Source organism: Pyrus communis, chromosome 1 (assembly GCF_963583255.1).
Source record: "Pyrus communis chromosome 1, drPyrComm1.1, whole genome shotgun sequence".
Taxonomy (NCBI): domain Eukaryota; kingdom Viridiplantae; phylum Streptophyta; class Magnoliopsida; order Rosales; family Rosaceae; genus Pyrus; species Pyrus communis.
Window position 1 is genome coordinate 22,016,429 of NC_084803.1, and position 72,089 is coordinate 22,088,517.

The following is a 72,089-nucleotide window of genomic DNA, read 5'->3' on the forward strand; positions in this document are numbered from 1 at the left end:
AAGATAATAAGGATGTAGATAGCACTGCCCAAAAGATACTGGGAGTGCAGCCGAAGGATAGAGTGGTTTGGGTGAGAACTGAGAAGAGATTCGAGGGCATTATCCAATCTCTTTTTGGTCAAACCCTATCACTTAGAACTAGAAAAAAAAACTTTGGGCTAAGTTAAAAGGCCCCAAGCCCCAAGCTCATTTATCCCAGAAAACACGTTATATCAAATTACCAATCTAATTTGACGTTCTTGAACTGTGTTCCTTTCTGTCCCCTCCCATTTGGAAATCTGGAATTCCACTCGGTCCAAAATTCAAGTTTTAATTTTTTAATTGGCATTCGAGAACACTAATCTTGCTCTCTCTGTCGAATTTTTATAATTTGCCTCTTTGGTTTATGTGTAAGATCTAGTTCCCCAGTTTTTATAACATTGTTGTAAGCTGGTTCTTAGTTGTATAAATAATTAAAGAATTAAAAGGAAGATGGGTTTGGATGTTTAGTGGGGTGTACTTATTAGTGAACATGCCAAACCAACAAACAAAAAGAAACAAAGAACTCAAAGCCCTATAAAAAATTGTATGACAAAGTGCATATATCATAAAGGAAGCTTAATTGCTTATGATTCATGTTGTTCTAGATTTGATCTGGAGCATGAGACTCTAGAAGAAGAAGAAAAGTAATTTGGGAAATAGATAACTACGTGAGAGGATGATTACAAGCACTAAAGCAATATCTTAGCCTGCAAAAGCTCTTTGCAATGTTTGTTTTCAGTTAATTGTAAAAATTCAGCAACGTTATCTTGTTAGATTTATATTATTAAATTGTGAATATGAATCACGAGTCAAATTGGTATTAATTTAGAAAACTTTCAAACAAATGCATGTTCTAATTTTTATGTAATCAAACAAATGCTTAGGTGCAAGTGGTGAATATTCATGGTAGGTAGGGTTTTGTTCTTCAACCATTGTGTTTTGTGATCAAACTCTCCCTCTTCTTGATAAACTTTTTAGGCCAATATGGTCCACCGCCAATATCACCAATATTATCTCAACTTAACCACATATTACTAGGTGTTGAGTTCTATTACAAACAACCTCAGTGATATTAGAGGTGGAAACTCTCATATATTAATTGTATATTATTTTGTTTATGGCTGATTTGAGGTTCTATTCTTCAACATGTCTACGAGTGGCCTCACACATGGTCAAAAGAGAAACCATTTCCCAAATCAGGAATTAGTCAAATCATTATAATTAATGGAGCTAGCACAACTTTTTGAGAGCCCAGTCATTATTCATAGACTAGAGCCAACGCAACTTTTTGAGAGTTCAATCATTCAATATCCTTAAGCTAGGGGTAGCGCAACTTTTCAAAAGTCTAACTTAATGAGACAATATTGAGCCCGGTAAATTAGGCCCATGACGTCTTGAAAGAATAGCTTGCTCTGACACATGAAAAATTTTCATCCCTAGCATGGTCTACCACTAGTACCACCGATATTGTCCCAACTTAACTACCTATTACTAGGTATTGGGTTTTATCCCATGTCTCGGTGATATTAGGGGTGAAAACTCCCATACATTTTGTTATATGATGGATGTGGGATCCTGTTCTCTTAACACTTCCCTTAATGTACAGTAGAATATCACTTGTGCTACAAGAAACTTAGGTGCATAAGGCGCTTTACCGTAGTGGCAGGAAGTAATCATGTTTATGCACCATGATGCGAGTTCAATTTTCATTGATCTCTCTCTCCCTAACAACTAACAATTTAACCCAGTAATGCTATCATTTGTCAAAAAAAAAAAAAAAAAAAAAACTTATATTGTTAAATTGTTAATTTAAACCACATAATCAAGAATGACATTGATTTATGTACTTCCCTTTTCACTTTCAAAATTCTTCCATATTTTTTAGCAATTAGATTGATTTAGAGAAGATCAACGAATATAATAAGAAAAAAAGGGTTGATGGTGAAAATGAGATTGGTATGAAATGAAGAAGCAATTTGGATTCACAGTTTTTACCAACATAAACCTTTTATATTGCAAGACAATCAACGGATAAAATTAAGAAAAACATTGTTGAAGTAAAAAAATGAAAGTGTTAAAATTGCTTTTTCATTCACGAAAAAGTTCAATGAATCAGCAATTTGGATTCTTAATTTAACAACAAAAACTTATACTGCAATTCATAATTTACAACATAAACTTATACTGCAAGACAATCTGACAAGAAAATATTTCTACATAAATATTACTTTAAATTCTATACCAACACCACCAATGTGAGAAATTTTTTATTGTGATTGGAACACGAGTAGTACATCACGTGTTTTTATGTAAGTGGTGAAAAATTTTATTTTTTAAAATTTTAACTTTTTAACACACATATCCCACCATTATATACCTCGTGTGCCGATCACACTGAAAAATCTCTCTACGAACTCATTTGTTGCTAAAGAGCTTTGGATCTCTTCTCAAACCACACAAGCAAAACCTCTTCATCAATATCCAGTTACCCGCTGCCAAAGGCATGTAAGAAACACCATAATTTTTCTTATGAATTAAAAAAAAAGAAAAAAGAAAAAAGAGAGGAATTGAGTGAGTGCTAGTCCAACGTAATGTGATAAAAGTGACCGAACATCGTTTACCATTTCTTCTTTCAGAGAGCCTTCAATTCACATCTCTGTTAAAAATTAGGCCAAATCGTATTAATGATCTCCTTGTTATAGGGTATTCAAAAGATTGTCCTTGTAATATAAAAATTAGAAATTAAACCTTTGTGGTGAGATTTATTAGGATTCAAATCCAATATTGAAAGTTTCATTAATTCGTCTGCCAATAGATTGCACGTGAGCTTCACATGTGAGCAAAAACTGGCATTCCTTCATCCTTTGAATTTTGGACTAAGAACAAAGAAAGAACGAACTGAAATCTTCTCCACCGTCATAGAGTTAACCCCAAGTTTTCCAAATCAAAGATCGACGTAACCCGTAGTCATTGCCAATTGCAGTTGGTTGGTCCAACCAAGAAGGCCAAACTTTTAAGATCCATCATATTGAACCAACTATCAGACGTATTTTTCATTTTGCAGACATTAATTGCTTTGGATGGAAGTTGTTCATAAGAGGTGAACCCAATCATTTTCAGGTGGTGGAGAAAGAGAAATAGAGATTGTGGAGCCTAAAATAATTCCAAAAATCCTAAAGGCAACACATGGACTTTTGCCTAAGAAAGACACGATTGCCCTCAATAAATAGGCAGGCTCCTCAGCCTCCTCAGATACTCTCACACGCAGTTCACACCTCTGGAGCTCCCAACAGCTGAATATAACTGCTTATAGCTCGCTTGCCCTTGGCAAGGAAAAGTTAAAGCATTAAAGTTAAGGATTAATTACCCAAATCCTATCTTTAATACATTCCCAATTGAAGATTGACTCTATTCAAGTAAGTAATCCCTATTTAATTCAATTAGGGATAATTACTCCATTATCTTAAGATATTATTTCCTATTTAATATCTTGAGAATATTTCTTCATAAACCTTGGCCAATAGGATGTCGTTATGGGTAGGGCAAAACCCTAACACTATGGCCAGCCCTCCCCTCCTATATATACCCGTTATTCTACCAAATTTCAGTAAGCTTTTACTACCCTAAAAAGCCCTAAACACTTTACTCTCCTAAGAGAAACTAACTTAGGCATTGGAGATCCATTGGCCTAACCCCCATTCACCTCATGGCCACGTGAGGCTTAGGTTTTTTTTATCAAAGGTGTTGATTGTTTTGCAAGTGCATTTTTGTCAAAGCTAGAGACGATAGAAATTTGCATCGACAAGTTGGTGCTTTCATCAAGAGTTGATTCAAATACTCAAAGAAACCTCTTGTACTTGTTTCTTGAATTTTTTGTTACATTGAATTTCTCACATGTCATATCAATTAATTTTTCCTAGAAAAGTTTCTTAATCAATCCCTGGAGAAAGGATACAATGGTAGGAATTTCATAAACCACGACGAATGGAACCTTGTACTTACAAGGATTTGGACCGGAGAGTGTTGATGAAGACATAGCCCTATGATGACGATCCACAAGGCTCAATGTGACGGAAGGAGGAGCCCCACTGTCGCCACCGCAGGGGCACTAGGCCGCGGCCTAGATGCAACCACCGCAGCCCTCAAAATCTTGGGTAGGAAGCCCGGGTCCACTTCTTAGCTCATGGGTAGGAGGCCTAAGACCTCTAAGTCAGAAACCGAGCCCAAGAGACCCAAGTTGCAGCAGCTCAGGCCCAACTCATTGCTGAGGCAGCTCAAGCCCAGTTAGTTGCCAATCGAGCCCAGGCCCGTGAGAAATCAGTGACGGCCTAGCTTGCAGTGCAGGCTCAAGGCCAGTTGCCACATGCTTTAGCACAACGTGCCTACACGCATAGCCTGACCACCCAGCCGGGTTGGCCCGCCCCGCGACTCGCTCTCGTGACCCAGCATGCAGCCTAATCCAATTTGAGGCCATTTCCGACAATCTAGATTCTAACCATCGGTTCCGTGATCAACTTAGGGTTATTTTCATCCTACTTTTCTGCAGGAATACCCCATATAGGCTCAAGCTTTCCACCTATAGTCCACTACACTTCCACCACATATGGAGACACCCATTATCCAAACTCTTCTAACCCAAATGGCAGGCTTTACCTACCCCAGCAGGTCGCCAATTTAACAAGCCCATCACACAGTAGACTAACTTGGTGAATCAACTCTTTGAGCTTATTAAGGCACAACATGCCCCTGACGAGGTGTCTCGAAGCTGGACAAGGGCGAAAGATCATGACTCATTTTAGTGACGTTTAGCAAAGAGTCGTTCAGCCCACCACGGGCCGTGCGTTCGGGTAGTGTACACTCTTGTTTGGGCCCTTGGGAAAACATCTTCTCCCGCCTAGATGCGAAGAAAAGCGTTCATTCCTGACTCGGTTCACGAGTTAGTGTGCATTCGAAGTTAGGTACACACTCTAACGAGCACTCAGGACATTCTAAGCGAAACGTCTACACAAGCCTAGGCTCACAGGGAGATCCTCCTACGAGGCATCGAAGTAGGCAACCATATAGTGGACCGAGGAGAACACGAGAGCAGCTTAACTCAAGTTCCATATTAGCACTTGCCAAACATAACGGCAAGCAGAACAGAATGAACCACGTGCAACGCGGTCGCGGCACAGACAAGCAGAACATGTTAAAGAGCAACATGGACCAGCAAGTCAACACCAAGGGCAGTTGGTAGCTTCGCTGCCTCACCAGACGCAAATCCAAAAAGAAGTGCAAAGGTTCGTAGCAGAGCAGCTGTACGGATTCCAGCGTATTGATACTACCGATGATACCCTTTGTAGAGACGTGGCCAACATGAGCAGGTCACCATTTACATACGAGATTGAGCAGACGGACCCACCGTGGAAGTTTAGCTCACTGCATTTCACTTTGTTAAAAGGAAATGAAGATCCGAATACGCACTAAATGCACTACCGAAGTGCCATAACCGTTTACTGCAGCAATGACACTCTCATGCAAAATTTTTTCCACGACGCTCCAAGGTGAGGCGCAAGACTGGTTCCACACCTTGCCGCTACACTCAATCCAGAACTTTAGCAAACTTTCCTTAGTTTTCACTAAGGAATATTTGTCATACCGCTCAATCAAGAAAAAGTCTGACCATCTATTCAACATGAAGAAGGATCCAAAAGAGTCACTCCCCATATACGTCAAGAGGTTCAAGGCAGAGAAGGCGAAGATCGTCAAATGTGATGACAGCATTGCATGCTCAGCTTTTCAGAAGGGACTCCCAGCTAATCACCCACTTTTCGGAAAGCTGATCATGGGACAAAACTTGACCCTGGCAGATTCTTATGCTTTAGCAGAAAAGCACTCCTTATGGGATGAGGCCAAGTACTCCTAAAAGTCGCATGAACAGCCATGCAAGGACATAGAGCTAGCTCAGAAGAAGGCTGGTGATAAACCGTTCAATGACAAAAACAAGCCAAGAAGCAAACGTAGGGACTGGTCCCCAGCAAAAGGAGGCTCAGCGTTCAAGATGTACACCAAATTCTCAATCCCAATCAACCAGATCCTTCGCGACCTTAAGGATGAGTCGTGGTTCAAGATGCCACAACCCATGAAGGGAGACACCTCCAAGATAGGCCAGACAAAGTATTGCACATTCCATATGGGTCCGGGCCATGCAACCAACAACTGCATCACATGGATGAAGTATCTTGAGAAGCTCATGAAGGAAGGTAAGTGCGACCAGTATGTTGACAAGCCAGCTTGCCGGACCAAGGCGAGAAGCAGACGCCGTTGCTGAACCCCCAGCCAAGATGATCCGAATCCACGACATCTTTACCAAATCTAAGCTTCTGGGGGCCACCAACAGTTCCAAGAAAATGAGTATCTAGCAGGCGAGATCAGTTTTTCAGGTTCAAGCCATAGATGTTGTACTTGGACCAATTGTCGTCTTCACCGAGCTAGACGTTGAGGGAGTAGACTTTCCCAACAATGTCACCTTGGTGATTTCTGTTCAACTAGCCCACAACATCATTGATAGAATTATGGTAAACAATGGCAGCTCAATCAATATCCTAAAACTGTCAGTCATCTAGAAGATAGGCCTAGAAAGCATGATTAAACGCAAAACAGAAGTCTTGATCGAATTCAACGAACTTACCTCAACTGATATTGGCACAATCACGCTTGATGTAACCAGCCCTGCAATTATCTCATCGTAGACCTTTATGATCGTTAGTGGCCCATCTCCCCATAACGGCATATTGGGCCAACCTTAGCTAGTGAAGATTGGAGTTATGACCTCGATCGAGTATCCAAAGATCTGATTTCGCTTGGGATGAGCAGTTGAAGAGATCAAAGGTGACCAGGCCATGTCTCCGTGAGGCTCTGTACAAGTTATCAAATAGTCAAAGAAGAGGTACTTGGCCCCAGCAGTAGCAGCTGAAGTGTAGAAGGACGATTCTACCTTTGCCAAATAACAATTACAGTAGGCAGGTCAAGAAGATGGCGTCAAGGTCGACAATGCCTTAACAGATGAATCAGGATGTAAACCCGAAGAAGACACTGAACACATCATTCTTGACCCCCACCAGCCGGAGCGAGTAACGATTATTGGGGCAGAGATCGACAAGTTACTGGAGGCCGAATTCATTGAGGAAGTGGCGCACTCAGCATGGCTGGCCAACGTTGTGCTGGTGATGAAAAAAGAAAAGGACAGATGGAGGGTATGCGTGGATTACACCGACCTTAATAAGGTGTGCCCTAAAGATAACTACTCGGTCCCTCGAATCGACTTGCTCGTTAACTCAACATCTGGGAACCAGTTGCTCAACTTCTTGGACGCATACTCAGGCTATAATCAGATTGCCATGCACGAGCCTGACAAAGAGAAAACCACATTCGTGATTGAGAAAAGCACATACTATTACAAGGTCATGCCTTTTGGCCTCAAGTACGCAGGATCAACCTACCTACTACGATCAATTTTTGCATAGTCCAAATGCTTCTTAATGAGTGATGAAATGGGCGTTGGAACGTGGCCAATACTGCTTAGCATACCAACCCTGCACGGCAATAAAGGCTTAGGCATTGGTAGACTATATTGCCGAATTTTGAGCAGAACGAAAAGAAGATGGCCACAAACTTAAACTTGGAAAATGAAGAGTGCGAAAAGGTCATAACCCGCATTACGGCCTATTAGCAGCAGATCTTCTCCAGCTACAACAAGAGGGTAAAGATCCTGCAATTCCAGCCAGGAGACTTAATCCTCAGAAAAGCCTTCATAACACCCGCCAAGAAGGCTAAAAAAAGATGGCTCTCATCTAGGAAGGTTCGTATAAATTCAGCCGAGTAGGAGAAAAGGGCAGCTACATCCTTACCACTATGAGCAACAAAGAGATAAAAAAACAGTGGAATGCCTACAACCTAAGAAAGTACTATGTGTGACCTTCCCCCATTCCTTGGACCCTGTTCAAGACAAATAAAGTTCAAAGACTCAATCAGCTCAACGAACAAGACCTTGCATGCCAAGAATTATTAGTTGTTATGCTATTACTACCTACAAGCAAAGATAATACATTTCTCTATTTTCAATGAAGATTGAAGGAATTATTCACAAGCCTGGGCTAAATGGATAAGCAAACTGACCACCCATGTGACAGCAAAAGATGTCCCTGCCCTTGTAGACATCGCATATGCTCTCCTATCAGGAGAAGGTAAACTGATCTGGGATATCCAGATGTGGATGGGTTTTGCGACTGCTCAGTTCCCCTTGAATGCATCGACTACCTACGCTGGACTACTCCCAAAATTGGCCATAATAGATGTTTTCCTAAAAAGACTTAGCCGACTGAAGAATTCAATTTCGCGGGAGCCTGGGTCTCTAACCGAAAGAGACGTTAAGTGCAGGATTCCTCGCGTGACTAGATTGTCCGTCCTTGGCGTGCAAGTCTTCATGAACATAGCTCGACTCTAAAGTGTTGCAATACTAGTTAAGTGACCTGTGGAATTAGGTTACAACTTGGAAGGATATGGCTTCTAAGGTGCGATTATACCTACACCTTAAGCCTAAAATGCCTCTGAAAGCCAGGTATAACGCCTAAGGTGGTTAAGCGGGTCGTCTACTTCTGTAAGTAAGACGCCGAGCCGACGACCCAACAGGCAGGCAGCCCTAGGCAATTTATAAGCCAAAACTTATACCTACTATGACTACGCGGACCCGTCTGCTTATTTAAAAATAGCGCTTCCACCCGATGGTCTACGATTTAAGTTTTGCATGAGCTAAAGCTGAAATGTACGACTACAACAGCTACACGGATTTCCTCTGCTTTCTATGAGAAGCATGTGTCCGGTCGCTGGCTCTATTAGTTAAAAATTTCGCAACATGCCCTGAGAGGGCGAAGGCTCATGCAACCGCTAAAGCCAAATTGTATGACTATAGTAGCTACATGGATTTCCTTTGCTTTCTACAAGAAGCATGTGTCCGGCCACCGACTCTATAAGTTAAAAATTTCACAACATGCCCTGAGAGGGCCAAGGCTTGTGCAGCTGCTAAAGCCAAAATGTACGGCTATAGTAGCTATACAAATTTTCTTTACTTTCTACAAGAAGCATGTGTCCGTCCGCTGGCTCTATAAGTTAAAAATTTTGCAACATGCCCGGGAGGACCAAGGCTCATGTAGCTGCTTAAGCCAAAATGTACGATTATAGTAGCTGTGCAAATTTCCTCTGCTATCTACGAGAAGCATGTGTCACGCCCCTAGCTCTATAAGTTAAAAATTTTGCAATATGCCTTAGGAAGGCAAAGGCTTGTGAAGCCACTAAAGCCGAAATTCATGACTATAACAGCTATGTGAACTCTTCTACTTCCTACGGAGGCAATGAGTTCGGCTACCGGCTCTATAAGTTAGAAATTTTGCATATTTTCCTTATGCAGGTAAAACTTTTTGAGCATCAAAGCCAACACTAAAGCCTAAAGTGACGACATGGGATTGACTGCTCCATCGAACTAGCCAACACAACTGCCCGTCCTACGACAAAGTTTTGCAAGTTGCCTCCAATAGGCAATCCTCCTAAAGCCCCGAAATCAAAACTAAAACTTCAGTGACGACATAGAACCGATTGTTTTTTTTAAGCAACTCACCCAACCGCCCGTCTTACAGCAAAGATTCACAAAAGACATGGCGAAATAGAAAGATGAAGCAAAACAAGGAAAACTATTTATTAAATTTCTAGTAAATTGATAAGCCGGCTCGAATGCCAACAAAGTTCAAGTAAAGTAGAACGAAAAGGAAAAGAAGAAAATTCCTACGTTTAAGCAAAAAAACTACTCATCAGCAACTTGCGCAACCACTGGTCCCTCGACTGCCATGCCTTCAGCAGCCACACCGCTCTCAGCAACCAAAGCTTCCATCAGCTCATCCTCAGCCACCCTTGCCTGGACTGCCTGACCTTCAGCTGCTCCACCAAAGGCAGCCTCGAATGAAAAGTCAAGCAAATCAACTGGAGAAATGAAGGAAGTCTCAAAGTTTTTCTCAGAAAACACATAATCTGATGGCCTACCCTGAAGATGGTCTACATAGCCAAGCTTTTAGAAATCAGCTTTCCCATTCTTCAGTGCACATTTTCCTCTACAAGCCTAGTGTGAACATCCTACAGCTTACCCAGTTCCTTGTTCAAGTTCTCGTTAGCAAATAACTCAACTTGCAGATCCACCTCCTTGGACTCAAGCTTACTGAGAACATCATTAAGATGAGACATTTTAGCATGCATGAAGACAAGCTCCTCGTCCTTGGCAAAACAAGCAGATTGTAGTTCCGAATTGACACACTCAAGGTCATTGACCTCTGGTGAAACACGACTAACTGCTTATCAAAAGCTTCTAACATCGCCTGAGTCACACTAAACTTAGCCCTCAGGTGAATGGCTTCCTGATGAGTGGTATCTATCTGCATAAAAGTGGGGGCAGAAACATCAGAACCCTTCAAAACGACGAGTTCAAACTCGAGCTTCTCGATGTTTTTTTGCAGCTGAGCGAAGCTGAGCCGTCAACGTCACTCCGGCCTCCTTAGCACACTTGACAACATCTTGATTAACGCGCATAGACTCAACTACCATGATCAAAGTCTTACGCATTGTAGCAAACAAGGATGACCTCCTCGAGTAGGCAGGACGTTTTGTAAAAGAGTCTAAGTGGACGATAACTTTCCCAACATTATCAACAAATTTGGCGCATGCATCAACGTTCTCAAGAAAATCAACCTTCAGCAGCGTAAAAACCTCGGGAAACTCCCTAGCCTTAGACTTGGTGGTTCTCTCACAACTGCCCATGTGAGCAGACTTCCTTTTCTCAGCAGACGAATCAGTCGTAATGGAATGAGGAATAGGCCCAGGTGCCACCTTAGCAGTAGAATCCACCTTCTCGTTCTTCATAGCAGTGAGCCTCTCAGAAGGCGAACCGAACTTAGATCCCGACGCGCGCTTTGACACTAACCCAAACACTGGGGGCACCATCAAACCCTTCTGCTAGGCAATCCTATCAGCAATGGTTGTGACCAGCTTCCGAGCAGCAGGTTTCACAAGCTCAGACTCAACGATCTTTTTCTTCCACTTAGGAAAAGTTAAATCGATGGTAAGCTTCTTAGCAAGAAACGAGCCCCCACGAGCAGAAGACGAAGTCTTTGGTTTTTCTCGGCCGAAGGCTCACAAGCAGGTGAGGAAGATCTTCTTTCTACCTTAATTGGCAACATGCTCCACAACAGCGATCGGACGAGCAAGCGCATCATCCTTTATCTGTCTTATCTCTTCTTTTGGAGGTAACCCGCCTTTTTCTCGATGAAGAAAACTGAGCAGCTAACACCACTCACGGTACTCAACCGGAATGCCCAAGTCGATTGTGCATTTTCTTCATATTTGTCGAAGTTCTTAGAGTTGAGCCAAATTCCAAATCTGCACAAAGTAAGAAAGACGATTAGCAAAATAAATTCATGGAGCAGCTCAACAAAAATTCAAGTAGGCTTGGAATGAAACAGTTCACTTACCACTAATAAAAACAGATGAAACACGCAGCTCGGGAGAGGAGTCAGACTCCCACTCTTCACTTACCTCCAATGTATCTCTCGCCCAATCATGATTACCTTTGCAGGGAGCATCAAGTAGCCTATGGAACATCTCAGTTGCCCCACGCCTTCGTTGTGGCCGATTTTAATGAAGTACCAAAACTCATTTATGGTCTAGCCAAGATCAAATAACCTGCCCAAATTTGAGAACCCCAGCATCGCATGAACTCCATTCTGGGAGCACTAAGTAGGCCTGGCAAACAGGTCATGTCTGTCGTGTTCGTGTCATTTTCGTGTAACACCTGTTATCTTAACAGGTCATGTCGTGTCACCCAACCCGTTATGACCCGTTAAGAAAAATATTTTTTTTTCTTAAATTTGCACATACCACTCATTACCACATAAATATTACTTCAAAACATTAAAACAAATTTGTCGTTTAAGTACTGCATCTACACTAAAAAAAAGAGCCTAATAAAAAAAAATCCGTACACTACTAAACTATTACAAATATTAAATGTGCAAGGATATGCAAAATGAAAGAGTTTTTGTTTTCAAGGTTGTGAAACCTTTATCAAAAGTTTAAACCTTGCCAATTGAACTCAAAGCTTGCATGTTATTCCTTTTACAAAATCCTCAATTTACATCGATTATCATGAGGAAATTGTATTGGAACTTTGGCTTGATCTATTGCCTTCAAGAGTTATGTTGTTGATGTTTTCAGTAAGGTGAGACTGAGAGCTCGATTTAGGAGCCGGATTTGGGTGGTACTGGTATGGACAGTGGATGAACCGGTGAAGTCGCGATTTAGGTAAGGAATGAGGACTAATAGAGTGACTAAGTGAGGGTAACAGTCTGGGTGAGGTCGAGGAAGACGAGGAAGGTGAGCCGGTGAGGTCACTGAGACTGAGGTGAGGGTGAGGCGCCGCATGAGGTCGATTGAGAGAGATAGAGATAATGATTTGAGTATCTGAGTTACTAAGAGAGAAGATAAGGATAGCTTACAATGGACGGCTGAGATTAAATCTCAGCCGATCCAATGGTCATCAATTTTTTAAATTAAATTTAATATATATATATATATATATAATTATTATAGTTTTTAGGAGTATAAAATTGTTAAATTAATATATATATATATATATATATATATAATTATTATGGTTTATTCATACTTTCATTAAGTATAACACATAAGATTTTGTGGTATCCACTAGTGTAAATATTTTAAATTGAAGATCGAATTCATTCATTGTATTCATATAGGATCAAGGAGTGTAGCTGTAAAAAAATCATCAAAATCAAAGTTAAAATAACCGTTAAATCGTGATTTTTCGTTTTATAACCGTTGAAAAGTTTTGTCCCATTACTTGATCTCTAAATGTTTATTTTTTCCAATTTTTGGCATATGCGATCTTGAAGTATACAAAAACATGTTTGACGGTTGGATCATTGAAACTAGTTTCGTAGAATGCGTATCCCATCAAAAAAATAGATTCATTAACACTTAAGAGTTTAGTCATACTTTCATTAAGTATAACATAAGATTTTGTGGTATCCACTAGTGTAAATATTTTAAATTGAAGATCAAATTCATTCATTGTATTCATATAGGGTCAAGGAGTGTAGCTGTAAAAAATCATCAAAATCGGAGTTAAAATGACCGTTAAATCGTGAGTTTTCGTTTTATAACCGTTGAAAAATTTTGTCCCGTTACTTGATCTCTGAATGTTTGTTTTTTCCAATTTTTGGCATATGCGATATGGAAGTATATACAAACATGTTTGACGGTTGGATCGTTGAAACTAGTTTCGTAGGATGTGTATCCCATCAAAACAATAGATTCATTAACACTTAAAAGAGTTTATTCATACTTTCATTAAGTATAACATAAGATTTTGTGGTATCCACTAGTGTAAATATTTTAAATTGAAGATCTAATTCATTCATTGTATTCATATAGGGTTAAGGAGTGTAGCTGTAAAAAATCATCAAAATCGGAGTTAAAATAACCGTAAAATCGTGATTTTTGGTTTTATAACTGTGGAAAAGTTTTGTCCCGTTACTTGATCTTTGAATGTTTGTTTTTTCCAATTTTTGGCGTATGCGATATCGAAGTATATACAAACATGTTTGATGGTTGGATCGTTGAAACTAGTTTCGTAGAAAGCGTATCCTATCAAAACAATAGATTTACTAACACTTAAGAGTTTATTCATACTTTCATTAAGTATAACATAAGATTTTGTGGTATTCACTAGTGTAAATATTTTAAATTGAAGATCGAATTCATTCATTGTATTCGTATAGGATCAAGGAGTGTAGCTATAAAAAATAATCAAAATCGGAGTTAAAATAACCGTTAAATCGTGATTTTTTGTTTTATAACCATCGAAAAGTTTTGTTCAGTTACTTGATCTCTGAATGTTCATTTTTTGCGACGTTTTGCTGATGCGATCTTGAAGCATATACAAACAAGTTTGACGGTTGGATCGTTGAAATTAGTTTCGTATAATTCGTATCCCATCAAGTTCAATGGTGTGTGTGTGTGTGTGTGTGTGTGTGTGTGTGTATCTGTTAAGTAGATTTAAATCTATTTATTTTGTACGTATAATTATTATAGTTTTTAGGGGTATAAAATTGTTAAATTAATATATATAATTATTATAGTATTTTTTTAAGGGTTACAAAATTATTAAATTAATATTCTCCTTATCATGTCGTGTATGCTCGAACCAATCCGTTATCTTAGCAGGTGCTTATCAGGTTACCTGATAACGACTCGATTCATTATCGTGTCGACCCGAACACTTGTTAATTTCATGTCGTGTTGTATCGGGTTATTGGGTCGTGTCAGGAATTGCCAGGCCTGACACTAAGTAGGCGCGCATTTCATGGAGCAGTTCACCTCCTGGAAAAGATGTGGCATGGGAAAAGTAAAAAATCCCAGCACAAAGTAATACGGATGGAATTTGATAACCCTTTTCTTAGTAATGGCACCCTCGCCGCACGGTTCATGGCCGCTATCATCCTGCACCCACTTGACGCAAACCCCAGACAAAATCGCATGCTTGTACATCTTAAGAAAATCCTGAAACAGTTCATCGGAATTGATCTTGACATGTGCATCCTTGAAGTAGCCTAGAGCCCCTGCGCAGGCCCTATGGCTTGACCCTTACTCTTTCTCTCATTCAACACGGGGCCAAACTGCAAGAGCAGCAAGGCAGGCCCCATAGCCCAGACCCGGCTCTTTCTCCCTCATGCGCCCAGCACACCACAATGGGCCCAAGGCTTCTCGGCCCAACATGCTAACAAGAGAATACCTGGCCCATCCCAGTCTCTCTTTCCCTTCCACCCACTATAGTAGGCCTGTGCCTACTCCTCCATGCTTGGCCCATGCCAAGCTCAACCCAAATAGGTTGGAGCTGCACGACTCGCCCAGCTTAGCGCCCCAACGCCCTAATGCACCGACCACCTCGACCAAAGTCGAGCCGAGCCGATCACCTTTCACATATCCTCGGCCTCTGCCAAGCCAATTTTTCAAGACCTAAGACCCCCAAAAATCATGGAGAAGAAAATTCAAAATTTTCTTACATTGGTGCAACACGGAGAAGAAGAAGAACAACAAGAGACGACTCTTTGCAAGGGCAAGAGAAGAAAAAAGCTAGGGGGGGAACAAATTTCCTCTGGCTTCTCTCTTCCTTGTTGGAATGATGATTGTCCTCCAAGTTTATTTAATCCTCTACTTAAGGCAGAATTAAATAGGTATTGGGGGCAATTGGTTTCCTTTTCGTAGAAGAAGTCTATCTCCAAATCAAGGAAGGAGATCAAGTTCAAATTGGGAAACAACTCTACAAGCCCATGCAATTTGGGATTTCTACACCTACTGCCTTTTTCTTGCGTGCAACCCAGCAGGTGTGGGGGCATTTGTGGAGCCTAAAATAATCCCAAAAATCCTAAAGGCGACACGTGGACTTTTACCAAAGAAATACAAGATTTCCCTCAATAAATGGGTAGGTTCCTCAGATACTGCCACGCGCAATTCACACCCCTGTAGATCCCAACAACTGAATACAACTACCCACAGTTCGCCTGCCCTTGGGAAGGAAAAGTACAAGCATTAAAGATAAGGATTAATTACCCAAATCCTATGTTTAATACATTCCCGATTGAAGATTGACTCTATTCAAGTAATCCTTATTTAATTCAATTAGGGATAATTACTCCATTATCTCAAGATATTATTTCCTATTTAATATCGTGAAAATATTTCTCCATAAACCTTGGCCAATAGGATGCCGCCATGGGTAGGGCAAAACCTAACACTATGGTCGGCCCTCCCCTCCTATATATACCCCTTATTCTACCAAATTTTAGTAAACTTTTACTACCCTAAAAAGCCCTAAACACTTTACTCTCCTCATAGAAACTAACTTAGGCATCGGAGATCCATTGGCCTAACCCCCCTTCCCCAACTCGTGGGCGCGTGAGGCTTAGGTCTTTGATCAAAGGTGTTGATTGTTTTGCAGGTGCATTTTCGTCAAAGCTAGAGACGGCAGAAATTTGCATCAACAGAGATGTTTCAGATAAAAAATATTTTCAGAAGTCTTGCTCTTCATTTATTCAACTGATGTATATGTTGTTACACGTATATAGATGAGGAGGAGAGAGAAAGGAGAGAAATAGAGAGATCACCTAGAAGAGGAGGTTGAGCTGAAATACTAGTGACGAGAGTTACTATAGCTGCCCAACCATAACGCTAACTCAACCTAAAATTGAAAGGATAATGAAATGACAATTGTAGCATCACATGTGAGATCACGTGCAATCTATTAATATAAGGAACCGTTCAATTTTGAACTTGAATCCTAACGGATCTTACCATAAGGGTTTAATTTTTTTATTTTTTTTTATTTTTGTTAACCAAAAGGCAATTTTCCGAATACTCTATTATCGCGTGGCTATTAATTTGATTTGGCCTAAAGATTATGTTATATGTTTCTATTTGGAATCAAACTTCCCTTGGTGTTTTCCTCAATATATTGACAAAGCTACAAGGTATTTTCTCATCAGTGTCACCCTGTTTATTTATTTATTTTTTCCTCTAAAAAAAAGTATGGAATTGTGACACACCCTGACCAAAGTCAGGGTATGCTGGTCATCACGTGAAGGTGACGTAACCATGTGCACAGTGCGGAAGCTAAGAATAATAATAAAAGTACGAATAAATAAAAACCAAGCTATACACTAAGTAGATAACATACAAGTGCAAGCGTAAGTGTGAAAAATAATATTCAGAGCGTTGAAGACTTAGAGCAGTCCAGGGGAACAAATACTAAATAAACACACCAAGAGGTGGTCCTACTCTGGTGATAATCTGTCAGATATGCCGTGAATCCCTCGACAACCACCAACAGAGCTATCCAAACTAGAACCTGGAGGGGTGCAAAACAGAAAGCGTGAGTGGGCAAAAACAAAGCTTTTCAAAATCATTTCAATAACACAAGTTCTAACCCTTCGCCGTAAAACCTGTATAGTTTCCCAGAAAATAGAATATACACATATATATAAAAAATGCTCAGAAATATGCCATGTCGAATGCCTCTAAACAAAATGCAAGTACTCAGGTAATGTCAATCAATGCTAGATAATCTGCCAGCCGGAGTCACCTAACGTGACCTGTACGGCGGAATCTAGAGCTCAAATCCCCAACTCACTAACTATACCTGCACATGAGTCGGAACCACCTAAAGTGGTCTGTATGACAGGACTGGGTGTAAATAAATACGCTTAAGTGCTACGATCATGTGAAGACTGGGCGAATAATCACGGGTCACCTACGAGTCGAAACCACCTATAGTGGTCTGTACGACATGACTATGCACCTAACTTGGATCTAAGATGAGTGTGTGGTGGGGGAGGTGAACATCACGTGAAGGACTGTGCCCTACTTTGGGCGGGAGCACTAACACCGGGGGTGCAGGTTATGAGCTCTCTATGCACCTTAATTCACTACTAAACATAAACATAAACTATAACTTACCTGGCACTTACCTGTGCGTCCGCAGCACCAAACATATATATATATATGCAACTACTAATGCATAATTAATTAGGCAAACGCAAAGCATGGCATTTAAAACATATAAACATTTCATTTCATTTTCTGGGAAAATCACAAGTATGTAAGTATATACGGAAAACCAAAAGCCCACTCACTGGTATGTAGAAGGGTCGTAACCCCCTTGCCTCGAGTGACTGCGCTCGTCCTCGGGATAGGTCTCACCTATATGCGAAACAACTATAAAAACGCTAATTTAAAGCACATAACCCAAACTCGGTAATAACTTCACATACAATGCTCAAATGGGGTGTGTGAATACACCAACGTGATTTACTCAACCTCACGAACATCCCCATATTTTTAAAATAATTTTTCGACACCACATTCGCCCCCACGCGCAGGCCAAGGCACGGCAACACGCACCGCCCACGCACAGGCACGTGCCTGGCACACTGACGGCGTCAGTTAACGCCATTAGGAATATTCTGTTATATTTGACAGATTCCGTTAAAGTTAACCTAACGCCGTTAGGAATATTATGTCCAAACTAACCAAATATTCCGTCGTCTTCTCCTACCAACCTCTGGCGCCGTCGCTGTCGCCGGAAAACCGGGAAATTTTCTAAACTTAATATCTCACTCGTTTTTCACCCAAATTTCACGAAATTGGTATCAAAATGAAGCTTACAACTAGAGGAACAAATCCTTACCACTTTCAAGCACTAAAACCAACAGAATCTCGCCGGAAAAACTCCACCAAAACCGGCCAAACCTGCAACTCACGATCCCGACGTTCAAAACCTTCAAATGAACCACCTCGAGCTTCCTAAGGACCTCACCAAGCTTCCTATAGCTTGAAATTCCCAAAAACACATGATTTTACGTGTGCATGAACAATACTCCGAAATGAACCCCTCAGGTTCGACCTCACCAAGGTTCTTAGGGTATGGTTGAACTCCTAAGAACCTCACGAGCACAAATGTATACTTTTCTTCCTCGATCTACCACATTTCGAGTGTTTTAGTCTTGTCCGTACACAAGCAGAAGAAAAAAGAGAGAGAGAGAGAGACTCGGGACAGGAAGAACATGAGGATGAAAGTGTATGGGTATGTGTGGTCCAAAATCAACCCACCAAAACTCCAAAATGACCATGCAACGAAACAAAACACTAGGGGCAAAACCGTCATCTTACCCCTACGGTACGAAAAATCCGGGACGGGCTGTCACAAATTGCATGCAATGCAGTTAGCTTATGATATGGACATTTAGTGAAGAGAGTTTCTTGAAACAAAATGCAATTATATGATTTCAATTTGTTAATGAGAAGAAGCAAGCCGTTGGACATATATATTTGATGAGTAATGTTTGGTAAACCAAAGTTTTTAAACCAAATTTGCAAATTAAATGATGTGGTTGTAGATGATTGGATTATTAATTAAGTATCGATTAACGTGCTTGTTTCTTATAGATGACATATCATTTGGTTAAAAAAAATTAGTTTCCCTAGACTCATATTTGATTAGTTGATATGGAATGATTATAATCTGATTGCATGGAATTTTTAATTGCTTAATTATGTGTACTACAACAATAAGGACTTCAAAAGCATTTTTATTTAATGGAAATATACTCATTAAACTCTCAAGAACGGTTGTCTCCCTATACACCTGAATTCGAATTCCCTCCTCACAACTCACACTAGTATAAAGAAAATTATCGCCTGTGAAAAACCGAGATGGGTGGCATTTTTTGAGCTATTGGTGGTACATAATAATCGCTTCCAACTTTAGGCTCAACTGGCGTGGGCTTCCACTTGTGAACATAGTCACGGCCTTGTTCGAAAATTTAAAAGATGAAAATATATATATATATATATATATATATATATTTATATCATGAATTAAAGCTACAAATTAATATTCAGTTATTCTTTCAATTATAATTTATAAATTTAATTCAGAACTAAATACAAATTCATTATATAGTATATAAAATACACTACTTTTATACAATACATATTTAAGTTCAAAAATTTTGGGGCCCTTCAAAAGCGGGAGCCTGTACAGGTGCACCCCTGCATTCTCCAAGTCAGCTCTGAAGATAGTTTTAAGGAGAATACCAAAAATAGAATTGGACCCATCAGAAATGGATTAGGCTGGCACCCAACAAATCAGGTTTTTGAGAGGCAATTGTTTGTTTGTATGCCTGTCTTCATGTGTAGTAGGAGCTTGAGCTTGAGCTTCCATTACAAAATGACACAATTCCTGCAGTTGCCTCTTTGAACAGGACACTTCAATTTTTTCTTGACCTAATTAACAAAAATAACAAGCTCACAAGATTCTTATAATTTCATCTCAGTTTTGCATCAGTCACTTTCCATTTTTTCTTGTCTTCTCTTGTATTATCATTTTTCACAAGCCTTTGTTTTGGGGGGTGGGGGGTTGAGGTGGTTGAGAATTCTGCAAACTATAGATTACCATTTCGCTCTTGGTATTTTCTGTGTTCTGCAGAAATTGTTTTTTTCTATTGGTACAAGGAGAAATCTGTATTTTGCATGAAGCTCATGTTGTGAGTTATATATTTATATATTAGTTAAAGTGTAAATACTAGTCTGTTGTTCCACATTGACAAATTGCATATATAATATCAATTGTAACTCCTATATATACTCCACTTTGGAGGTTAATGAATATACAAGAAATTCTCAAATATTGTCATATATATTTTTGGTGTTTTATTGTGTTTAATTCAACTTGGCATCAGAGCAGTTTGCTCTCATCAATGGAGTAAACTTCATCCATGTGCTCTCCGATGTGTATTTATTGGATATGCTAACAATCAGAAAGGCTATAAGTGTTATCATCCTTCGACTCAGAAAACTTATATTACCATGGATGTCACATGCCACGAGGAAGTTATGTATTTTTTGAAGCCCTCTTCCAACTCTCCACTTTAGGGGGAGAGGGATGGGGGATTAAAGTGCATATTCGAAGATATGGTATGGATGATGTGTTACAAGCAGAGTTGGGGACAAAACCTGTTATGCTGCATGATACTGACTAGTCGGCTATAATGGCGATCGATCAATTGTCATTCCCGAGACTATTTCTACTGATGACCCGTTGGATGTGCCCAACGAGTTACCTGTTGTTGGTATGTTTGACGGGTTACCTGCTGCTGGTATGACTAACGAGTTGCCTGTTGGTGGTTCGTCCAGTGACAATTCTTCTAATGGTTTGGTACAAGATGGTGACACACATAAGGTAAATTCTAATAATTCTTCTACTTATCAGTTGCCTCCACGAGTTAATCGTGGAAAACCTAAAGTACAATATGAGCTTGATACGCATGCTAAAGCCAAGTATCCTATCAACAACTATGTGTCTACTCATCATTTGTCCAAACCATATGCATCTTACATATGTCAACTATCTAGAGTATCGGTTCCAACAAAATTGCAGGATGTTTTGTGTGACCCTAAGTGGGTTATGCCATAAATGTTGAGATGGAAGCTTTGGAAAAGAATTCCACTTGGGATTTGGTTATGTTGCCAAGTAGGAAGAAAGTTGTTGCATGTAGATGGGTGTTCACTATTAAGCATAAAGCAGATGGTTTTATTGACTGGTATAAAGCCAGATTAGTTGCTAAGGGTTATACTCAAACCTATGGTGTGGACTATCAGGAGACTTTTGCACCTGTTGCCAAACTTAACATTGTTTGTGTTCTTCTGTCCTTAGCAGCAAACCAGGATTGGCCCTTATTGCAGTTTGATGTTAAATGCTTTCCTTCATGGTGATCTTAAGGAGGAAGTTTATATGGATCTCCCACCTAGTATCAGTATATCTCTTGAAAAAGGTGTTGTATGCAGATTGTGAAAGGCTTTGTATGGTTTGAAACAATCTCTTAGAGTGTGGTTTGGGAGGTTTACAAGTTTAATGAAGAAGTTTGGGTATTTTTAGAGTGATTCAGATCATACTTTGTTTCTAAAACGACGAAATGGTAAGCTAACTGCATTGATTTTTTATGTTGTGACTGGTGATGATCAAGATGAGGTACAACACCTTCAAAAGTACCTAGCTACTGAATTTGAGATGAAAAAATTGAGTGAATTGAAGTATTTTCTTGGAATCGTGGTTGCACGATCAAAGCATGGTATTTTTTTTTTGTCTCAATGAAAGTATGTTCTTGATTTATTAGCTGAAACAGATATGTTAGATTGCAAATATGTTGATACTCCGATTGAGCAGAATCATCGTCTAGGCTTATTTCCTGATCAAGTTCCTACTGATAAAGAACGACATTAGAAGCTTGTGGGGGGATTAATTTATTTGTCTCACACTCGCCCTGACATTGCTTATGCAGTTGGTGTGGTAAGTCAGTTTATGCACTCACCTCATGAAGCTCATATGGATTAAGTAATCAGTATTTTGAGGTACTTGAAGATGGCTCATGGTAGAGGCTTGGTTTTCTCCAAGAATGATCATTTGAATGTAGAAGGGTATATAGATGAAGATAGGGTTGGTTTTGTCACTGATCGGCGATCTACATCTGGATACTTTACTTTTGTGGATGGTAATCTAGTTACTTGGAGAAGCAAGAAACAAAAAGTGGTGGCTAGGTCAAGTGTTGAAGTTGAGTTTTGCGGTATGTCTAATGGTGTATGTGAGTTGTTGTGGTTGAAAAAATTGTTGAGAGATCTTGGATTTAAACCCAAGGGTGCTATGAAACTTCTTTGTGATAACAAGGTTGCTATTGTGATTGCTCATAATCCAATGCAACATGATTGAACAAAACATGTGGAGATTGATTGACATTTCATCAAGGAAAAATTGGATGCTGGAATTATTAATTTTTTGTTTGTGTGATCTCAAGATCAACTTGCTGATGTGCATACTAAGGCTGTGTCTAATAGTGTGTTTTCCAACTCGCTTGACGAGTTGGACATTCGTGACATCTTTACTCCAATTTGAGGGGGAGTGTTGCGAGTTATATATTTATTCACATTAAGACTTTGTTGTGTACCTCAATTGGTAAGGAGTCAACAGTTTCGAAGGCACTGTGTCCCCAAACACTGCTGTTTCCTGTGCCATCTTCAGTAATACTCTTCTCACAATCTCTCCCAGATACATTCCCGAAATTAGCTTCTCAAATCTCTGAGGCAAAACTGGATTAGAAGCAAAAGCAGAAAAGATATGCATTTTGAAAGATTGGAGACTTGTAGTACAAGGTTTGCCTTACCCGGCATCCAGGATTTGGGCTTTCAGCATCTAAACAAGTATCAAAGATGGTTATTGGAAGATGAGGAGAACTGAAACCTCCCCACTGTGTGCTAATTACCTGCAAAACTAAGCAGATATTAACTGCGCTGTTCACGTACTGTATAATTAAAAAATTCCAGACGCTAACCATGTCACCTAATTTAGGCGATGGACCATGCCACTGGAGAGCTGCATTTGCAGGCTCTACATAAGCAGCATCCGTGCCCATTGCTAGAGTAACCGCAGCCACACTTTCTCTGTTGTAGTATCTACCTCCTGCCAAATTTCCTACGGTATCATCAACCTGCTCAAGAAGATAGCTGAATCAATTGCAAGGAATTGTTTTTTGTCGTAGTGAAATCAAGTTACATGTTGGAGTAGCATAAACCACGGGAGTTGCATACCATTGCGTAAACCCGCAATTTCACTCCATGTTCCTCTAGAGCTTTGTTGAAGTCACTCACCAACTTCCTTCCAACCTGATCTCACTGTAGTATTGTACAAAAAAAGAAAATGGTTAAAATTGGTGCATTTACAATGATATATTGGAAAAAATAATGCTTCCCAAATCTCAAACTTAGGCAGTTAATTTACTGCAGCATTGCGTGTAAAATACCAAGAAAAAGGAGTAAATATAATCTAACTTTGCTATCAGCTGAGAAACTCTTCCATTTGATAGCGGTTCCATCGGAGACAACAGATTGTTCGACCGGACATGACACTGTACAACCAAGTTTGCTCAGCTCCTTTGCTAACGTATTGGGATGTTCCGAAACAAACTTTCCTAGCTCCACAGCAATAAAATCAAATAATTCCTGTTTAATGAGAAAAACATATACATCATATTCATCATTTCACTTAAGTCGATGAAACACAAGTTGATCAAACTCAAGTTTTTAATGAGTAAATGAAAAAAATTGTGACAATGCATGCTCTAATTTAAATTAAAAAAAAATTATTTGTTCACATCATCTGCATATATTTGGTGCTGACATTATGCTTATATAAAGGTATTTTGTTTCATGCCTCGGTGTAATCTGGATCCGGTAATTATTGGGAATATATCACTCGGTGTAATCTGGATCCGGTAATTATTGGGAATATATCACACAAGAGCAAGAATCCCCTTAAATTTACGCCATAATAAAATCCTTCCTCATCTCTGCCACCACACCAAAACACATCTCAAATCAATATTTTAAGAGAAAATAGAAGTATTATTTTCTTTTTCTTCAACGCGATATTCTATTATAAATTCTAGACTATCCTATATTGAGTACGGGGATTCCAACTCGATGATGCAAATGAGCGAACACACTGCCCTGCCTAACCCACATCGCCCAAATAATAGTACTAAAGCCCAAGTGAGCAATCGAGGATGTAGCCTACCCGGTGGGGAGGGGAGAAACGTAGGAAACAAGCATGTTGAGAGTTGTAATGGTTCCACTGGAAGCGAGGCAAGCTTTCATGTCAGACACCAAGGCATTTGAGACCTGCCAAAGCTTTGGCACCGGAGTGGAGCAGTCCCTTGCAAATTTGCGTAGTATTTTTTGTGTTTCTCTCCATTGACGCTGCTTCTTCCTCTTCCACTGTCTCAGTAAAACTGCTGCCACTACCACTGTGGCGGTTGCTGTCACTGTTGCCATCACCACCACCTCCTTCTTCATTGTTTTGTTGTTATCCCTCTCAGAACAATTTAGGCATCAATGAACAACTTGCAAAAAATAATATTGGCTTGTTATTTGTTTTGGTTTTCTGTGATGCAGTGTTGGTTCAAATAACAGAAACCCGCCATTTGTGCAGGGAGGAACGAGTATCATGGATGGAGGGAGGGAACAGACGCATAAATTATATATGTTGGAAAATCTTATAGGGCTAGTGGAAAAATAATGCATGCTTATTTTGATTTATATATAATTGAAGAAATATTAAAACATATACTAACTCAATTTTTTTATACAATATTTAACACACCCCGACCCGGAAAGTCCACTTGGACTCCGAATCTAGTTGTGTTGGCTGACACCTGGAGGGTGACGAAGCCATAAAATGTAGTGTAGTGGAAAGACCTTTATTTTCGAATATACTAACCCCTTACTGTAAAACAAGTATAGTTTCCTTAAAACATACTACGTAAGTATGTAAACAATAATACAACAGCATTATAACCAGAAATATACCAAGTCATGAAATATCAAATGCCACAGTAATATAATCATGTGATAATCAAGTATAATCAATTGCTTATCAATCTATGCTAGCACATGAGTCGGAGTTGCATAATGCAACCTGTACGATAGGACTAGGCGTAATTAATACGCTCTAGTACTACGATCACGTGAAGACTAGTGCAGAAGCCTGCCTGACAGGACTGGCACCTAACTTGGATCCAAGGTGAGCGAACAGTGCGATGTGAACATACACGTGAATGACTGGCCCTGGCCCTGGGGTGAGTACTAACACCGGTGCAGCAAAATGAGCATGTACAGATATGTATGAATGTCATGACAATAATTTCTCAACCATATAGTAACATTTATCACAATTTGTATCACAATAACGAATACTTGGCAATAAGCGTAAAAATGAAGTAAATACACATTTAGGGAAACTATCAATATGTATAGGTATAAAATAAACTGCCCACTCACCTGGAGTCCGCGCTACAACTCCCTCGCACGAATATCAAGGCATCACGAACGATCGTCGCCTAGAACAATTATCAAATCACGTCTCAGAATTTTTATCAATAGAACTCGCAACTCACATAAAACACATCTTTATGGACGTTCTAAAATGATTTGAAACTCATTGACCAAAAGTCAACTGTCGATCAAAGGTGGACGGTAGGGTCCACAACCCTACATAACTTGATCCGGAAGATCCGTACCTCAGATTTCCGATCCGTAACTTCCAAAGATCCACATTATGCTTCTAGAACAACATCCTAAAGTTTCGGAACGATCCAATAGTCGGAACGTCAATTCATGCAAGGACACCGTGACAGCCAACTAGGTGGTCAACTACGAAACTACATTAAAACATCGTAATTTCACTGAACGGATGTCAAATATAGAATTGGAGCATCCCCACGTGCCGCGGTACGCGGTGGCTGGCCGCCACGGTTCGCCGGAAAATTTCACTATTTCTAAAAATTCTCAAATTTCATAAAAATAAAGATCTCAAAGAGAGGAACAACTTTCATACTTGCCACGAAGTCCAAAAGTGGACGGAAGATGGTCAATTTTGCCCACAAAGCTGGCAGGTGCCTAAAGCTTCCCGGTGTCGATTCGTCGTCTATGGTTGTCCAACGGGGTCATGGTTGGTTGGGATTTTCTCCTGGGATGATGGGCTACAAAGCCCAATTGGTGGCATCGGCCATCGTTTTACCGATTCGCCGGAAAATTGAAAAGAGTGGCGGGAGCACTGTTGATTTTCGTTGACTTTCGCGGCCTTAAACTGCCATATACCATGGTCAATCAAGGTGGTTCTTGGGGTGGTTTTGTAGGGGAGAATGAGAACTTCAATATGGTGGTGGTGGTGTTGAAAAACTCCACCGGAGTTGGCTGGAATCGGCCTTAGAAAATGGAAGGTCGAACTGGGTTGCATGGGTTGAAAGGGAAAGGGATGAGGTTCTTCTCTCTCTTTCCTGATTGGCTGATCCCTCTCTCTAATTTCTGATTAGTCACTTAAACGATTGGTCCCCTTATACTTGCTTAAAATCTGATTGGGCTTCTTTCCCACAAGATGGAAGTTCAATTTAATAAAAACTAAACTTTGAATAACCAATTTCAAACATTTGTAACTATACCGTTATAATCCGGACTCGCAAACGACTTTCACCTATGTGTTCGTAGTGACGAGTACTATGAGAATACGCTAAAAGGATAAGTCTTACGTCTCTCTAGATGATGATCAACGAAAGTCAAAGTCATTGCCTCTAGGGCATTTTTGTAAATTCACACTTTTAAAATAAATAAAAACGTAAAATTAGGGACGGATTGTCACAATATTCTCCATTAAACTCATCGAAACAATAAAAAGAAAATTTGAACTTAAGTGCAGCGAAAGGAGCACAAGGCTCATATCAGTATCATAAAAGGTTCTTACTCAATTATGACAAGAAAAATGCTTGCCAATGAATCAGAAATCCCATATTGGGTTGTCTTGTGACAAAATTTTGGTATTATTTGCAACATATTTCTTTTGAAATAGGTATTGTTATGACTGAATCATACGTTTTGGGCTGAAACTATGGGTAATTGGGCATTCATGGAATTGGATGGCCTAAATAAAGAGCTTGGGCTAATAGAAGGGCTAAAAAGATGATATATGAATGAATTTCGCAAAGTAAATGTAAATGGACTGATTGCAAGATGTTTAGGTCATCTCCAACTGAAAGGTTCAGATGGTCAAAGGGCCGAAAATAGCCCGAAAACGGTCTTTAACTAAGAGCCAAGCCAAAGGGCTTGTGGACCCCACTGGACAAAAAAAGGCCAAAGGACCAATCAGCTGGCCCCGAGTAGTGTCGAATTTGAATTCCAGCACTTTTATTTTATTTTATTTTTTTTACAAAAATTGAAAAAAAAAATTTAATTCTATTTTTTTTTTCTGTAACTTCCTAAGCCATTAAATAACATTAAGTAATATGAAATAACATTAAACAATATTAAACAACATAAAAATTATACAACATAAAAAAAAACATTTAACAACATGAAACTTAAACAACATTTTTAAAAACATTTAACAAATATAAAACTTAAACGCCTACTCCATGCTTCTTTTGGCCCAAAGATGTCCAAGAAGATCCTGTTGAAGGTACTTGTTTGTGGCATGGGAACATATCATCTTATAGCGTCTCATATAGTTTTTAAATATAAGTTGTTGTAGTTTTTAAATTTAAATAATAAATTATGTTTGACCCTATGACCCTCGGTTGAAGATGGTAAGAAATATGGTCCTACACTTTTCATTAAAATATTAATTTCTTGAAGGACCAGATGGCTAAAACGAGCCCTTTGGCCGATGGCCTTACATTCTGCATGGGCATATGTTGTTTCTAACCCAAGTTATAAGAATAAGTTATGAAGAGAACTTTATTTAAATTGTTAATTAGTTGACCTTAAGTCCTAAGCTCATAGTTAGTAAAATACATAACGTATATGTACATGTGAAGTATAAGTATATCTATTATTCAGCAACTTTGTTGGAAAAAAAATTTTGAAAAATTCGGCCATTTAAAAAAAATTATAGTACGTATTAATTTCTTTAATAATGTGTCAAAATAGGTGAACTTTATATGTATTATTGAAAAACGTGTAAATAAAGTGTAAGGTACTACATGTATTACATGCTAGAGTTAAAAAAAAAAAAAAAAAAGGTGCAATTTAACAAATCATTATTATTGTTAAGTGATGACGTAACTGTCGTTAAGTGATAAGCTGAACAAATACTGAAGTGGGCTCTTCATGACTCGTTTAGAGCATCTTTCCAGTAGTTTCGGATCCATCAAATCATATGTTGCTGGTAATTACATGAACATATCTTGTTATATGGCTTGTTATTTTTTTTCATTCTCATTTTGCATCAATTTTAAGGGCATCTTATTGCTTAGGAAACCCTAAATTCGATATAGGCTTTTGATGGCCTCCATTGAAAATGTGAAGATATTTCGATAGGTTTCTACTAAAAAGGTGAAGACATTTTGGGGAATACTTGCTGAAAACTTGCACCGTGTTATTGTTTAGTACTCATGGGTTGGAGGCTTGGAGCCTCCTGGAGTATGCATTGTTTTGATAGGTGTTTGTTGTTACTTTACGTAGAGGGTGTAAGGTCCGCAGGGTGTGATGGCACACTGCAACAATTTTGAGCGACAATTTTATATTATAATATTTTTGTTACTCAAAATTTATTTATTTATTTATTATAAATAATAGCGTTAGTTGGCTAATTTGTAAATTGACAATATTATCAAGTTTAGTACACTTTATGTAAATTGACTTACCAAAAAAGAGATGAAATGAGATTGACTAAATAAAAAACAACAGGCCAACAAAGTTACAGAGCCCAACGCTCTTTTCCTCCCGCGCCGCCCCGCCAAGCACACCTCTCTCTTCCTCTCCATACCAACTTTCTCTTGTTGCCTTTTCCCTACTTCGTTTGGTTTTCATGAAAAAATAATATCGTATAAAATTCGAACTGGCAGGATGGAAAACTGCAAAAATCATTGGTGTTTGGATGGGGATTATAAACCTGGTACAACAAGAGGAACTTAGGGAGAAAGGGAAGTGCAGAAGGGGTGGTGTGAGGTTGGTAGCCTCCTTTTCTTTCAACTCCCATCTAATACTAAGGTTTCGGTTGGGATTAAAATGAGGGCTTAGTGAGACCAGTAGTCGAGACGAGTCTGATTTAATTTCATTTAAGTAAAATCTTTGGCATATCAAACATGGGCGTACAAATCCTAGCTAGTCCCCTCCTACCCAAGAAAGTGAAACAAACGGGTCCAGAGATTATAAAATGTGTTTCAATTCAAATAAGACATTATTAAAAGCAAGGAATAGATTAGTCTAAAATCATTTTATGTGGTTAATTAAATATGTTACATTAAAATTGATTAATACAGATATATAAACTAAAAAGGACATTTTATGACTTAATTAGCAAAGAAAAGTCAATAATTACATAAAAGGTTGATGCTTTCTTCATGTTCTGTTTTATTATATGGTTTTGTTTTATCATATGACGGTAGTTGTTGTTTTACTATTTGGTACCGGATTCCTTCCGGACCTTTTAAAACTAAGCTCACTAATCAATGAATTTGGGCAGTTGAAATTTGATCTAACGGCTACAATTATTATAACTTTTAGGGAACTTCCTATTTGTAGCCATTAGATCAAATTTCAACGGCACAGATTCATTGATTAGTGAGCTCAGTTTTGATGTATCCAGAGAGGATACGGTTCCTTACTCTTTATGTTAATCGATTTAGTGTTAACTTTTCAAGTGTGAAACCTAAGAAAAGTCGATGATTAATTATACCCCCGTTTTTTTTTACTTTGTGTTGAAAGCTTTCAATAATTAGCTTCTCCAATCCCCTACTATAAGACCACCGACTAATAATGTGATTATTTTGGTCAGAAGTCCAAAAAGTTTGGTGTGAAAAGTTAATTACATGTTCGTAGCCTTTATCTAATGAACACGTATTGGCCTTGGCTTTGACCACATTGTACATAATTAACATCAACGAGTACAAATATACAAATCCTTGTTGCAAGGAAAGGGACACCAGCACAATTACATGCTTGGTCGGTTTGGGTTGGCTTTGCTTCATCTACCCCATCGGAGGACTCTGAATGTTTCATTTTCTTGCTATACTAGCTTGAGTGTGGGTGGCAAATATGGCAACTCCGTTGCTTGTTTGATTGCGAATTGAGGCAATAATATACTCGGTTTTTCATATCGATCGCTAGCGAGATTTTTGCACTATACTACTTTTGTTCATATGCTGGACAATGGTGCTGTGCATATATGTCAGCTTATGTTACAAAGGGTTTGCGCTAAGTAGTGAGATTACTAGTGGATAAAAACATGATCTAAATTTTACAAAATTGAGATTGTCGTTCTTATAATAACATAATAAGACCTCAGTAGGAGTTTATTAGCAATACCTATCCATGAGCAAATACTTGTAAGTTCAGTAATGAATTGATTGAGTTCGAAGTCTCAAGCCCTAAATAGATTAAAAATTATTAAAAATTAACTTCGACTTCTCACGTTCTAAATAGATTAGGAAAAAAAATTACCCACATGAAATGTAGATTACATATGCTCATATGGAATTTATTAATTAGAACGAAAGCCTGTAAATTAATTTACTGAGGTTCTCATTTTAGACATTAGTACAAATTGCTGTCGATTTGAACGGACACCTTCTAAATAAGGAAATTTCATCTGATCTTAAGATTGAGAGTACGATAGGATGACGTTTTCGACTATATGATATGAGAACTATAGGTTTATATCAACTAGAGGAAGTGATGAGAACCCAGAAGAGGAGAGCTTATTTTAATGATTGTATTTGGATGTATTTGTGTACCCTAACTTGGTCGTCGTTATATCTCACAATCATGCATGATTGGTTGAGCAGAAAAATAGTAATTAAGCTATCCAAAAATAAGATAATAGTTTCCCATGATGCAATCCGATCTTCTAATTCCTATCTGTGAAACAGTGCGTATCAGATGGTTTACATCAACAAGTCAATAATAATTGGGATGCTAATTAATTAGTGTAGCATTAGGTGGCTCCCCAGCCGCGAGTGTTAATTATTTGCTGAAAGTTTAATGAGTGTAGCAGACTTCACATCTGATCCGTCCCACCAAACAGTCCCTACCAAGTTTCGTGACATAATATTCTAATTAATAAGCTAACGACAATAAAATTTGATAAATATTAAGAAGACTTTTGCATTCAATAAATCTTAGAGGTTTTTTGAACCTAAATACAGCAAGAATGTATCCAGAAGCCTACAAACTGGGCAGATCACATAATCTCTGGTGGGCCAAAGGTTGTGTTGAATGATAATCTTGTCTTAGCTCAAGACAATTGATCCGGCCCATACACAAAGAAAGATTCATGCACATGCTAGAGAGGTCTAGCAAATTCAAGTTGATGGAATGCATACATAAATATCTAAGGCTTTTTGTAGAAAGATCTAGAATCTTGTAAAATTGTGTGGTTGTTAAGCATTAGCTAGAAAGTTCTAGCAATGCCTAAATTGGCAAACCTTGCCTATAAATAGGTGAGGTGCTAAGCTATGTGATGTAACAACCAAGAGAGCAAGTAGTAAGAAGTGAGAGTGTCAAGTAAGAAGTAAGAAGAAGCAACAAAGCTTCTAAGAGTGTTTGAGTGTTTCCTCTTGTACTAGTTTGTGAGTGAATAAAAATTTGTATAACACTTTGAGTGTTCTTTCTTTCTCTTGCCTATCAAAGTCCGCTACATTACATTCTCCTTTGTGAGATAAATATCTCCAAAGTAGTGAAGCATTTTTTAAACCCCAACAAAGTGGTACCAGAGCTATGGCTAGCAACGCTATGGCAGCCTTCCAAGTTCCAGTGCTCGACAACAACAACTTCGATAATTGGAGTATCAAAATGAAGGCCTTTTTGGGTGCACACGATGTCTGGGAAGTCATGGAGAAAGGCTACACTGAGCCAGAAGATGAAGCTACTCTGTCTCAACCCCAGAAGGAGAGTTTGAAAGATTCAAGAAAGAGAGACAAGAAGGCTTTCTACCTCATCTACCAAGCATTAGATGACAATGGCTTTGAGAAGGTCTCGAGTGCAACCTCTGCCAAGCAAGTATGGGAGAAGCTTCAAACCTCTTACAAAGGAGCCGAACAAGTGAAAAAGGTTCGTCTTCAAGTATTAAGAAGTGAGTTTGAATCTTTACAAATGAAAGGGTCTGAATCAATCTCTGATTATTTCTCAAGAGTCTTAGCCGTTTCCAATCAATTAAAAAGAAACAGAGAAAAGTTAGAAGATGTTAGAATTATGGAGAAGATACTACGCTCGTTGAACCCCAAGTTCGAGCACATTGTCGTGACGATTGAAGAAACTAAAAACTTGGAAGAAATTAGTATAGAGCAATTAATGGGTTCACTGCAAGCATATGAAGAGAAAGATAAGAAGAGGCAAGGGAATGATGAGCAGCTCCTCAAGACGCATATCCAGCCAAAGAAGAAAGAAGAAAGCTTTAACAACTAGAGAAGCCAACACGGAAGAAGTCGTGGCCGAGGTTGTGGATGTGGACATGAGCGTGGATGTGGTTGGAACTTCAACAACCATAGCAACTATGAAAGAGGAAAAATCTCAATAAAAGGTCGCAGAAGAGGACGCTCAAACTTGAGGTATGAAAAATCTCAAGTTCAATGCTACAATTGTCCAAAGTTTGGGCATTATGCTTAGGAATGTAGAGCTCCAAACAGCAGACTTGATAAGAAGGTCAATTATGTGAAAGAAGAGAAAGAAGAGAATGACGTTGTGCTACTAGCATGCAAGAACAATGATGGAGACCAAGACTATACATGGTACCTTGACACCGGCACCAGCAACCATATGTGAGGAAGAAAAAGCATCTTCGTAGAGCTCAATGAATCAATGAGTGGCAACGTTTCTGTTGGAGACGAATCCAAAATACCCGTAAAAGGAAAAGGTAACATCCTTATTCCCCTGGAAAATGGCGGTCACCAATTAATTTCAAATGTCTACTACGTCCCTAATATGAAAAGCAACATTTTGAGTTTGGGTCAATTCTTAGAAAAAGTTTATGATTTTCATACAAAAAATTATATCCTTTTTCTTAGAGATGACAAAGGAGGATTAATTGCCAAGGTGAAAATGTTAAAGAATAGGATGTTTCCCATGAACATTCAAAACGATGTTGCAAAGTGTCTCAAGATATGTTACAAAGACATATCTTGGCTTTGGCATCTTCGTTTTGGGCATCTTAACTTTGGGGGATTGGAGTTATTATCCAAGAAGGAGATGGTGAGAGGCTTAACGTGTATCAGCCACCCTGATCAAGTTTATGAAGGATGTTTACTTGGGAAACAGTTTAGTAAAAGCTTTGCAAAGGAGTCTACCACAAGAGCCCAGAAGCCACTCGAGCTCATTCACACCGATGTGTGCAGTCCAATAAAACCAAGATCTTTGGATAAAAATAATTATTTCCTTCTTTTCATTGATGATTTTTCAAGGAAAACCTGGGTGTATTTCTTGAAGCAGAAATCAGAGGTATTTGGAACATTCAAGAAGTTCAAAGTCGCTGTAGAAAAAGAAAGTGGTTGCAAGATCAAAGCCATGAGATCTGATCGAGGAGGAGAATTCACTTCGAAGGAATTTCAAGAGTTTTGTGAAGCAAATGGAATTCGTCGACCTTTGACAGTTCCAATATCCCCTCAATAAAATGGTGTGGCGGAAAGAAAAAATTGAACCATCCTCGACATGGCTCGAAGCATGCTCAAAAGCAAAAAATTGCCTAAGGAATTGTGGGCAGAAGCTGTAGCATGTGCTGTCTACCTATCCAATCGGTCTCCAACAAGAAGTGTGTGGCAGAAAAACTTCGCAAAAAGCATGGAATGGAAGAAAACCAGGTATCTCTCATCTAAGAATTTTTGGAAGCATAGCCCATGTACATGTACCAGACGAAAGGAGAACCAAACTCGATGACAAAAGTGAGAAGTTCATCTTCATCGGCTATGACACAAATTCAAAAGGCTATAAGCTGTATAATCCAAATAATGGGAAGACAATGATCATTTGAGACGTGACGTTCGATGAAGAAGGAGAATGAGATTTTGGGCCACACGCAGGTGATCTTCACTTCTTTCCTCAGTTTGATGAAGAGAATGAACAAGGGATGATGGAGCAAGCAAATGAGGTTCAACAAGAATCCACTGCTCCACCTGCTTCACCAACATCAACCAATCATGGTAATTCACCAGCATCAGCATTGTCAAGGGGGAGCCTAAAAGAAAGAGAAATACCACGCATAAGAAGTATACGAGATCTTTATGAGGTAGCTGAAAGACTTGATAATCCTACGTTTTTCTGTCTCTTTGCTGATTGTGAACTAGTCGATTTCCAAGAAGCAGTGCAAGATACTAAGTGGAGGAAAGCAATGGATGAAGAAATCGAAGCAATCCAGAAGAATGACATGGGAACTTGTTATTCTTCCGAAAGGACACAAAGCCATCGGAGTTAAGTGGGTGTACAAGACAAAGAAAAATGCCAATGGAGAGGTCGAAAGATACAAGGCAAGACTAGTGGGGAAGGGCTATTGTCAAAGAGCCGGAATTGACTATGATGAGGTATTTGCACCCGTTGCTCGGTTGGAAACTATACAATTACTAATTTTTTTGGCAGCTCAAAAAAGTTGGAAGATTTAACAAATGGTTGTGAAGTCCACCTTCCTAAATGGAGTCCTTGAAAAAGAAGTCTATATTCAGCAACCGTCAGGCTATGAAATCAAAGGGCATGAAGACAAAGTTCTGAAGCTGAAACAAGCCCTCTATGGGTTAAAACAAGCACCACGAGCATGGAATAGTCGCATCGACAAGTACTTCTAGGAGAACAACTTCACCAAGTGCCCTCATGAACATTCTCTCTACGTCAAAGTCAAAGATGGAGATATTTTGATTGTGTGCTTATAAGTGGATGATCTAATCTTCACTGGAAGTAATCCACGCATGTTTAAAGAGTTCAAGAGAGTGATGACCAAAGAATTTGAGATGACCGACATCGGCTTGATGGCATACTACCTAGGCATTGAAGTCAAGCAGAACGAAGAAGGCATTTTCATCTCCCAAGAAAGCTACACAAAGGAGATACTGAAAAAGTTCAAAATGGACAACTACTAACCCGTGAGCATGCCAATGGAGTGTGGAGTCAAACTGACTAAGCATGACAAAGGAGAAACCATAGATCCAACATTTTTCAAAAGTCTAGTTGGAAGCTTGCGCTACTTGACTTGCACAAGACCAGACATTCTCTATGTTGTCGGATTAGTCAGTCGCCACATGGAGAATCCCACAACTACACATTTGAAAACGGCCAAAAGAATTCTTCGATACCTCAAAGGTACTGTTAACTTTGGCTTGTTCTATTCAAGTTCTGATAACTACAAATTTGCTGGGTATAGCGATAATGATTGGGCAGGAGATTCCGACGATAGAAATAACACTATTGGATTTGTGTTTTTCATGGGAGTTACTGAATTCACATGGATGTCAAAGAAACAACCGATTGTCACACTATCTACTTGCGAAGCTGAATATGTAGTTGCTACCGTATGCGTCTGTCATGCAATCTGGCTGAGAAACTTGCTGAAAGAATTAAGCATGCCACAAGAAGAGCCAACAGAGATATATGTTGACAACAAGTCTGCAATAGCTCTAGCAAAGAATCCAGTATTCCATGACATAAGCAAACACATAGATACCCGTTATCATTTCTTAAGAGAGAGCATTGCAAGAAAGGATGTGCAAGTGGAATACGTGAAGTCTCAAGACCAAATTGCAGACATATTCACTAAGACACTCAAATAAGAAGACTTTATCAGATTGAGGAACTCAATTGGCATCACAAGACAAGATTAAGGGGGGATGTTGAATGATAATCTTGTCTTGGCCCAAGATAATTGATCCGGCCCATACACAATGAAATATCCATGCACATGTTAAAGAGTTCTAGCAAATTCAAGTTGGTGGAATGCATACATAAATATCTAAGGCTTTTTGTAGAAAAATCTAGAATCTTGTAAAATTGTGTGGTTGTTAAGCATTAGCTAGAAAGTTCTAGCAATGCCTAAATTGGCAAACCTTGCCTATAAATAAGTGAGGTGCTAAGCTATGTGATGTAACAACCAAGAAAGGAAGTAGTAAGAAATGAGAGTGTCAAGTAAGAAGTAAGAAGAACCAACAAAGCTTCTAAGAGTGTTTGAGTGTTTCCTTTTGTACTAGTTTGTGAGTGAATAAAAATTTGTATAACACTTTGAGTGTTCTTTCTTTCTCTTGCCTATCAAATTCCGCTGCATTACATTCTCCTTTGTGAGATAAATATCTCCAAAGTAGTGAAGCATTTTTTAAAGCCCAACAGGTTGTCCCTTACCTAAACAATTATTCATCATATGATATTCAATAGACGTCAATATTGCTAGTTTTTGTAAACCAAGAATATGATATCAACCTTAGAGAGCATGATTATTAGAGAGAGAGCATGATTATTAGAGAGAGGGAGAGAAGATGATTACAGAGTGAGAGAGTGATCAACAGATTTCTTACAGAAGAAGAAAGGAAATTGTATTTCATTTAGAAAGAATGATTTGTACGCTTTACAACATTAGTACATATTCTAACTATGATAGCTTACAACAATTTATAACTGCCTATCTAATCAGCTGACACTTGTCAATATCACGACCATTGAACCTATACTCCAAACATTCCCCTTCAAGCTCAGGAGCAAAGAACTAAAGCCTGAGATTGGAGCAACATGTCTAAAACAATGGAGTAGAGAGTCATTTTGTCAGGATATCAACAAACTGTTCAGTTAAAGCAATGAACATCAATATCAATATGTTTGGTTCTTTGATGCATATCTAGATTAGAAGTGACTGTTATAGCTGAGAGATTATCACAGAAGAAAGTTGAAGGTATAGAAAATGGAACCTGGAAAAAGGTCAGCAACTGTTTAATCCAATCAAGTTTAGCATTAGTGGTAGACAAAGCTCTGTACTCTGCTTAAGTGGAGAATCTAGAAACAATTTGTTGTTTTTTAGAGGACCAAGAAATGGGATTGGAACTAGAAATACAACCATTCTAGTAGTTGATCTTCTGTCATTAGGATCACATGCCCAGTTAACATCACAGAAAGCCCTAAAGTCCAAATGCCATTTAGTGTAGTGTATTCCACAACCCTTTGTTGCTTTGAGATACATAAGGATCATTTTTACTGCCACAAAATGAGAATTAATGGGGCGCTGCATGAATTGATAAGTCTGATGCACTACAAAATGCAATATAAGATTTGATAAATATAAGATATTGAAGGGCTCATACCAAGCTTTTGTATAATGTTTGATTGTTAAAGCATTTACCATCATCCTTATATATGTTATATGGTAAACAAGGAGTGGCGCAAAGTTTAGACAAAAGCATCTCATAATTGGTAAGTAACTTAGAAACATACTTATCTTGAGAAAGAAAAATCATCCTCTTTGTGAACAATCTAGAGCCCCAAGAAATAATGTAATGATCCCAAAACCTCAATATCAAATTCCTTTGTGAGAGCAGTAATAACATCAATGATAGCAGTAGTAGCACTTCGAGTTAATAATGCCATTTACATAAGAGAAAGAAAACCATGATAGACTTGCCAACAATATTTATAAATAAGGATGAATCAGCAGGAGTAGTTTGAAATATACCCAACCAAAGACCAAGTTCCTTGAGAATATAAATCCGACAATTCTTCTTGCATAACAGTAGCCCAAACTAGAGATTCAAAAGCTGACTTATAGGTTGTAGGTTCAACCTTAGTGAGATCAACACCCCATGCTCATGTATAATAGATTATAAGACAATTTTCTTTGAAGTCCACTTTTGGACTTTGTTTCCATATGATGCAAATTAAGAGGTGGAATAGATAGTACAACATGTAAACTCTTAAGATGAAATTCTGATACCACAAGGATATGAGAGGAGGAGGATTGAACTGTATACGTGGTAATGGATTGGTCTTCTATTACATTATTATGATTAGATGTAGTAGATGGCATAGGCACAAACACATGACTAGATAATAGGTTTATGAGGCATAGACAGAATAAATGCAGGAGTAATTGAAGTGATTTTATTGGACTGAGGGACAGGAAGAACATTATTATGATTGGGACTGGTAGCAATGATTGACAAAGAGGTAGCATGAGTGACATTATGAGACACTTGATTGACTAAAGTAATGAAAACTCAGACTTGGCAAAGAGTACATGCCTAGATATGTATACTTTCTGTTTGGACACCTTATAACAAATATAACCTTTAAACTTTAAAGTATATCCTAGAAATGCACATTTGTGGTTCTATGTTGCAATTTGGTACTATTGTATGGCCTCAGTAATGAAAAGCATGAACACCCACATATTCTAAGGTGATTAATCTCATGAACAAATTTAAACAATACCTCAAATAGAGATTTATGATCCAAGGTAAAAGTAGACATTCTATAGATAAGACAAGAAGATGCTTAGCAAGCAAAGGACCAAAAAGAAGAAGGCAATGATACTGTTTGTAAAAGTGTAACAGTCATTTTAATAATGTGTTTGTGCTTTCTTTCAGCTAATCAAGTTTGTTCTGGTGTATGGAGACATGACATATGATGACTAATTCTCTTATCCAATAGAAAAGATTTGAAAGATTTCCCATATACTCACCCCCTCCATGTTAGATCCCACATCATCCAGGGGAGAGGATCCTCTATGCCTTATATGTACATGCCCACCTCCATATAGCACGAGACCTTTTGGAAGCTCACTGGCTTCGGAGTTCATCGAAACTCCAAAGTTAAGCAAGTTCGTGCGAGAGCAATCCCAGGATGGGTGATCTACTGGGAAGTTCTCGTGTGAGTTTCCAGAAACAAAACGTGAGGGCGTGGTTGGGGCTCAAAGCGGACAATATCGTAATATGACGGAGTCGAGCCTGGGATGTGCTGGAGCCCGGGTCGAGATGTGACAATTTGGTATCAGAGCCAATCCCTGGCTGGAAGTTCGCCGACAAGGATGTCCGGCCCTTGAGGGTGGTAGATTGTTAGATCCCACATCGCCTAGGGGAGAGGATCCTCTATGCCTTATACATACATGCCCACCTCCATATAGCACGAGACCTTTTGGGAGCTCATTGGCTTCGGAGTTCATCAAAACTCTGAAGTTAAGTGAGTTTGCGCAAAAACAATCCTAGGATGGGTGACCCACTGGGAAGTTCTCGTGTGAGTTCCCAGAAACAAAACCGTGAGGGCATGGTCGGGGCCCAAAGCAGACAATATCGTGCTACGGCGGAGTCGAACCCAAGATGTGGTGGAGCCCAGGTTGGGATGTGACACTCCATCAATTTGTAAAATCTTAATTGTAACATTAAACTCATTCAAAATGAATTTGTAAAATGAGAGAAAAGTGGCAAAAATATCACTTTTATTGTATAATGGAAAAATCCAACGATGTCTACTACACTCATCAATGAAGATTACATCGTGCTTAAATTCTGTAATTGAAATACAAGGAGTTAAGCCTCACACATCACTATAAACAACCTCAAATGCATATACAGATTTAGACACATTAGTATTGAAAGGAAGTTTGGTACACTTGCCTTCTAGAATCTATGACACAACATAGGTATATTTTCAGAAACATGAGACACATTGGACTTTATTAATATTTGAGAGACAATGAGATTAGAGGGATGACCTAGACTGCTATGCCAAATAATTGATGTAACTTGTTGTCCAAGATAGGCAGCACCAATCATTATCTTCCTCCTTGAACCAAAATGAGTTGATGAAGTTATAGGGTACAATCCATTGGTACATAGTCATTTGAATAGAATCCTCTATGTTGTTTTGTCCTGAATCCAAAAGAAAAAAGTATCAAAAGATTAACAAACAGTTATTATCAAGACAACTTTTATGAACTGGGAGCAAATTCGGAGTCAACTTTGGTACACATAGTACTGAATTTAATTTCAAAGGCTACAATGAGGTATTAATAATGCAGGAACCAACAAGTGATACTGATAAACTTTGACCATTGGCTTACTGAATAGTATCATTTGATGGATATGGAGTGACAAGAGACAAGTTGTTTACATCAGCAGTCATATGTTATGGCTCTTGAATCAGTGATCCACACTTGCTGAGATTAATTAGATGGTATTTGTGGAGGTGCAGAATGCAAATAATGATCAACATGCATTGTAGTCATTGGAGATGAGGTATTTTGATAGTAGAAAGCTACACTCTGATGAAGATTCCCATAAATATGACAACCTGGAGGAACTGCATTATTTCTGAATCTACAAGTGTCAGCAAAATGATTATTTTTCCTTCAGATTTGACAGTCTTGAGTATTCCTGAATTTACAGGTATCAACTATATGGTTATTCTTACCACAAATTTGACTAGTCTGCCGTTGAGGAATATAACCTTGTTGCTTTGGTGGAGAAACATCAAGAAATTCCAGGTGCTAAAAACCTATAATCTCCAGTATTTACATTCAATATCTTTCCCCTTGTCGTTGTTATTAAAGGACTTATAACCACTAGTTTTAGAATTAGAATATTATTATGAGAATTATAAGAACTTCCAGTTTTAGAATTAAACCCATTTGTATTAGCTACTAAAGTAGTAAGCATTGGAGTACCAGAAACATTATCAATCATAGCCTCTTCAGCAGAAATCGGGATCAAAGATACTTCAAAGAAATTACAGTTTCATGTCCTCTAATAATATACCTAATTGTATTATATTCAGCAGGCAATCCATTCAAGGGAAACTGATCAAATCAAAGATGTAATTGGAGATTGCAAGATCTGTAATTGAGATGCTGTCACCATTGTAACAGATACGAATCGAAATTCCCAAATAGAATGATTGAGGAATTTTATAAAACACCTTGCATGCTTAATATGACACACGAAGAATTGCTTAAATATGAAAGAAAGAAACTCTAGAATCGAAGATTGAGATTATAGAATATCAAGAAATGATGAGGAAAAGAGCAGCAAGGAAGCTTATCTAAGATCGATATCCGTCAAGCATATAACTTTTTCGGTGAAGATACCATGAAGAAGGTTGAGGTTTCATGACAAAACCTATTGGGGAGTAGCTAAAACTCTTATAAGCCATCAAGGTTTCTTATTTCACCGACATAAACTCTTTTACTTTCACATCCTTACACGTCCTCTCACGCGTGTCAAATTTTCAAGTCAAACATGTAGACAACACTAATTGGATGATGTGGAGTATGTGTGGTTGTTAAGCTTCACATGTGGTGCCAATATGTTTTGGTACCATGTAAACCATGATGAGGTGGACCTTAGAGAGCAAGATTATCAGAGAGAGAGAGAGAGATTTCTTAGAGAAGAAGAAAGAAAACTGTATTTCATTTACAAAGAATAATTTGTGCACTATACACAAAATTAGTATATATCCTAATTAACTATGACATCTTATAAACTAAGCTATCCTACAACAGTTTGCAACTGCCTATCTAATCAATTTACACTTGTCAATATCACAACCATTAAACCTGTACTCCTAATAGTTTTCAGGTTGTCTCTATTAATCTGACAACTGTATGCTGGTTTACTCATCGCTACTAATTTATGGTATTCCGTTCAAAACAAATACATAGATGCCCACAGCGAAACCAACTGTTGGTGATGGAAAAGTTGGATTGCCTTACCTGTATTTCCTTTCCTCTCAGCCTTGCAATGAATGAAAAAGTCGTGTATTTCGTTGGAAAATTTGAATAGTGATCCAACTTTAAAAGCATAATTTGCAAATTGAATTAAACGTAAAAAATGACTAAAATGAAATTTGAGCGAGTTAATTTTTTTGTTTACCACCCCATTTCGTTGATTGGTGTACCATTATTATATGAAGTTGTCCAAGATGAAAATTAAAACTACAATCCAAATTTTATTGTCTCTAATTCTATTTTTTTGAGTCTGAAATTCAACTTGTTGTCAGTATTCAACAAATTATATACATGAAGAATATCCGACAAATAAAACAACAATAATTAACCTTTAAGTGACAATAGATTACAAAGGAAGTTTACACAAAAGCCCTCCACAAAAAATAAAAACAAAACCTGCAGCTAGGTTTTCATATATAGCACGAGGGTAATCGAACGTGGTTAACGGGTCAACCACGAAAAAATCACAAGGGAAAAAACCCTCCTGCAAAATAAAGCCTTGCTAGCAGCTTGAGTACAATGGCTGGTGTTTCCTCCAAAGGTCTTAAAAGCCAGAAAAAACCACCAAAAAGGGAAAAAAAAAAATACATGCGTAATGCGAACTTCAGAACTTCATATTTCTGGTCCCACCAACTTGAGCAAAGCCTGTCTTAGATTTTTTACAAGATCTTTCACTGTCATGCTGAATTCTACATTCATCTGTAATTAAGAATTGGAGTCTTATTAGTTAAGGGTAAAAAACCTGTTAAGTTTATGCACTGAATTAACCTAACCAAATTTATGTACCTGAGCAACTACAGTGATATCAAGAGTTGAATTGCCAAGGGGCAAGGCACAGCTGTGAACAATGGTGAGATCAAGCTTTTCTATTTCACTCAGTATGCTTGCCAAACATCCTTTGGTTTTCTCGCTGTGGATTCGTATGAGGACCTCTTTGTCCGAAACTCTTGCTTCGATTTCCGGTAGTGGCTGGTTAGAGCAGCTCTCAGAGTTCTCGTCGGATGAGGATATATCATCATCCGCTGAGTACTGAGTCCTCTTCACAAACACCACTGCTTCCACAGTTTTCTTGGCTGCTTGTTTCTCCAGCATTTTCGTAAGTTCTTGAAGATGTTTCACGTACTTGATCGCATCTCCGAGGACCGAAGCCTTGTCCGTCTGCAATTTTGTGAAAAGGGGTAGTTTAGAATCTTTGACGGAAGCTACTATAACCAAATTAAACTAGAAGTATTTTCTTATCAGACAACTCGAATACCAGAATCAATCTGAGTCATTGATTAGACAAATCTTACATAAAATTTAGATCATTAACTATTTAAAACATGACATACTGTACGAAAAGAGGTTATATTAGATCATAACAACTTTACAACATAACGTACTGTCTAACTGAGAACACATTAATTAGGGGTAAAAAATGAAAAAGTTTAACTAATTAGTACCTTCTTCAGGCCTGGAAGTAAGGCAGATAGAGCAATGAACCGCTGGCTGAGATTTTCTCGGCGCTTTCTCTCAGCAAGAACATGATCTTGAGCATCTAAAGGACTTCTAGTCACCGTAGCGTCCCTCTTGATCCCTTGTCCATGTTTCGGTGAGCAAGATTGGGGGTCATAGATACCTTGGGAAATCAAAGCTGGAGGGTTCAATTTCCCATTGGAATATTCCACTTCATTCTTTGGCTTGATAACTCTGCAATCTAGACCATAGTACTGCTGAGAAGTGGTTGGGGGTGATGAGTTGGAGTTTTCAAAAGAAATTAGGTGTGAAGAGGAGGAAGAAGAAGCATTGGCAGTAATTATGTGGTCAGTGGAGCAAGAGTTCCAACTACTAGTGTTGTTCTTAGGCTGTTTTGCTGGCCTTTCATGAGTCCCGGACATCTGATGAAGATTTTCGATGGATGCTTTGCTGAAGTTGTCGGCTTTTGGGGTGAAATTTGGATAGGATGAGTAGCTCTCAGATGAGAAAGATTGGAAATTGAGCTCATCAAGTGAGTAGTCCAGGGAACTCATTTCGTATTGATTGATGAAAGTAGGATCTTCCATTTCCTACATATAAATTAATCAAAACATTAACAGAGAACCAAAAATTTGAACAACTTTTTAAGATTAACTTTGGACTCTTTTGTATCAATTCTATTTTTTTTTTCATTTTCTTTGTTGATTTCTTCATGTTTAGGGTACGGAAGGGTATATATAATAAATTGTATAATTAAAAAAAAAAAGCGAGACTTACGAAATCAGATACCCATTTTGCTGATGAGATCATGTCCATTAATGCACCTGGTTTCTTTACTTGGGAGTGAACCGAAATTTAGCTGCACCGTTGGATTCAACTAAAATAAATAGTAAATCTTAGTTATATATGAAGGCATGAATAGAACTTGAACAAAGAACAAAGATTTCATGGAAGGCTGATATGTAGACTATAAATGATCATAAAGAAGCCCAGAAATTAAGCGTAGCAACCCCAAGAAAACTCCTTGGAAATTGGAAAAAAAGAAACAGTAGCACTGAAAGTTGAAACACCTCACCTTAAGATTACCGAAGACTATGCAAGTTTTTGTTTCTCCAGTTCTCCAGGAAGGACGAGTCTTGCAATCTTTTATAGGCGTACGAACGCGCTCTACATCGAGATGTTGACTAAAAAGCAAGCAAATTAAGAAAATTGAACGTACCGATCCAATAAGATACTATAAATGCTAGTGGCACGTGTGAAAATGTTTCCCGCATTCTTATGAGTGAACACTATTCATTTGGAGGCTTTTTCCTCCGGGTCAATTTATGACTTTTCTTGTTTTGACCTACAAATATTGCCACATCGGCAATTATATTGGCCGATTCATTGGGTGAACTGATTTTCGATCGGATCGCATTAGAAATATACGTGGATTGCAAATTTCATATACCGTTGGTTAGAAGAAATTTCACTTACAAGAAAACAAACATTGTTAGTTTAATTAACGAAAACCTTGAGAAAAGGAGGAGGGGTCCACCAAAGGGCATCCGATGCCTAAGTCAGAAAAGATAGAGAGAAAAATAGAACTTGAGAGAGTTTTGAATAGTAATTGATGATTATTGTTTTCTCTGTTTGACATGGCTATTTATACTGAAAAGCTCTAACATGTAGGTTGGAGTTGAGGCTAGAGAGAATACTAGACAATCCTTGATGATGCAGGCTAGTTTTTGCAGTCTTACTAGCTCGTAGTTCTAATAGTCCATATTGATAAGAGCGCAGATGCACTAAACACTTAAGGGGAGACTCAGAAGAGTCAGTGCCTACCACCATTGGACTGTGTACATGGCTTAATAGTAGGAGATATTATGGGCCGCATAGAGAGCCCATGGTTTGTATGTGGCATAAAACCTTGTTAGCTTAGGGCAAATTACGTCTTATTCCCTTAGGGTAATTTTATGCTCTACCCACGACGTCAAGGGTATAACCGTCATATTGAGCATATTGTTCACGCATTTTTTTTCCTAAACCCTTGAACATCCAGTAGCTCTTATGTTATACGAGCCAACACAAATTCTTCTTAAAAGTCATCAGAATGATGTCGTGAGAATCAAAATTTTTTTTTTACGAAAATAACGATGAGCCATAGTTGTAGAATAATTATTATATGAGTGATCAATATATTAATATCTTACTCACTTTTTTCGCCCTACTGTGGAAGTCCCTAGCTAGTGTTATTAGATACGTTAAATCAAACTGGCTAGCCATAATAGCTTTTCAAAATCAAACTCTAGCAAAATTAACAAAAATATGGCTAATCTCTTGTAGATACTCTTAAGGTTTTAGATTCGAGTTTCACCAACCACAAGTTTAAGGTTTCCAAATTTGAGTAGGATCCAAAATAGTTTAGATGGAAAAATTATGATCCCATGTCATAACTTATATCTTTTTTTATTTTTAAACAAAGGATATTATCTACACTAAGGGGGAGGCAGTGGGTTTCGCCTCACAAGTATCTAGCAATAATGTTGTTCAGATACACATTTGGCGAGAATCAAACCTAAGACTTCTCACTTACAAGTGAAGAAGAATACTATTAGACCGTATTAACGTGAGTCAATGCTATATTTCAGGAATTATAGATGTATTGTTCAGGTATGTAATCATGTGATTGATATCCTGTATAATTGGGATTCCAGTTTCCAGATTTATGGGACCTCCTGTACAACTATATATATTCCTCCGAGAGAGAAGAATAAATCTTAACAATTAAACCCTAACCCTATACTTTTATCTGACCGTAGTACTAAGTGACAACTTATATTATTAACTGTGTATTATTTATATGAATTTTGATAATTAGGCTCATGAGAATTGGGATATTGGGAAGGCGCGCAGTTCAAAGGGTACAAGGTAGGGAGCTTTGACCTCAAAAAGAGAAAATATTTAAGGTAATTTCTGTAAGCATTTTGGAGCTTTTTGCCCGCGACAAGGTTGGTTCTAGTTCCGCACAAGGACATAGCCATTGATTCATTGTAATTTCTCTTCCACTTTCTCATAGTTACGAGAATTTTGTTTTATGAGAATGCAACACTATCTCTTAATTTGAACAGTCTATTCATATTGCCTCTTAATATTATCGTCAAGTGATATTCTCTTTCACTTGTAATTGAGAGATCTTATATTTTAATCTCGTGAATTATGAATTCAATACTAATTTCTCCTCCCCCTGTTAATGTAATATATCTTTGAATAAGAAGAAAAAAAAAAAATCATTTGCATATTATAATATGTCTTATTATTAATCATTAGTATATTTTAAATATAAACTCGGATCATACAAGAGGTGTGATGGTCCCAAATAAAAAATAAATAAAAAAAAAAAAAAAAAAACATTACGATCAATCACATCATGCTCATGTAATTAAATGACTATTGGACGCACAGCCTAGCAAAACAAAACGTTAGTATAGATAAATCAATGCATGGAATGGGTTAGGACTGTGTATAACAAAGACATTATACGAGGATAACGAGGAAGAAAAATTCATAATTTCATCTACGAGGATGATGACTTTGGCAATTGTTTGAAGCAAGTGTATTCGTTAATTCATTTCTTAGTACTAGTGGCTATTGGCTGTATTAGTAACCCAGGCAATGGCGATTTGAAGCAAACCATACATGCACGCACGTTTAAGCCTTAAGCATGATTCTATTCATGTTAAAACCTTCAACTAGTAATTATAAACTGCTACATAAAATATTGCATCGTTAAAGTAGCTAGGCATGCAACATCAACCACTGATAATCCAAAATATTCTAATAAGTTGGTGCTCAGCAATGACTTTCTTCTAATAACTACTCTAACACTTTTCGATTTTACTTTTTATACAAGTGATGATATTGGGGAAGCATTAATTAATCACACTTTAGTTGTAGCAATGGCTTAATCGTAGCAATAGCTTAATCGTAGCAATGGTTTAATTATTTTTATTTATTTTTACTCCAACAGTCCTCGAATATCAATGGTTTAATTGTAGCAATGGCCCATGAACTTTCATATTAGTTTCTTTAATCCTCGAACTAAACAATGTGCTACACCATCAGTTCTTTCACTAGCACTTTTTTTTTCTTTTTCCGTTTAATCTAGGGGTATATTAATTAGGAACTTCAACTTAAAACTTAAAAAAAAAAACAATAAACTTAAAAGAAATGAAATTTAAACTATATAAAAACACAAAATAAAAAAAGGAAAACTAATGAAAAGGGCTTGAAAACTTTGAGTTTTAACGATAAAGACAAAATAAAGGGAAAAGTGACTAGTACCATAATTGACATTTTAGTGTAAAAATATGGGTTTTCGTTAAAGTAAACAGTATCCGGAGCTTTTCGTTAAAGTTCCAAATAAAAATGGCTGGACTTTAGCAACTTGTAAATACTAGGCAATGAAATTCAAAGTTGGTAGGAGACCTAACTGTGATTGGACTTCAACAACTAACAAATCACATATTCTACTACAAAAAAATAATTAAAAAAAAATCCCATGTATTCTATTTCTTACACACACAAAAAAAAATCTGATTTTTTTTTTTAAAGTTATTTTCTTTCTCTTCCTCATTTTAAAGTTTATTCTAGTGATTTGGGATGAAGTTCCTAATATACCCCTAAATTTAACAGAAAAAAGTAGTGCAACTCATTGTATAAGTTCAAGGACTAACAAACTAACACGAGATTAGTTTAGAGACTAAAAGTAAATTAGGAGTAAAGTTCATGGATCATTGCTACAATTAAGCCACAAAATAATTATTGCGGACTTTTGCGTAATCTCGCAAGAAGGATGTCTGAACTATGGATTTTGCAACATATATTTGTTCCGTTTAAATCTTCATTGTTTTTCTATGTTTGATTTATTTATTTATACAACATATCAATATTTTGTATAAAAATAGATACATAGTCATTATTGACACTCCTCACATGTCATTCTACACTCCAAATTTATAAAAATATGTACAAATAAAAGTTTGTTTAAAAAACAATATATGATCACATTTTTAGAGGTCAAATAGTAGTACCCTAAAAATAATGTTTATAATATGGTTTAAACTAATGTTAATAGGCGCTATGGTGGATTTTTTTGGCTGAACCATAAGTTATGTATCATCTATCCTGTTTTCTGTGCTTCTAAATGGGCAGCTTGGGAAGAAGTTCAAGCCGTTGAGGGCGCTGTAGTAGGGGAACCCCCTGTCCCCATACCTATTTTTGATTTTTAGTGAAGTTTTTTCCTGCCTTATCAAGAGGGTTGTTGATCTTGGGTTCTTGGATGGTATTTAGCTCAATGCGAATGGACCAAAGCTTACCCATTTACTTTTTGATGAAGACACGCTTGTGTTCCTGAAAGCTACTCTTGACAATTGTCGAAATATGTCGAACTTGCTGAAAGCTTTCTGTCTGGCTTGTGGTCAGCAGGTTAGCTTACAAAAATTAACGGTCTACTTCAGCACCAACACCCTTGTGGCAATGGCCCAAGAGCTCAGTGTCAACCTGGAAATGCCGGTTGTGGAGGATCTAGGGATGTACCTGGGTGTCCCCATGGTGTGGGGGAGGTTGAAGAGGGACGCGCTTGCTTACATTAAGGACCGGGTCCTGGCAAAAGTTATGAGGTGGAAGCAACAATTCCTCTCCCAGCTAGGTAAAGAAATGTTTATTAAGGCTGTTGCCATGGCTATCACAACATACCCGATGAACATGTTCCGGCTGCTTGATAGACTATGCAGGGAGATTGTTGCTGCTATTGCCAAGTTCTGGTAGGGAAATACGAACAAAGAGCGGAGCATTCACTGGTTAAAGTGGGATGAAATGGGGAGCGGCAAGGGGGATGGTGGTTTGAACTTCCGCAATTTGAGAGATTTCAACTGCAGCCCTTCTCGTCAAGCAATGTTGGCGGTTTCTCCATAAGCCGGATTCGTTATAGGTTAAAGTGTTGAAGGATAGATATTTCCCTCAGGATTTGTTCTTGATGGCTAAAAGGGGCGGGCGTGCTTCATGGGTTTGGTCTAGCTTGTTGGAGGGACGAGATCATATCACCCATGGGTCGAGATGATAGGTTTTGAGCGGGAATCTGATCAATCTGTGGGCTGACAATTGGGTTCCTGGCATCGTGAATGGCTATCCGACTCCTAGAGATAGGGTTGAGGTTGACAGGACACGAATGGTGGCTTCGATCATTGACACTGAGCGTAGGACGTGGAGAACAAATGAGCTTGGTGCCCTTTTTTCCAAGTCGGATGGGGCTGGGATCTCCAAGATTCAGGTGGGGGATTCGATTTCCTTGGATCGCCTTATCTGGCCCACCTTTAAGAATGGTGAATACTCGGTTAAATTGGGGTATTGGTGGGTGCAAAACTTTACTCCTGGTAGGTGGATTGATCATCCCTCTTCCTCTCATTCTCTTGAGTTTGTGGTGTGGGCTGGTATTTGGAAGCTTCAGGTCTCTCTAAAAGTGAAAATCTTTGTGTGGCACTGCATAAGGGGTGCTGTTGCTACTCAGGAGAACCAGTTTAGGAAGGGGTGTGCTGATAATCCGTGATGTCCTATTTGCCTTGCTCATTCGGAATCTGTTGAACACATTCTGCTCTTATGCCCGTGGGTGCAGCCTGTGTGGTTCAGTGGTCCCCTTTGTATTCGAATTAATGGCGCTTCAAATACCTCATTTGATGACTAGCTCTCTCACCTATGTGCGCTGCAGCTGGGGTCTAATGAGTTTAAGTCTCGATTTTTGTCTCATGTGGCCTTTTCTTGTTGGTTTATCTGGAAAGCCAGATGCGATGCGGTGTTCAACAATCGTACCCTATCTCCATTATAAACCATATTCAATCTTTCCAACGCTTAGGAGAATTATGTTGCTGCTAAGTCAAGGGAATCTGGACTTATTCCCCCTCCCCTACCCAGTTGTGATCGTGCGGTTTCGTGGTCTCCTCCTTCTCATCCCTTGATGAAAATTAATGTGGATGAGAGTTGGAGACAGGGTGCTAATTCGGCTTGGGTTGGCTTGGTGTTCTGAGACTCGAGTTGCAGATATTTAGAGGTCAAAAGGGTGGCAGTTCCAGTTTTGTCGGCGGTGGTGGCTAAGTCCTTGGCGGTTCTTGAGGGGTGCCATCTGGCAAAGGGTCTGAATATCCCCCAGGTGGTGATAGAATCGGATTCAAAACATGTTATTTCATATTTGCATGATAGCTCTTTAAGCTGCACTTAGGAAATCCTCCCAATCAAAAACCGTATCTGGGTGGTTGGGAAGACTTTCCAAGCCTGCTCTTGGTATTGGATTCCAAGATCAGTAAATTATGCGGCAGATTTCGTTGCTAAGAATTTTACTCTGGAGATGTGCAATTTTATGTGGGCAAATCGGCCCCCATCTTCGCTTGTTAGAATTTTAAACAAGGATAGGTTGCCTTGCCCTCCAAGTGGTTAATTAAGGTTATTGTTTTTGTGGGACGACGTGTTCGCCAGTTGTGGCAGCATCTTGTGTAATCTCGTACCTCATGTTTTGTTGGGGTGTGTTGGTCTCCCTATTCTATTAGCCGTCTTTGGCTTTCTTTGTTCTTGTCTAGCCGTTGTGCCTTGGTAATGAATCCTTTCTTCAAAAAAAAAAAAAAAAAAACCATAAGTTGTGTTTGAAAAACCTAAATGAAAGCGCATGTAGTGACCATTTTGTAATTTTGTAAATAAGGCATGGAACCAAGAATTGATTGAATACTTGGACTAATGACCACTCGAATGGTTGTTGCCCAAAAGTGTTATATTTGAATAAAGTTGACAACAACGTTGTGTCGTTAAATTTGACCGAACATTGTGTGCATATATGTTGCGAATGAGCTTTGATTTTCTTCTCGAAAAACTCATGATGGAGAGTGTTGAAAAATGTGAAAGTAGAAAAAATCTTAGGATGGAATATTTTTCCCTTGTGTATTTAGTTTATTTTTAATAAAACAATATATTTAAACTAAGGGGTGAAGGTAAGGATGGCAACAGTTCAGTTTGGGGACGGAAATGCTATATTCATCCCCATAATCACAAAAATTTACCATATCCACAACTGCAAATTAACTATTGGGTATTATCTATAACCATACCCACTAGATAATGGATTCCCCATCTGTTAACGATGTTATCCATCTTTGTCAATACAAAAAATATATTTGTTCAATGAACGCATGATAATTTAGTAAATATTAATTTCGTCATTAAATATTTGATATATAAAACGATTTAATGAATAGATCTTGCAGAGCATAAAAATTAAAGTTAAACATTGATAATGTTGGCTGATATTTAATATCTCTCATAAGTACCATTGAATTTTCATAGATTTTGATTCATATCAAAACTTATGAACTTTTCCACAAAATGCAACTCACATAATGCAATTTTTGTATTTACACTCAAAGTAAGGGATTTGGCGAATAATGAATATACATGTGTGTGTGTGTGTGTATTTTAATACTTTAATATTATGAATAGTTATATTTTATATTATTCTGTTCGGATTTGAGGACGGATACGGATTGGGGACCTCTATAACCATATCCAAAACCATAACCGAATAATATTCACGATTTTTCCCATACCCAAAATATACCCGAATTTTTATATCCAAATCCAATCTATTCGAGCAGTTATCCATGATTATCAGGTTTAACGGTTAGAATTGCCATCCCTAAGTGAAGGAATAAATTGGTATGGAATTCGTTATCCATAAGATTCGAATCTAAAATCATTCTTTATAAGTGAAAAGGAATATACCACTTGTCCATAGTATTAAGTAGTCTTATATCTCGATTTAGCCTTGTATCTTGTGATTTTATAAATCTAAAATATTGTGCATTGGCACTAACTAAATTTGTTTCTCAGCTCATCTCAGGTTTGAAGCTCCCCAATCTTCCTCTCCTAGGATCCACATATTTAATTAAAAAGAAAAAAAAAATAAGAGTAATGGTAAGGAGACTACATTTTGTAAATCATATTTAAACCATTTTTCTAATAGAGGTAAGATTCACAATACAAGTTGGTCCCACTTTTACTAGAAAGATGGTTTAGATGTGGTTTACAAAATGTGGTCTCCTTAGAAGTTTTCCAAAAACTAATATAAACCTCTATAAATGAATAATGTTGGGACTAAGAAAAGTAATTGTTTTAGCAAGGTTATTATTATATCGATAAATGAACAATTTTATTGATTTATTGATAAATAAATATTTATTAATTTATAAAGAATGAATTTTATGATTTTTACGTGTATCTTATAGAAACAAAACGAAAATATACATAGACATATTGAATGTTGTTAGAGCTAAATTTGCGCATAGTTGTTGGTATACAAACAACTCACCGGAATTCCATGAACGTCCGAGAATAGGGGAATTGTTGGGAGATGTGATTGTATCGGGTAAGGATTGCCTACATAACTCCTCATCGAAGAGGGAAAATCAAATTGCATGTGGTTCCATGTATGAGCATGTGGGGATGCTTTGAGCATGTATGTGATATGAGTTATTATGTCATTTGAGCTCTAGAAAGGCGTGTTTATAGTGTTCAATTAGACTCCTTATGAGGATGGAAATCCATATTATAAGAATGGAAATCTAGGAAGAGATCAATTCCTATTAGGTTAGCGATCACTTGGGATGCACACCAATTCCCACAACAATAGGAATTCTCAAGATTCTCTCCTAATCAGAATATGATTAGAGATATATTTCTTGAGAGTCAAGTAGACCATTCTCGATAAAGGCGAACCTTAACTACCATTCTTGTGCTTATCAAATTGACTTGTTTAGATAATACCTTCAAATTTTTTGTCTTTTTTACTTAACTTGGGTAGCCATGATATATTGTTAGATATTACTCATGATCTCATGGTTAAATGGTCAAATGTCCCATTACTTTAATAGCTGGACAAAGCACCACCTTAATGCTTTTTATAAAAGTAATAGTACAAATAGCTATACTTCGTGTGAGCTCCCTTTTACTCAGAAAAGAAAGTGGAGTAATGGAGCAATGGAGTACTCTTTCACTTATTTAAATTTCTACCACAAATTCAACTATAGTAAAAAGCAAATGACTGAATTTAGTGGAAGATCATGAAGATCTATTTGTTATTATTCTCACTGGCTAAATGATTTTGCCAACATTATAAAAAACAATATTGCAAATGGAAAAAAAAAAAAAAAAGGAAGCTGCAGGGTATTCAAGTGAGATATGGAGTAGCACTAGGAAAAAAAAAATCGTGAGTAGTCATCTAAATAAAAAACAATAGTTTATTCAAAGTTAAAATGAGGCATTGTTCCAGGAAGAAAGGAACACTTGCGTAGGTACACCGAAACTTGGATTTATCCGAAATCGGAAATAATGCTTTGTATAAAAAGGCATTGAGATGTCCAAATATATAAGGTTTGATAGGATTTTTATTACATGTAAAAGAAGAGATAAAAATATTTAAAAGTATTTGTAAGAGAATAAGGTAATTACAATATAAACGGCTCAAGGAAGATCGTTCTTTATAAAAATTGTAAGAAAAAAATTATATTTAAAACTACTTCTTAATTAATTATTTAATACAAAATTTAGAAAAATATTTTAAATTGTAAGTTGAAATAACAAAACAATTAAGTAAAATGTACGTAATAAAAATGGGCAAAAGTAGAAAATAAAGTAAAAACAAATTTTTTAAAAATCAAATTAAAAAAGCACTAGGGTTCTGCTGTCACCTTAACAATCCTATATTATTCCAATTACTTATGACTACTTAGACTCCTAAACTAGAATGTATATCAAACATTTAATTCGTATGTGGTATTCAGATAAAATTTAAACATGCAAGATTCATTAAGCTTTATGAAAACCCTTTAAAGGTTATCCACCCTTAAGATGTGGTATTCATGCTAAGTGAAATTACAATTATTAATTACTAGAAGCCTTAGTCAATTTCAGGGATCACCCTCCAACTAAAATTGCATCAAATTACTTTCTAAATATCCTAATGTAACTAAGCATTAAGACAATTTGATAGTTTAAACATTGTGATTAATAATTCAAAAATGCATGGATAATATCATAAGTGATTAAGAAGGAACTTTTAACCAAGCTGTAATTACAGGAAGAAGTTCACAGTATTGTTCGAAGAATACGAAGAAAGAAAGAGAGAGAGAGAGAGAGAGAGAGAGAGAGAGAGAGAATATTCTTCAACTAATATTTTTCTATATGTCTTACAATCTTACAGCCTCAAGGTTATATACTACCTTGTACAAATCTTACTGCCTAAGTCACAATGTAACCAACTCTAACTACCTTCTCTATCTTTTGACAAGTGTCATCTTTTACTACCATTGGATTACTACCCTTAACATCCCCCCTCAAGCTTAGGAGTAGTGAAACAAAGACTGAGATTGTGACAGTGAGTTTGAAAAAGAGGAGCAGATAAACCCTTGGTGAAGATATCTGCATATTGCTCAGTGGATGATACAAATTGAACTTGCAGCTGATTCTTGACAACTATTTCGCAAACAAAGTGAATATCAACTTCAATGTGTTTTGTTCATTGATGTAGAACTGGATTAAGAGTTAGAGCAATAGCTGACATGTTATCACAAAACAACACTGGGGCAGTAGGAATATCAATATGCAAGAAAGTCAATAGTTGTTTGATCCAATCCAATTCAGCAGTAGTTGCAGCAAGAGCTTGATATTCTACCTCGGTGATGATCGTGACACTATTTGTTGCTTCTTAGATGACCAGGAAATGGGGTCAGATCCCAAGAACTCAACAAATCCAGTAGTGGAGCACCTGTCATTAAGGTATCCAGCCCAATCTGCATCAGAATATGCCCTTACAGTATCAGAATGAACTGCCAAACCTCCTCAAATATAGCTAATCCCCAAGTTCATAGTTCCTTTAAGGTATCTGAGAATCCTCTTAATTGCACTGAAGTGAGACTCCATGGCATTCTACATGAATTGACACACTTGGTGCACTGCAAATGCTATATATGGCCGAGTGAATGTTAGATACTGTAAAGCACCAACCACACTTTGTAAAGAACTGGATTGTTATACGGCTTTCCATCATCAAGTACTAACCTATTATAAGGCAAACAGGGTGTTGCACAAGCCTTAGAGTCTAGCATTTCAGTCTTAGTAAGTAGGTCCTTAACATACTTTGCCTGAGAAAGGAATAGACCATCAGTCTGAGAAATAACCTGAATTCCTAGAAAGAAATGAAGAGGTCCCAAATCTTTGATATCAAACTCTCTTGTCAAGACAGATATCACATCATCAATCATTGTTGGAGCATTACTAGTGACAATGATGTCATCTACATAAAGAAGCAATATCACAACAGAGGAACCATTCATCTTCACAAATAAAGAGGAATCGGCATAAGTTATATTAAATCCAAGTGAAGGTAGAAAGCTTGTGAACTTATCATTCCAGGCTCTAGGAGCCTATTTTAAGCCATATAAAAACTTATGAAGATTGCAAACATACTCATGATGTAGAGAATCAATGAAGCCCAGAGGTTGAGCCATATACACCTTTTCCTGCAATATACCATGTAAAAAGGCATTTACGTCAAGTTATCTTAAATTCCAACCAAAATGAGTTGCTATTACTAGCATAAGTCTCACAGTTGTTGGTTTAAAAACTGGGCTAAAAGTCTCTCCATAATCTATACCTTCCTTTTGGCTAAACCCTTTTGCTACCAAGCGAGCCTTATACCTCCCTCTGGAACATCAGCATTCTTCTTAATTTTGAAAACCCATTTGCAACCAACAAGGTTTTTCTGTGCTGGAAGATGAACTAAACTCCATGTAGACTGAGTATTGAGTGCATCTAATTCTTCTTTCATTGCATCAACCTATACTTTACACTTTAATGCTGATTTGTATGTTGCAGGCTCAACAGTAGCTAAGTCCACTCCTCCATGTTCATGAATTGTAGTAAGTAATGCCTTCTTTTTGAAAATGCCACTCTTTGATCTAGTTTGCATCGGATGCAAATTTAATGGAGGAATTAAGAGCACTACTTGGAAATTCTCAGATTGGACTTCAGGAACCACAGGGAGTTGAGGAGTTGAAACTTGTTCTCTTGCATTAATGGATTGTATTGAAAGTGATGGAGTAGTGTTTATGGATAATGGGGATAATGGTAATGATAATGATAAGTCAATGTTAGAAAAAGGAACATGCTGTAAAGCTGGAGATCTTGGGGAGACTAACACCTTATCAAGGGTAGTGATTGGTGGTTGAAATAGTGGTTTTGGCAAATGGGATGTAGGAGGTTCAGATGACCGTTTTGAGACTAGAACTGAATAGGGGAATTCAAATTCATCAAACAAAACATGTCGAGAAATATATATTTTGTTCTTAGTGACATCATAACATAAGTAACCCTTGTACTTTGATGCATACCCTAGAAAAAGACACTTTGTGTTGTTCGAGATTGCAACTTAGTGGTATTAAAAGGTCTTAATAGTGGGTAACAAGAATAACCAAAGACTTTTAGATGGCTAATGTTAGGGAGAGAACTGTAAAGTATCTCAAATGGTGACTTCTGGCTCAATGTTTGTGATGGCATTCGATTAATAAGATACACTGATGTTTGACAAGCAATGACCAAAATGGTGCAAGAAAATGGGATGTTTGGAGGAGAGTAATTGTGGTTTCAATAATATGTCGATGTTTCCGTTCAGCCAACCCATTTTGCTCTAGGGTATATAGACAAGACAATTGGTGACTAAGACCCTTAGTAGCAAGGAATGTTTGTAATTGGTTCTCTACAAATTCTCCCCCTCCATCACTTTGAAGCGTTTTTATGGAAACTGAGAAATGATTAAGAATAAACTAATAGAATGTAGCAAATGTAGAACAAACATTAGCTTTATTAACAAATGGAAAAATCCAACAAAATCGAGTACATTGATCCATGAAAGTAACATAGTACTTAAAGCCATCTATAAAGAGACATGGAGCTGGACCCCATACATCACTGTGAACAATATCAAAAGGGTTAACAGGTCTACATATGGCTGAGGTAAAGTGTAACTTGCTATTTTTTCCCTCATGACAATTGGATCACAATGTAGGTGTGGAATCAGCAACACTGGTGATGTCGGACTTTTTAAGCATAAGGGAAACAACATTATTTGAAGGATGACTTAATATATGGTACCATAGACTAGAAATTACTTATTTTCCAAGATATGCAGCAACTGAGAAAGCCTTTGTGGTATGAGAGGGTGGTCTGATGGGAATGGGATACAATCCATTATTGCAAAGGCTATTGAACAATATTCTCCCTGTGGCTTTATCCTGAATCCAAAAACACCAAGCATAAAAAACCAGCCAACAATTATTGTCAAGGCAGATTCTATGCACAGAGAGTAAATTTTCAGATATCTTAGGTACACAAAGAACTGAATTCAATTTTAGATATGGAATGAAGTCTGCAATATGGAAAATCCTTTATGAGATACTAGCAAACCTTCACCACTTGCAGTTTGAATCATCTCGGATGATGAAAAAGGAGTTGCCAAAGACAGATTATTCAAGTCTGCAGTCATGTGATTTGTTGCACCTGAGTCTGTGAGCCATACTTGCTGAGATAGATTGGATTCCATTGGTGAAACAGAAGCATTGACATGCATAACATTCAATCCTCCAGAGTTTAAAGTTATGTTTGCATTTTGGAAATGACAAAACTATGCACTGTGGTTCCTTTTTCCACAGATTTGACACCCTTCAGTAAATGCAGAGTCAGTATTTCGAAACCGACATGTATCTGCAAGATGGCCATACTTGCCACAAATTTGATATGGATTGCCAGTGTTAGGCAACTGCTGAGTAGGTGAATTACTAAGAATCCCACGCATATGATTTGGGTAAAAAGACCTGTTGTTTCCAAGTTTAGGTCCACCATGGCCATACTGAAACTTCCCTTTGTTTTTGTTTTTGTTATAGAATGGTTTATATTGAGAGCCACCATAATTATTGCTATAAGAACCTTCAAAATGAGATACACCGGTATGATTATAAAAAGAAGACTGGTGACCAAATTTGCCCTCGAAACTTGTCTGAGAACCACCGGTATCAGCAGCCATTGCAGTAAGAAATGAAGGTGCAAAAGTACTTTCAATCATTGCTTCTTCAGCAAGTAATTGAGCTCTCAAATCTTTCAAAGATATAACATGTTCTCTGCCTCTAATGATTGATCGAACAATATTATACTTAGATGGTAAACCATTAAGAGTAAGGATTACAATATCATCATCATCAAATTTAACCCCAGCTGCATAAAGATAATCTCTACCCTCCTTGATTCTTTGTAAGTAAAGAGAAATGGAATCATTACCCTTTTTGATATTCTACAACTCTGATTTCATTTGGAAGATACTTGTTCTTGTGACAGTCGAAAATTGCTCCTTGAGCCGTGTCCAAAGATCTTGAGCACTAGTACTCCCGATGGCACAAGAAATTGCAGGTGATGAAAGGGTTGCAGTAATTAGCTGCATCAAGGCTCGATCGTGCATCTTCCAAATCTTGTAGTCATCAAATTCCATGGAAGAACCAATTTCGTTAGAATCTACCTCGAATCCATTAGGTGTAATTCGTGTGAATCGAGCAGGACAATGTGTGGAACCATCCACAAACCCTATGATTTCATACCCCTCGAGCAAAAGCTCTATCTGAAAATGCCAAACCAAGTAGTTTGTCTCATCAAGCTTGACTCTGACAGATGCTGAAACAGTAGAAATGAGAGTAGTAATGGGAGATTGAACAATTTGTAGTTAAGAGGCAGAAACCATTGCTGCAAGAAAACCGAAAACTTGTAACAGAATGGTAATTGTGAACTTTTGTCGAACAATTGGCGTGCACGGAAACCAGACGCCAAGAACGATGAGTTATGAGATCTACAATAATCTCCACAGAAAACAGAGGAAACAGAAGGTAGCAAGGAGATTAGAAATGGCGAGCGGAAGCAATCCAAGATCGAAAAATCGCACGATTAGCTATACTGGCGACGATACCATGTTAAGCAAGTTGTGATTACAGGAAGAAGTTCACAGTTGTTCAAAGAATACGAAGAGAGAGAGAGAGAGAGAGAGAGAGAGAGAGAGAGAGAGAGAGAGAAAGAAAGAGAGAGAGAGAGAAAGAGAGAGAGAATATTCTTCAACTGATATTTTTCTCTATGTCTTACAGTCTTACAGCCTCAAGGTTATATACTACCTTGTACAAATCTTACTGCCTAAGTCACACTGTAACCAACTCTAACTACCTTCTCTATCTTTTGACAAGTGTCATCTTTTACTACCATTGGATTACTACTACATATTCTTGACAAGGCTCGTGGCCTCACCCTATCAAAAGAATACTAGTTATGCATATTCATAATTAAAATCAAAGAAAATATTATTAAGAAGGAAATGATAGAAAACACCTTGTAAAATAAATTAGATTTGTCAAAAGCTCTCTCAACAGAGTTATCCAAAGTAATACATAGAGATTAATAATACGCGGCTACACTATCTATGTAATAATTTATTTCTTACTGTACTAAACACTGTCTTCTAATAAAGTTGGAAATCTAATTAAAATAATAAAGTAATGTATAAAGGTTTCCTATTCAAAGTCAAATTCAGACTGCAGAGAAAAATCCTCTTTTGATTGACCAACTTAGCTCTAATTTGGTCCCAAAATGTCTCTTTTTTAAAGCTTGACACATCCTCTTCAAATTCTCAGATGAAACATTTCTCTAGATATGCTATCTTGACTGTCAAAATGGCCAAAATGTCCAGTAACGTCAATTTGGGAAAGCTGCGCAATCAACACTTATTTCTGGCCACGGTCAAAAACATGGAATAAAAATTTGGAATTTTTGATACAATCATCGTGAAAGAGTCACGAATCTACTCCAATTGGAATTACTCCAAAATTCCTCCGTTTCATCATTTTGTGCCCAAAATAGCTAGATTCGCATGTTCTACAATTAAAATATAGCATAAAATATCAAAATTCTCACAAAATATCAAATAAATTATAACTAAGAATAGAGTGAAAATATAAAATAATATTGACTCATCAGGACTTCCAGAAGCATATTTATTTTATTTATCAATCACTACTACGAAACCATTTATTAGTGTCGCTATGATAACCGATAAGAAACGTATATTACTATTGGATATTGTTTGGACCCAATTTTACACTATAGGCCCGAGTAATCTAGACCGTTGAATGAATATAGCTTTCAACCGTTGGATGGCAGAATTGTCAAGATAATTGAAGGATATATTGTGGTTTTAATCATGATATTATCTTTATATTTTCTTGAAGAAGATGAGGTGCAGATTATATCTTCAACTTGAAAGTAAGCAGTACAAGTTCAATTTGATTTGGGATTCTTGGAGTTTAGACGCGTGACGGATTGGAGCATCATAGCATTTTATCAAGAGTCTTAATATATTGCCACGTTGGTTTGCAAACAGATATTGATTGGCAGAGAAGATTAATGCATACATTTAAATGGGATACCAAGATGCGTAATCAACAGAGAATCAACTCCACGTGTGCTTGGAGTTGGTTAGCCATGCATAAAGGTTATTGGCATATTTCAAATTAGGATGCTTATCAGCATAAAGATATGTGCCAATAATGGGTATATGCTATTAATTAGCAAGTGATGGTGTCATGCTGGTAAGTGATAAGGCATAACAATCTTTTGTTTTGCATGAGATTGTTATGCAGAAGGAAGCGTTGGTATTGACGGCAGTTTTACAACATGACGGCCATCAAGATGATAGTCCTATAAATACGAGATGCGTAGAAAACAGAGGGGACCTTCAAATCAGCATACAATTGCCCTGCGCAAAACCTCTCAACATCTTGAGATTTTTTCCTTTTCTTTTCCTGCCGACACACCTTCAGTTTGGATAAACAGCACTGTGGAAGCGCCCGGCGAGCACCTTCAGTTTGGATAAACAGCACTGCTGCCGCAGAATCAGCCGACCGAGAAGCATCTTCAGTTTGGATAAACAGCACTGCGTCGAGGTCGACCGATTATCTATCCAAGTCTCGGTCGAGAAAGGTTTTCGAACCTTTGTTGGCAGAGGTCACCTTGCTAAGCTTTCTCGGCATAGTTAGGTGTTACGAATTACATTGCTCGGCGTACTGGTCGCCGAGTGGTTTTATGATTGGATACTCACAAGTGAGTTTCAGGGTTCGGCATTCCGACGGCCGAACTACGTTTACCATCAAGACATATATCACGTTCGAGTACCTGTGCCCATACACCTTGGTCTCGATTCGACGTGTTTATACTCTCACGAATATAATCACAGTGACCGAATCGGGCTCGGACGATTTGTGAACTCCGCAGAATTGGCAGCCTTGTCTTCAGGCTGTAGAACCCAGAGACCGAGAGTGTTCCTTCCTCGGTAGCAATCGCAAGTTAAAGAAGTCAGCAACGCGCTCAAAGCTACATCAACAAATTTTACTCCTCGGCCAGGCTCGGCCGACGAGTTGGCACGCCCCGCATTCGACCGAAGGACGTAGTTAGCTTATTAGTTACTCGGCCTGCGCGCCACGTAGGTTTTGTAAGTTTTAGGGTCAACATTTTGGCACGCCCAGTGGGACCCAGTGCTAAAACTACGAAGTTCATATGAGATATCAAGATTCCAATCTGGCTCAACGTAGCCGATTGTACGAGCGCCTAGAGGAATTGAAAAAACACAATGAAGAACGAAAAAGATCTTTGGAAGTGGAAAAAGTTCTTCGTGGCCATAAAGAGTTGCAAAAGTCATTCGCTTACATGTTGAGAATAAAAGCTCATGTTGCCCTGCAAGAGCAATGGGTAAATGAAGACAGGGCTCGATTTAATGCCTGGCTAGATGGAAAATATTTTCCTTACGTTTTCGACTACAAATCAATTCCATTTGAGGAATGGTTGGTTGAAAAGAGTGGGGGGCAATTTTCCGCTTCGGCCGTAATCAGACATCGGCCTAAGAAAATTGTTAATTTGGTCGAGGAACAAAGGCCACCTATTTTTTCGGTCGAGACTGAAAGTGTGGTAGGCCTAGAAGAAAATGTTCAAGTTTCTGAGCCAAAAATTGACTCAGAAAATGATTCTTTAGAGGAGTGTTCCAATGACGACCAATACCGATACTCGACTTCGGACCATAAAACCACATCAATTGATATGGTAATTGGAGACATGGTTTTAGATGCCGAAACTACGCCAATCAATATGATTATTGGTGATAAAGCCGATAGGGAGAAATCCCATTCGGCTAAGTTGTTCGAGTTGAAAGCCGAAATTGGCGAAATTGTTATGCCTGGGGAGCATAATAATTGTCCAACACATTTGGCGGCCGATGGTACAAAATATTTAACCAAGTCAAAAATATTTGGAGAAAATTCTTTATTCGGCCTAGAGCAAAATCAATTTGAGAATTTTGATATTAAAAGATCTCAGCTTGGAATAAAGCATCGTTGGCCTCCTCCTGATTATGGTTCGGCCACTTTTATTTCCGTATGCTAAAAATATATATATAATAAATAAATTATTTTCTTAAACATACGGCTATGCAAGCCGATGCGAAGAAAATAAAGGGGGCAACTACAGTGCGGCAATCCAAATATATATATATATATATGGCCGGATTGGCCGAATATATATATATATATATATATAGGTTCTGCACCCAATTCTTCTTGGCCTCGGCCTCGGCCCACTTTACAAAACTATATGGCCGAATACAATTCTTTGGCCGAATAAAAAAAATTTTGCCGAATGGTTTGTGTTCGCAGTTCCAAGACACGAATAGTGAGATGCTCATTCGGTTAATAAGAGGAGGCCACTGACTCTGGCGTGGCCCATTTGGTGAAAAATAATGAATTTCCTTAAGGCCGAATGATGGTTATTCGGTGGTGGTTTTGATGATATTACCTCGGTCTAATGTTTCTCGACCTCGCCCGACCTCATTTTTTTTCTCGACCCCTTTGCAAATTTTGGGTTTTTCGACCGTATGAGTTGGATGGTCGAACATGGGTGTTATTGCCAAAGAGCAAAGTTTCTTTTTCAGTGATACGATGAGATTTTGTTGGCTACGAACAATTAATTTCCTTAACCATTCGGCTTACGAGCTGAAGCTCAAGAAAACTGGGGGGCAATGTTTGGACCCAATTTTACACTATAGGCCCGAGTAATCTAGACTGTTGAATGAATATAGCTTTCAACCGTTGGATGGCAGAATTGTTAAGATAATTGAAGGATATATTGTGGTTTTAATCATGATATTATCTTTATATTTTCTTGAAGAAGATGAGGTGCAGATTATATCTTCAACTTGAAAGTAAGCAGTACAAGTTCAATTTGATTTGGGATTCTTGGGGTTTAGACGCGTGACGGATTGGAGCATCATAGCATTTTATCAAGAGTCTTAATATATTGCCACGTTGGTTTGCAAACAGATATTGATTGGCAGAGAAGATTAATGCATACATTTAAATGGGATACCAAGATGCGTAATCAACAGAGAATCAACTCCACGTGTGCTTGGAGTTGGTTAGCCGTGCATAAAGGTTATTGGCATATTTCAAATTAGGATGCTTATCAGCATAAAGATATGTGCTAATAATGGGTATATGCTATTAATTAGCAAGTGATGGTGTCATGCTGGTAAGTGATAAGGCATAACAATCTTTTGTTTTGCATGAGATTGTTATGCAGGAGGAAGCGTTGGTATTGACGGCAGTTTTACAACATGACGGCCATCAAGATGATAGTCCTATAAATACGAGATGCGTAGAAAACAGAGGGGACCTTCAAATCAGCATACAATTGCCCTGCGCAAAACCTCTCAACATCTTGAGATTTTTTCCTTTTCTTTTCCTGCCGACACACCTTCAGTTTGGATAAACAGCACTGTGGAAGCGCCCGGCGAGCACCTTCAGTTTGGATAAACAGCACTGCTACCGCAGAATCAGCCGACCGAGAAGCATCTTCAGTTTGGATAAACAGCACTGCGTCGAGGTCGACCGATTATCTATCCAAGTCTCGGTCGAGAAAGGTTTTCGAACCTTTGTTGGCAGAGGTCACCTTGCTAAGCTTTCTCGGCATAGTTAGGTGTTACGAATTACATTGCTCGGCGTACTGGTCGCCGAGTGGTTTTATGATTGGATACTCACAAGTGAGTTTCAGGGTTCGGCATTCCGACGGCCGAACTACATTTACCATCAAGACATATATCACGTTCGAGTACCTGTGCCCATACACCTTGGTCTCGATTCGACGTGCTTATACTCTCACGAATATAATTACAGTGACCGAATCGGGCTAGGACGATTTGTGAACTCCGCAGAATTGGCAGCCTTGTCTTCAGGCTGTAGAACCCAGAGACCGAGAGTGTTCCTTCCTCGGTCGCAATCGCAAGTTAAAGAAGTCAGCAACGCGCTCAAAGCTACATCAACAAATTTTACTCCTCGGCCAGGCTCGGCCGACGAGTTGGCACGCCCCGCATTCGACCGAAGGACGTAGTTAGCTTATTAGTTACTCGGCCTGCGCGCCACGTAGGTTTTGTAATTTTTAGGGTCAACAGATATTAAGCAAAATCCGACAAAAAATGGATGCAGTGGCGGATATAATAAGCGACAGAATTGCCAGCGTCAGGAAATGAATTTTTCGACAGAAAATACTCTAAAACCGACAGAAATTGCGTCGGATATAACCGACAGAGAATATGTTAATAATGAATAAATAAGAGCATCCTTTGTCGGACAAAACCAACAGAAAATATATTAATAATAAATAAAAAATATAAACCACTTTCTGAATCGTTTCTTTCCCTTTCAAGTTGGCCTCCCCTGCATTCACTGCATTTTCCAGCTCTGAGATGTGCAACGTTCCTCTAAGGTACACTATATTCTTCAATTCTTCAAGTTTGTTTCATATTTCGCAGCTAACTTGAATATATATATATATATATATATATATATATATATATATAGTTAGACAGAAGTTTGACCCCCAACAACAAGAAAATGATTGGAAAGACAGATAAATATATTTGAAAAAGAAAAGACAAACCGGAAATTTGTGCAAGTTGTGCATACTGGTTAGACACCCCATGCTTCGTGGCAACATCAAGGTCTTGAACCAGAAAGTTTCATCTAGCTCTAGATGTCTTAGGTTGACAAGATTTTTCAAGTTCTTGGGCAAATTGAAAATCCAAGGACAACCCAAAAGTTTCAGTGTCTCCAAATTGAAGAGGTTGCATACCGAATCAGGTTGCTCCTTGTTAATAATAAAAAAACATTGGTGATGCATATTTACAAAAACAAAATCTACATAAAAGCTCTAAACAAAGACCAATTTTCAATTTATGCATAATATTTGATAAGGTATCTCAAGTCAAGATTCAAAATACAAACTCGATTTAATAACATAATCAAAATTTAAAACACAAACTGAACGTAATACAAATAATTTAAAATGTACTAGTTTCGAAATGTTGCTTCTCAAATTGTTCATCCATGCTGATTGAAGCGAGAAGGAGAAGGGGAGAAGAGAAGGAGAAGGAAATGAGGAGAGGAGAAAAGAGGGAAGGAAGGGGGAAGGGAGAAGGCACCGGCACAAGGAAGAGATGGAGGGGTTTTATTTTGGAAAATTTTCATTACTGTCGGTTAAAACTGACAGAAACATTTTTTAAAATATAAACTGACATAAATTTTCATTACTGTTGGTTATAACTGATCGAAAAAAAAATGATGGCAAAAATCCCCCCAAAATTCCCTACCAAAATTTTAAATTCCCCCCCAAAATTTTGTTACAATTTAAAAAAAATAAAATAATAATTTTTTGGTTTAATTAATAAATAATATGTATTTAAATAGAATACATTTTTAAAAATTAAATAAATAATTGTTTAGTTTAATAGATAATAACCCATATAAAATATGCGATAAAGAAATAAAAAGATAATTGTACAATGAAAATGTCATCACACAAACTAAATATTGTCTAATCAATACTTGAAAAACATAAATAAAAATTTAGCACAAATTAGTTTTCCCACTTCAAAGTTTAGGCAAATTTAACAGAGATATGCATTCTACGAAACTAGTTTCAATGATCTAACCGTCAAACTTATTTGTAGTTACTACAAGATTGCATACGTGAAAAATCGTTAAAAAAAAAAAATTTCGAGATTAGGTAACGGAACAAAAGTTTTCGACGGTTATAAACGAAAAATCACAATTTAACGGTTATTTTAGTTTTGGTTTTGATAATTTTTTTACAGTTACACTCCTCGACCCTATAAGAATGCAGTGAATGAATTCGATCTTCAATTTAAAATATTTACACTAGTGGATTTTATACTTAATGGAAGTATAATATTAACTCTAAGTGTTTGTTTAATCTACCATTTTGACGCGATATGCATTCTACGAAACTTTTTTCAACGATCCAACCGTCAAACTTATTTGTACACACTCCGAGATTGCATAGTAAAGAAATCGTAAAACACAAAGATTCAGAGATTACGTAATGAAACAAAAGTTTTTGACGGTTATAAATGAAAAATCACAATTTAACGGTTATTTTAACTCTGATTTTAATGATTTTTTTACAGCTACACTCCTCGACTGTATAAGAATGCACTGAATAAATTTGATCTTCAATTTAAAATATTTACACTAGTGGATACCACAAAATCTTATTTTATACTTAATGGAAGTATAACATTAACTCTTAAGTGTTTATTTAATCTACCATTTTGATGCGATACACATTCTACGAAACTTTTTCAATGATCTAACCGTCAAACTTGTTTGTACACACTCTGAGATTGCATACGTAAAAAAATCACAAAAAAACAAACATTCAGAGATTAGGTAACAAGACAAACATTTTCGAAGGTTATAAACGAAAAATCACAAATTAACGGTTATTTTAGCTCCGATTTTGATAGTTTTTTATAGCAACACTCATTTACCCTATAAGAATGCATTGAACAAATTCGATCTTCAATTTAAAATATTTACACTAGTGGATACCACAAAATCTTATTTTATACTTGATGGGGAAGTATAACATTAACTATAAGTGTTTGTTTAATCTACTGTTTTGATGCGATACGCATTCTACGAAGCGTTTTTCAATGATCCAACCGTCAAACTTGTTTGTACGCACTCCGAGATCGGATACGTAAAAAATCGCAAAAACAAACATTCAGAGATTAGCTAATAGAACAAAAGTTTTTGATGGTTATAAACAAAAAATCACAATTTAATGATTATTTTAGCTCTGATTTTGATGATTTTTTTACAGCTACACTCCTCAACCCTATAAGAATGTAGTGAATGAATTCGATCTTCAATTTAAAATATTTACACTAGTGGATAAATCTTATTTTATACGTAATGGAAGTATAACATTAACTCTTAAGTGTTTGTTAAATTTATCAATTTGATAGGATATGCATTCTACAATACTAGTTTCAACAATCTAACCTGCAAATATATTTGTATATACTCCGAGATAGCATGTGTAAAAAATCGCAAAAAAAAAAAAACATTCAAAGATTAGGTAAAGGGACCCAAAATTTCGATGGTTATAAACAATAAAATCACTATTTTCTTAATATAATATAATATTTTTTAAGAAAGTTTAAATAAAAGTAATGGTTTTAAAAAATAAAAATAATATAATATTTTGACACAATTTGTGTCGGATATAACCGCCATAATTAGTATAAAAAATTTGAAAACATTTGTGTATGTTATAACCGCCAGAGTTAATATAAAAAATGCAAAAATAATTGATAGATTTGACACATTACTTACTCATGTCGGATAAATCTGCCAGAATTGGTTAAAATTATTTAAAAAATGTATCTAATAGAGTTAAGGGCCCACTTCATTATTCTTGTCGGATATAACCGACAATAATACTTTATTTTCCGACACTTTTTAAACATATTGTCAGAAAACATTTTATCCGACAATAACAGTATAAAACCGCCACCACTAACCGACACAATAAGTCAATTTTGTAGTAGTGAATGACTAGATTAGAAACGAGAATATCTGAGGTAAATTTGGAGTAGTCGAAATTGAAGATCGATAAGAAAAAATCAGTTAAGGTGGTTTGGATATGTGAAACGAAGACCTACAGATACTCCGGTTAGAAGATGTGATTACGAGACAGAGGCTCAAGGTCAAAGGTGTAAAGGAAAATTTAGAAAGACTTGAAAAGAGACTCTAAGAAAAGACTTGGACTACTTAAATCTAACGGAAGCCATAACTCAAAACCAAACACATTGATGTTTTAGAATTCATATAACCAACCTTATTTAATAGAATAAGATTTTGTTGTTGTTGTATCAACAACCCATACAAATCCAAGATTCATAAAAAGAACCAGTAGTAATCACATGAGAAACGTGAGTGAGATTAATTTTGTGTAGGTCCCTGATTTATATGTAGCAGCTATTAAATAATTATATATTTGAGATCACTTAATTCTTCTTCTTTTTTGTTTTACTCGGTTTGTCCTTTGGTCAAAGTTGTGCTTTTGATCAATCATTTTGCTGAGTAATTTTTTAATGTGCTGAAATACGATTTAATTCGTCAAGTATCATAATACAAGTTGTTAGATATTTGACGTTTCTCTAATTTTTTACGAAGATAGGCAACGAGCATGACCATATATTGAGTGGGAGTATTTAATTCGAGGGAATTCCAATTGATGGATATGGATTTGCCAAAAATATTGAGTGGTAGTATTTAATTTAAAGACCTGAATCAAAAGACTATAAATCAATTTAATTTATATTCATTATGTAATCAAATACCGATGTATATCTGCAAAAACATGTTATCCGAAACTTGACAACGAAAGGTCTAAGACTAGAGTTTCCTAAATTGGTACCGCAATCCCAATATTTTCTTGATAAGATTGGATATGTACTCCAGAAGTCCTATCCTCAAATCTTTCTTGTCGATAGTGTATCCATGGAAGTCCCATGCCCGTGCTCCACTAAGTTTATTATAAACTGCACAGTGAAGGATGACCACAATCTCTCCAAATTGTTTGGTGTACAACACATCTTAAATAAGTTTCAAGAGAGAGACATTGAGAGCTTAGAGATGTAAATTGCGAAACTCACAATCTAAATGGCAATGCTCACAATCTCTCCAAATTGTTTGATGTGTACAACACAATTTGTTGGAACCAAATTCACGCATTGTCGTGAAGGGTGAAGATGCACAAACTTGTTAACCTTAAAATAGCAAACAACTGTAAGTAGCCTAAGTATTGGGGCAGGGGAGGGGGAGGGGATGCCGGGCAAAGGTTGTCCGACTGTCAAGTTAGAAGCTATATATTAGGGCTCAGACAATGGGTAAGAGAATAAGTGTATAATTATTGCATTACTAAAGATGAATCTTAGAAGGGTATAATTATACCAATCAAGATAGAGTCCTTTTAAGATATAGAATCCGTATTAAATCTTGAGAATCCAAGAAGATGTCTACGAGTAGGTATTGCATCCTCTTGGAAGTGTGATTATTGCCAGTACACGCCAATATCACTAGAAGAAAAAACTTTGTCTGCAAAAAAGCCCGTTCGTCAGTAGATAATTTACTAGACGGAGGTCCGTCAGCATAAGTTAGTAAGATCAAGCTTGTCGCTCATATATTTACACGACGAACAGATAGATATCCGTCGGTTAAGAAACTAATTGCCCAACGAACCAGTTTGTTGGGTGAAATAAAACTATTTACGTGACAGAGGATTACTTAAACGACGACAAGGTACTCGTCGGGATGTCATATTTGAATAATGGTGTGAGTGGATGCCGACGGCCAGGTCCATCGATATTATTAGTTTAAGAGACGGTACTTCCATTGGTCAAAAGTTTATAATAATAAAAATATATATAATTTTTAAAATTTATTATTAAAAAAAAACTAAAGAAAATAAAATATTAAATACTAAGAATTAAAAAAAAAATTACTATAAAACTGGAAATAAATACATACAACCCAAAAAAGTTGTTCATCCAAATAAATTACAAAATAGAAAGGAAAAACAAATTGTAAACTGTGGTGGGGTCTGGTCACTGGTAAGGGCGGCTTCTGGGACGACTGCACAGGGGATCTAGGAATGGCTGCTAGGGGGCTCCTGGAATTGCGACACAAGCTCAAGGGGATGGTGGTGGAATCGTAATGTTAGAAGTTGATAAGCTTTGGTGGATACGATCAAGAAGTACTGGTCGATTAATCACTATGGCATGCTAGCTCCTCCTTCACATACTGAAGTTTGGAATCGGTCTCAGTTGCTCCAGTAAAAGTCAATGAAGAAGAAGACACGACTTCCAGAACTCGACCTACTCCTAGGCCGCAGACTTCCTTGCCCTTCGTTCGGCCAACCCCATCCACCAGCACCTGTAGAGACACCTTTGGGTTAGGTTTCAGCTCCTTCACGGGCACGTCAGGATGTTGTTGGAAGAGATTGGCAAGGTACTCATCTTTCTTCTGTACCATAGAAGCCTATAAAAAATAAAAAAAAAACAAAGAATACAAAGATAGATTAATTACAATTTAAATCATAATTATAGTAATAAAAATTATAATTGAAAGTTTTGAAAAAATACTTACATAAATACTAATCGTGACCCCGTTGTCATAATTGGCGTGGGTTTCCCCCCAAACCACCACCTCCCGAAACTTCTCCCCAGCCTCCTATTGTTCCTTAATCCAGTAAGATAGGAGTCAAGAACCAGAGTGGTGCTCGTACGGCTTCTTGTCCGGATTCCCTTTATTTGCTACCGATTTTTTGCTATACATTACAAAAAATTAGTTTAAATGAAGATAAAAAATAATAATTAAAAATAATAATATCAATGTTTATTACCTTAAACATTTCACTCTCAAAATGAGTACAAAGCCAGTCCTATTCATCAACCCTCTCCAGAAACTCATTGGGAGGGTCCCCCAGTGCTGCCTCAGATGTCGGACAAGATTCGTTGTACTTGTAGAGCTCATACTTCCACTCCTTGAATCATAACCCCAGACGCGGTCGATGTACTCCATACAACCTCTATCCTGCTCGTTCCATGAAAAGTTGGACTGCAATTTTCATAAAGAAGAACAAATAATTAATTTAACACGATAGTTAATAAATTTCTAAAAATATTATGACTTTCACAAAGTAGTTGTATACTTACCAAAAATTGGCCCTGACAAACCTCTTGCTTATGTGACATCCATGAATTAAGATCCATAGGGCATTTGCTGCAAATGATGGCCCCACAATCGTGGGTCAACAATTTGTTTACATTGGCACAGGCTCAGCGATGGTTGGGGAGGTATATAATCCGGATCGGGGCCTGGGTGGTTTTAGTGATCTAGTTTATCTTCAGGGCCCAACAAATGCCCTAAGTCTTCTTATTCCTTAGGCCACTAGGAAGTTGTCCTCCCATCTCCTTTCCATCCACCGGGGCCAATTCAGCCTCTATGCTGCTAGAGGGGGTGAAGTGATAGCCGAGGGTGCTGTGGAGTCGCCTGGCAAATTGAGGAGGGGGAAATGGTGTGGTCAAATTGGTGCTGGCTGCCAACTCCGCAGTCAGTGCTTGGTTACC

The 72,089-nt window shown here is 37.7% G+C and overlaps 4 protein-coding genes and 1 pseudogene across 4 annotated transcripts; 3 read left to right on the forward strand and 2 right to left on the reverse strand.

The window, feature by feature from the left end:
- The first annotated feature begins 5,524 nt into the window (after positions 1 to 5,524).
- On the forward strand, positions 5,525 to 5,926 carry LOC137724510 (uncharacterized). Its single transcript, XM_068463255.1, has one exon. The coding sequence runs from the start codon at positions 5,525 to 5,527 to the stop codon at positions 5,924 to 5,926; it is 402 nt and encodes a 133-aa protein (XP_068319356.1).
- Positions 5,927 to 22,654: 16,728 nt separating this feature from the next.
- On the reverse strand, positions 22,655 to 24,576 carry LOC137724518 (probable hexokinase-like 2 protein; annotated as a pseudogene).
- Positions 24,577 to 35,339: 10,763 nt separating this feature from the next.
- On the forward strand, positions 35,340 to 36,017 carry LOC137724546 (secreted RxLR effector protein 161-like). Its single transcript, XM_068463313.1, has one exon. The coding sequence runs from the start codon at positions 35,340 to 35,342 to the stop codon at positions 36,015 to 36,017; it is 678 nt and encodes a 225-aa protein (XP_068319414.1).
- Positions 36,018 to 42,249: 6,232 nt separating this feature from the next.
- On the reverse strand, positions 42,250 to 44,391 carry LOC137719947 (transcription factor bHLH18-like). Its single transcript, XM_068458926.1, has 4 exons — positions 44,174 to 44,391; positions 43,384 to 43,986; positions 42,728 to 43,099; positions 42,250 to 42,640 (listed from the first exon to the last, which is right to left on the reverse strand). The coding sequence occupies exons 1-4, from the start codon at positions 44,210 to 44,212 to the stop codon at positions 42,554 to 42,556; spliced, it is 1,101 nt and encodes a 366-aa protein (XP_068315027.1). The 5' UTR covers positions 44,213 to 44,391; the 3' UTR covers positions 42,250 to 42,553.
- Positions 44,392 to 48,817: 4,426 nt separating this feature from the next.
- LOC137724556 (uncharacterized) lies at positions 48,818 to 49,204 on the forward strand. Its single transcript, XM_068463321.1, has one exon. The coding sequence runs from the start codon at positions 48,818 to 48,820 to the stop codon at positions 49,202 to 49,204; it is 387 nt and encodes a 128-aa protein (XP_068319422.1).
- The last annotated feature ends 22,885 nt before the right edge of the window (positions 49,205 to 72,089 follow it).

Bases quoted from the DNA above. Each gene is read 5' to 3' on its own strand.
- LOC137724510 (XM_068463255.1), top strand. From the start codon at position 5,525: ATGACACTCTCATGCAAAATTTTTTCCACGACGCTCCAAGGTGAGGCG.
- LOC137724546 (XM_068463313.1), top strand. From the start codon at position 35,340: ATGCCAATGGAGTGTGGAGTCAAACTGACTAAGCATGACAAAGGAGAA.
- LOC137719947 (XM_068458926.1), bottom strand. From the start codon at position 44,212: ATGGACATGATCTCATCAGCAAAATGGGTATCTGATTTC. The intron at 43,987-44,173 runs GTAAGTCTCGCT...ATTTATATGTAG, and splicing joins CAAAATGGGTATCTGATTTC to GAAATGGAAGATCCTACTTT. The intron at 43,100-43,383 runs GTACTAATTAGT...ACAAAATTGCAG, and splicing joins TACTTCCAGGCCTGAAGAAG to ACGGACAAGGCTTCGGTCCT.
- LOC137724556 (XM_068463321.1), top strand. From the start codon at position 48,818: ATGTCGAACTTGCTGAAAGCTTTCTGTCTGGCTTGTGGTCAGCAGGTT.